This window comes from Pelophylax lessonae (assembly GCF_965119305.1).
Source record: "Pelophylax lessonae genome assembly, chromosome: 5".
NCBI lineage: Eukaryota > Metazoa > Chordata > Amphibia > Anura > Ranidae > Pelophylax > Pelophylax lessonae.
Window position 1 is genome coordinate 417,747,574 of NC_138772.1, and position 72,089 is coordinate 417,819,662.

The 72,089-nt window shown below is 44.6% G+C and overlaps 1 protein-coding gene across 1 annotated transcript; it reads left to right on the forward strand.

The window, feature by feature from the left end:
* The first annotated feature begins 18,749 nt into the window (after positions 1-18,749).
* On the forward strand, positions 18,750-56,958 carry MCM4 (minichromosome maintenance complex component 4). The gene is made up of 17 exons (XM_082259875.1): positions 18,750-18,903; positions 20,716-20,789; positions 22,627-22,788; positions 23,790-23,953; positions 24,039-24,140; positions 25,099-25,194; positions 32,174-32,269; positions 32,367-32,505; positions 34,447-34,667; positions 35,476-35,596; positions 35,970-36,229; positions 38,509-38,874; positions 39,337-39,464; positions 42,553-42,760; positions 43,484-43,712; positions 49,080-49,213; positions 56,821-56,958. Exons 2-17 carry the CDS (start codon positions 20,720-20,722, stop codon positions 56,911-56,913), a joined length of 2,589 nt encoding a protein of 862 aa, XP_082116001.1. The 5' UTR covers positions 18,750-18,903; positions 20,716-20,719; the 3' UTR covers positions 56,914-56,958.
* Positions 56,959-72,089: the final 15,131 nt, after the last annotated feature.

A 72,089-nucleotide genomic window follows, 5' to 3' on the forward strand; every position in this document is an offset into this window, starting at 1 on the left:
AGCCCTATAGCATTATTATACCAGCCCAACAGCATAACGTCATTTTGTTCATTAAAGGGAAAACCAGGCATTTTAAAGCATATTTGAAGAGTGTATTATATATAGATAAGATAGATATGAAAGTAAATAGGGCTGTATATATTTATATATACAGTAAAACCTTGGATTGCGAGCATAATTCGTTCCGGAAACATGCTTGTAATCCAAAGCACTCTTATATCAAAGCAAATTTCCCCATAAGAAATAATGGAAACTCAGATGATTCGTTCCACAACCATGTATTCATAAATCCTTCAGTTTATAGTCCATAAAAAAAAAAAAAAGATTATAGCATTGCGATAGGTTGTGTAACCATAAAATGTCCATCCACAAATAGCCGCTTCCACAAGGGGATTAGAAGCAAAATCCAGCAGGAGCTACAGAGTATCAAAGAGAAGAGAGGCGCCTCCAAGTGTAGCAATATGGTTCCATTTAATGAAGGTACAACATTTAGCAACTCACATGGTTGATGAATAAGACAGGCACATCTTAGTATGCAGGCATCCGGGGTAAAGCTGTCCACATAGACTATCTTCTGCACTGCCAGTCTGTAATCCTGACCGGGAAGACCACTTTGGAGTAAAGCGATCTGAAAGCGAGGGGCAGCATGGAAGGGATGGCGTAGATGGCAGTGTGGAGGATAGTCTATGTGGACAGCTTTACCCCAGATGCCTGCATCCTTAGATGTGCCTGTTCCAGTCATCAACCATGTGAGTTTCTAAATGTTGTACCTTCATTACATTTAATTTAAGAGGTGCCTCTCTTCTCTTTTATACTCAGCTGTGACTTGAGGCTACTTGTATATCAAGACATCGCTTGTATATCAAGTCAAAATTTATTTGAAAATTTTGCTTGTCTTGCAAAGCGCTCTTAAACCAAGTTACTCTCAAACCAAGGTTTTACTATATATATATATATATATATATATATATATATATATATATATATATATATATATATACATATATATATATAGATGTAGCACCCTCCTAGGTAGGTGCTAGGAAAACCATAAGGGAGGCCCTGTCTGCTTATCATGGGGGGGCCAAATTGTTCGGCTAGGCTGTCATGTGTTTCCAGGTGTGCCTATTGAGCTTTGGGAGTCTCCCCACTGTATCCAATGAGGGCTCTCATTGGACAGTGGAGGAAACCTGGCCAATAGCACACCAGGGCTTATATCTACCCCAGAGGGCAGTATCTGCCGCAGTGCATCCTGGGAGGGGATATAAGTCTGAGGGGAACACATGAAAGGGTGTCTTTGGTGGGAAGCAGAGTCCCAGGAGGAGGGTGACAGCTGTCTCTTCTCCTGTCAGCGTCAGGAAAGGTGTCCTTGGCGGGCGGTCGGCCTAGAGGACAGACTGTTGAGCTGAGCTGCAGGGAGGCATCCAGTGTGCTGTGGACCGAGTGGAGCTGCTGGGGCGGAAGTTTCCAGGAAAGCAGTGTCGTGAGTACTGTAAACTGCCCAGGGGTCTGCCTAGGATAGGGGAGCACGCCAGAAGGTCAGAGGGATCCAGGAGCCAGCTAACCAGGAGGAAGCTTAGAAAAGGGGTGCCTGAATCTAAGCCCTGAAGAGAAGTGTGTGTGTCAAGAGGGTGCCGATGCAGGCCCTGAAGTGTTAAGCGTTGCAGCAGATGTACAAGTAGCTACATTAAGGGAAAGTGTTAAGGGAGCTTCTACAACAGTGGTTCTTAACCTGGGTTCGATCGAACCCCAGGGGTTCGGTGGGTCAGTCTCGAGGGTTCAGCACACCCTCTGCTAGTACCACTTCGCTGTCAGGGACTATTTCTCCAGTTTCGGCCATGTCCTTCCGCTCCCACTCCGTGCCGTCATCATGAAAATACATAACATCGTACATAGCATAACATAGCACCGCAGTGTCATGTCACTCACTCTGCTCGCACTCGCAGCTCTCTCTGCCCCTGGCTCACTCTCACTGCTGGCTGTGCAGCTTGGCCTCCCGGCCGAATCCGATCCAGCCGGAGCCGGCGTCGCCCACTGTAGAGTGGTGGTGGGGGCGTTTTGGAGACAGGCCAGGCATGCGGTGCGGAGAGGGACTGTCTGGGGGAGGTGTTAGTATTTAGGACCCCTGGTCCCAAATGGTAGTCCCGGACCACCTATGGCTCCTTTGCTCGTATTGTGTCTGGCAGGCCTGGGAGGCTGGTTTCTGGAAATAACACAGACGGAGACAGATGTATAGTGAAACCAAGCTCTCAGTTTATTATAGGCTCGTTGCGGCTTATATAGTAAAGAAAAAGGCATATAATCATAGGTATAGGGCACTTGTTACGTTCTTATTGGTTAAACAGCTTCAGGAGACAAAAGGTCACCTTGGGGAGTAATACCATATAAGACATATCTCGCGTGTGACTAGAATCACCTGACACAGCCTTATCGCGAACTGCAGAAACTTTCCATGGTACGTAGGCACTTTTCATATCTTGTGTAACTAAGGTCACATACACACACAAACACACAGCTTATAAGACATTAATGCATACAAAATGGGGTAGAGACATACAAAATGGAGGACACATAGAATTTGATATCTCCCCATCTCCCACAATCCCCTCTTAAAATCATTAACCCCTTAATTGATTTTCCCTTGTCACCCTGTATATCATTGGAATATATAATTCTTAGGGATATTATCAGGAGTCCTAAACCTCCTAGGAATATAGTACCACGATTGGCAGATTAATTTTCTATATCCCTGCTGCTTGAAAGACCAGATCATATATCATCCTTTAAACAATAAGGTTCTTTTTTTCTTTCTGTTTATACCTCTTAATGTACTCAGTATATTCTTTAGGGTTATTAGTCGAGGGGGTCTGGTAGCCTGGGACTTGGTGGGATAGCATAGAGACATTTTTCACCTTTGGTCGGGAAACTCTAGCAATAATACACATTACGAGTTTGAAGCATGCATATAGGAATAATAAAAAAAGCAAAACCATTACAACAGTCATAGCGATATTTTTCAACCATGAGGATATTCCTCCAAATTCAAAATTCCCACTACCAAAAGGACTCCATGTCTTAGCAATATTCCTAGCTTCCTGTTGCAACTTGTCTACTTCTTTCCGGTGCTGTGCAATAATATCATAATAATCGGGTATCTCAACAGATGTATTGTGTATCCATGTGCAACATTCATAATCCTCCGTAACTTCACATAACCCAGTAAGAGCAGCACTCATGCTTTCTATGGCTAGGTCATGGAGCTCAAGTTGTTTCTTAATTGCCCTCACTTCTATATTTAATTTGGTAATGTCCCCTGAGTTCTTATCTAGGATGTCATCGAGAATTTTAGAGTAATTATTCAACCTTTTCATCATGTCTATTCCCCATCCGGTCCATGAGGGGAACCAGGCCCATACCATATCCTTCTCAAGGAATAATTCCCTTTTATTGCGGTGTTTGAGGGGGTACCTAGGATACATACTAGCTTCTAGGAGATGTCCTCCTTCGTTGTCTCCCACTACACCCATGATGGGAACTAGGGATGCGAGGTAACACCACCCTTGGGGTTCAATGGGGATCCAAGGGTGACAAATCTTTCCACAACAAATATAAGTACTGTTTCCCAAAGCCAGGGGACGTTTGTGAAGTAGTGCCATTAATTGATCATCATAACTGGACCAAGCTAAATTTGACAACAACTGTCCTACTGGGGAAGAGGAAGTAGAACTGGAGTTAAGAAAGTTCATTAGAGTGGCGTTTAGGGCTGGTTCTGAGGTGTGCCAGAAGGAGCTGTCCATCGAGGTCATTGAGAAATTAATCTTAGTTTGCCGGCACACTTCAGCTCCCTTGGTGGAGTTTCCCAACCTAAAACACCAGTCTGGGGAATGACTCCTACCAATAATTTGGAAAGTGAGGGTATCATTTGAGAGTGTTCTCGTGACATTGGTGAGGACAACAGGAGGTGTACCATTTAGGAAGGGGGTGAAGTTTAAAGGTATCGCTATTAGGGGGATTCTAGCGGTGCTAGGATGGAGTTTACTACATATCCAACATTTTTCATATCCGGACTTCTGGGCATATGCATATTTAAATTGCAACAATGACATTTTATCTGTAAGACTTTTTGAGCTTTCATCTCTCTTTTGTCTGTTATGTGCATTACTCTGTGTTGGGGTGTTTGGAAGCTCTGCAAATGGCCTGTAGCCCTACCAGGTCTTCTGAATGATAAATACAGCTAGTGGTAACCCATACTACAGAGAAGACTGAAAATGATACGAGTCCTATAAGTAGCCAAAGTTTTCCAGAATCTGGTGCTATCAGGAATGTCATTTTTCTACAGGGTCAGGGCCGCCTGCCTCTGAAAAACCCCCTTTTCTTGACTATCCTGTTCGAGGTCAGAGTCGTCCACTCCCGTTAGTACCTCTCTTGCTTCTGGACCTTCCTGTTCAAGGTCAGGGCCGTCCGCCCCCGTTAGTACCTCTCTTGGGTCTGGATCTGGACTTGCTTCTGGGGGTGGAGCCTCCTTCACCAATTTCACTCGAGTAGCATGGATCCAGGCTTGTTGGTTCTCCACAAGGACAGCGATTCTGGTCACTGCGACTACCTTTGTCTTTTGGTCCAAAACGAAATCCGGCCTTGGTCTTGTGATGCTACTTCATCTCCTTCCTTCAAGTGATGGGTTGATACCTGTGAAAAGAAAAGAAAGGTGCGAGCAACTTTTCCGTTCCACTTGATTCAAAATTCCAATTTACTTTTTCTCAACTCGTCTTTGATTGTCCTATTTATCCTTTCCACTGTACCTGAATTCTGGGCAATGCAAATAGGAGCACTATTACGGGGTATACATGGTTTCCCCTCTTTGCAAATCAATCCTGTTTCAGGATTCCTTTGCAAAACAGGATAACACCAGTCCTCCAATTCCTCAGCAGTGGCTGAGGCCTGTAGATCTGTGATCAACTGGGCATCATCGGGGAGGATGTGGGTTAGGACAGGCATTTGTTTTAGGGCTCCTAAAGGTAACTGTTGTGCGGCTGCTTTTGCTATTTTGTCTGCTAGTGCGTTGCCCTTGGAGATGTCATCAGTACCTCTGGTATGTGCCCTACAGTGAATGATAGCTAACTCTGAGGGTAACAACATAGCCTGAAGAAGGTTGGTGATGAGCTCTTTCATCGTGTCTGCACGGGGTGAAGTGACACTTTCAATTGTTTCTAGGCAGTCATGTGGTTCTTGGCCCATATCATCTGCTGAATCCATCTACTATTGACTAAAAGGAACTCTTATTTCTTCCCTGCTTTTAGACAGTGGGGCGCTAGCTGCGGGGATACAAGATCTCCCCTTCTTTTAGAAAAAGGCCACTCTCAACTTTTTCTAAACCATCACCTAATTCCTTAAACCTGTTCTGTAGCATGCGTTTGTAGCTCTAATAATGTGTGATCTTTTGGCCTGACTTTCAGCTCTACAACCAGGAACCATCTACAAAAACATCCTCTTCTCCCTCTATGGCTGTCTAGATATATTATGTCTATACAATCATGTTGTTGTGTAACACACCCTTTAATCCCAGTAACCCATTTAAAACTGGGGCCTACCTAGGGCAAAAGATGTGGCCATCCCTATTACCATCTCACAAGATGCTATGTTTGGAGTCACCTCAGGCATGCCTTAGACCTGGACTGCGACCATCTTTGGACAAAAACTATAGGGCAAAATCCATCACCATACTCCTGGGCAAGTACACCTGTCATGGTCTTACAATTGTCCCTTGCATAAACACAAAACATTTTTCCATAATTTGGGAGGCCCAGTGCAGGCGCTACAACCATAGCATTTTTCAGATACATAAACGCATTCAACATTACTTGTGACATTTCTGGACCTGTGGCTTGTCTCAAAATGTTGTCATAAAATAGGAGCAGTCGGATCCATTGCAATCAATGATCCTGGTTTTGTGGGCGGGCAAGACCCACTGTGGGCTGGCAAGACCCACGTGACTGACTCTCCTTTTCCCCCTCTGTGAGAACAAAACCAAGGTAAACAACACTTTCCTGACACCATTGTCATTATTCCTGTGACACTTTGTGTCCACATACATGTACATTTCTCAATGAACTCACTCGCTCTGACTGGCCTCCACAGAGTGACTACATATGTTATCCACATATTGTAGCGGGACTGACTCATGAGCAGGTGTCCATCCCCTCTTGCGTGGTCTGGAGAACTATAGAGCAGACAACTAAAACTGTCTATTTAGCCCTGAGGCATTTCTACACCAGGTCAGTTACCTGGACTGATTATCAAAACAAGAAACAAAGATGGCTGTGTCTCCTCGTCCACTAGGACGGTAAAAAAAACATTACTTCAACCAATCACTGTAAAGTGGGTAGCATCGGATGGTATGGCTATCAGTAGAGATGGCACATCAGATACCACTTGCATATTACATACTTCAGTCAGATAAAACTAAAACTTTTTGGCTCTGTGCCAATCTTACTAAAAAAAAAACTTTTTTATTTTTTTTTTTTTTTTTTCTTCTGCCAATCTAACAAAAACCTGTCCAGAGGTTCCCCTCCCTCAATAGAGGACTCCCCTAAAATATCACCCAAAAACTGAAATCAGATAAAAAGTTAATCTGATTTGAAACTTTTGGCTCGGTGCCAATAGGGTCCAATGGTCACACTAATTGCGGTAACCCTTTCTGTCCCAAAATAAATTTCATAACTTATAACAGGAATGAAAATATTTAAGTTTGAACCCTTTCTTGGCAAGTAGCCAATTTTCAAAATTTTGCACCAGAGCTCCCTTTTACATTTAGGGACACAAGGGACCCATTTGTAAAATGTAATTTCTCATTATCTATAATTCTATAAAAAATAACCTCAAAATATCTTGCCGACTACGGCGAACTATGTTTTGCCTGATAAAAACTGTATTTGTTCACTATTATTACTCTTCCCAGAGGTTCCTATGCTTTATGCACAAATGTATAAATGGCAAAACTCCAAAAATTCCATAAAAAGATAATTGCATATGTTTGGCAATGCTGGTGGCCGTGAGAAAACCAGGTGCTGCTGTACTGTCTAATGTTTGCCTGACTCCATACATTTTTAAACCTTGATTAAATCTCCAGGACAGTTTCACCTTCTGCTTACAAGCAATTGGACTTTACTCTTAAAAGCCCTAGTTAACTCTTTATTATTCTTATTACTTTTCAGCCTTCTAGTCTTTTCAACTGTTTTATTATTCTACAAGGGGGCATAGGTTAACCATTTTTCATCTCCCCTTATCCCATTGTGGATTACCCGGGAAATATGGGAAAGCTTGTCTATCTTCTAAGCATAATCCTTTAATCATAATACACTTAAAATCTTCAGTATAACTCACATATACAATATACATTAATTCTTAACACTTTAACTTTAGGTAGACAGTTCTTCTACCTTAATTTACTTCCAGGAATATTACTCACCAAATATTCCCGGCCATTTACATAACAAGACAATAAACAAATACCAATATTCTCTCACTCAATAGGACATGTCTCTATGATTTACACATTCACATAATCACTTGTTACCATGGTAACCTTTTATGGTTTCAAAACCCTCCTTCAAGCCACTGATGTATATAAATTAAACCCATATACTTTTGGACTCGGGTGTCCCTTTTAGGACAAAGAGAGAAAAAAAAAAAAACCTTTTCCGAGTCTTGACCAATACCTCCCGGGTACAGTGGCTATCAAGAAAGTTTTCCTACCATTATAGACAAACAATACAAATTATCTTATACTTCTATGCGACAGAGAAGGAAAGCTTAAAGATTTTTCAGACACAATACGAGCAAATTGCTAACACTTCTTAAGTCTCCCTGAGACTAGCAAATTTCTAACACTTCTTAAGTCTCCCTGAGACTAAATATTTCCCTGAAATATTTCAATTATAGGTATGTTGCGTGTGTTCCCGGAACACACCAACCCCTGTGGTTCAATTGGATATGAGTCTAGCCAGTGTCCCCCCCGGAGCCGCACTACAATCGGTTACATAGAAAGGAGTTTTCTACTTACCGGGTGAGTGTGGGTGTCCGCGGAGAGTGACTCTCATATCCCGGACGAGCCCCCAGCTGTTAGTATTTAGGACCCCTGGTCCCAAATGGTAGTCCCGGACCACCTATGGCTCCTTTGCTCGTATTGTGTCTGGCAGGCCTGGGAGGCTGGTTTCTGGAAATAACACAGACGGAGACAGATGTATAGTGAAACCAAGCTCTCAGTTTATTATAGGCTCGTTGCGGCTTATATAGTAAAGAAAAAGGCATATAATCATAGGTATAGGGCACTTGTTACGTTCTTATTGGTTAAACAGCTTCAGGAGACAAAAGGTCACCTTGGGGAGTAATACCATATAAGACATATCTCGCGTGTGACTAGAATCACCTGACACAGCCTTATCGCGAACTGCAGAAACTTTCCATGGTACGTAGGCACTTTTCATATCTTGTGTAACTAAGGTCACATACACACACAAACACACAGCTTATAAGACATTAATGCATACAAAATGGGGTAGAGACATACAAAATGGAGGACACATAGAATTTGATATCTCCCCATCTCCCACAGGAGGGACTAACCGTGCAGCGGCCGCCCAGCGCAGCGCGGGAGAGAACCACCAGGCCAGCAGCAGAAGAAGCCGGCAGGTGAGAGGCCAGAGAGCCAGTGGTGACAGTGGTGCTGCAGCCTGCAGGAGGAAAACCTAGCCTGTGATCGGGAGTCGGGACAAAGGTGAAAAAAAGCTAGGACTGGAGTAGTACTGGGCATAATCCCCCATATAGATCCCCCCTACAGCAGGCCAGGGTGAGGTGAGGTCCCGTCCCCCATATAGATCCCCCCTACAGCAGGCCAGGGTGAGGTGAGGTCCCGTCCCCCATATAGATCTCCCCCCTTACAGCAGGCCAGGGTGAGGTGAGGTCCCGTCCCCCATATAGATCCCCCCCTACAGCAGGCCAGGGTGAGGTGACATGAGACATGATAATGACATGAGAGTGGCACTTGCCAAGATAAAGCCGCGCATTTCTGAACTGGTCTCTGAAAGACAACAGCAGAAGTCACACTAATTTGCAGTAAATATTCATTATTATGTTTTTGTGTGAAAATCATGTTTTAATGGTTTTGTTCATTTTGTGCACCTATATATAAATATATACCTAAAATAATATATACCTATGTTTTGAATTTGAAAAAATCATATTTTATTTTTCCAATTAAGAAGGGTTCGGTGAATGTGCATATGAAACTGGAGGGGTTAAGTACCTCCAACAAGGTTAAGAACCACTGTTCTACAAGGACTCTGTGCCACAGGAAAGTGACAGGAGTCAGTTCAGTGCTAACAGATCGCAAGTTAGCGTTCATTAGCGCCAACCGGCGTTGACCAGCATTCAGCCAGCGTCAAGTCAGCGTCAGCAGGCAATTTTTCAGTTGTCCCCATAAAATTCTTCATAGTTGAGCCATAACAGTACCCCACTCATCTCTTCTCCCATCCAAATTCTCAATAAACCAAAAAAAAAAAAAACAAAGATACTGGACTGATTCTTGTCTCAGTGCTCACACTTGGAGAATATGCCTGATTGTGTTACTGTTGCTAGCGGTAACCCTGGCAGACCCATATCCAGCAAAACGGCTGGGAATCCTACTACATATATATATATATATATATATATATATATGAGCAAACTCCTCTCCAGACTCCCCCCTCAGAAACTGCGGACATGATAAAAGACAAGAGATGGTCAGAGGTTGCGGACATGGTATAGGAGATGTCAGAGGCTGCGAATATGGTGCAGGTGGTGGTCAGCGGCTGCGGACATGGTGTAACAGATGTCAGAGGCTGCGGACATGGTGCAGGTGGTGGTCAGTGGCTGCGAACATGGTGCAGGGGGTGATCAGCGGCTGCAGACATGGTGCAGGGGGTGGTCTGGTCAGCGGCTGCAGACAGGGTGCAGGGGGTGGTCTGGTCAGTGACTACGGACATGGTGCAGGGGGTGGTCAGAGGCTGCGGACATGGTGCAGGTGGTGGTCTGGTCAGAGGCTACTGACATGGTGCACGTGGTGGTCTGTTAAGAGGCTGCAGACATGGTGCAGGTGGTGGTCTAGTCAGAGGCTACTGACATGGTGCAGGGGGTGGTCTGGTCAGTGGCTACGGACATGGTGCAGGGGGTGGTCAGAGGCTGCGGACATGGTGCAGGTGGTGGTCTGGTCAGAGGCTACTGACATGGTGCATGTGGTGGTCAGAGGCTGCGGACATGGTGCAGGTGGTGGTCTGGTCAGAGGCCGCAGACATGGTGCAGGTGGTAGTCAGCAGCTGCGGACATGGTGCAGGTGGTGGTCAGCGGCTGCGGACATAGTGCACTCATCGCGTCTCCGGCCAATCATATGGCCGGAGGACGTGAACCGGGAAGCAGGACGGCTGAACATGTCGGCCCTCCTGCCGCTGAGTGGGCGGCACTGCGGGGGCTTCGTTCTAAGGTAAGTATTTCATAATGAGCTAGTATGCGATGCATACTAGCTCATTATGCCTTTGTTTTACAGGGTTTTTTTTTTTCTTTTTTTTTGGTGGGTTTACTTCCTCTTTAAGATAAAAAGCCTTCTTTGTGCAGCAGCCCCTCTAATTCTTAACTGAGGTACCTCTCTGTCCAGCGATGTCAACGAGTGCTTCAGCTGTCTGAAATTCTCCTACTTGATTGGCTGAGACACTAGCACTGCTGCTGCCAATCAAAGTCAGCTAGCCAGCCAGGAGAAAAAGAGGGGGGGGGGGCAGGTCGGGTCTATGTGTCTGACAGGACACAGGTATCTGTGACTCGGCTCGGGTACCCCCATAGCAAGCTGCTTGCTGTGGGGGTACTCAACAGGAGGGAGGGGCCAGAAGCACAGAAGAGGGACCCGAGAAGAGGAGGAGCCGGGCTGCTCTGTGCAAAACCACTGCAACAGAGCAGGTAAGTATTTATTTATTTTTTATTTATTTCAGGTACTTATATAGCGTTGTCAATTTACCCAGCGCTTTACATATACATTGTACATTCACATCACATGTTTATTTTTGAAAGAAAAAAAAACGAGACTTTACAATCACTTTAATTTTCCTTTCCTGGTACCAATCCATTAGAGCATATACTATCAGCAAGCTGCCATGTTGGCGCCAGGAAAGAGCTTTTCTCAGGGGAAGAGGAGGAAGGAGGGGGTGAGTGGTCGCAGCTTCATCACAGCAGCTCAGCCCAGAACTCAAAGCTTTTAACCATCACAATACCTGAAGTTCAGAGGCAGAAAGAAGACGGGGCTTCCCCGCAGAGAGGACTTTTACAAAATCCAGCAACCTGCACAATGTGAGACATCCTTTATTACAGGAAGGTTTCCTCACTAAGTGCCAATTTACACCACACGGAGAGATTTCCTGTACGATGCAATTTTCAGCTCATTCCTTTGACTACCACCAAAGGTAGGGCATGCACTACTTTTAAAAAAGCACTGGGGGAGATTTGCTGAAGCTGGAGCAGTCAGAAACTGGTGCCTATCAGCTTATAACTTTAAATTGTTCAATTAGGCTTTGACTAAAAAAAACCTGGAAGCTGATTTGTTTCTGTACAGAGCTGCACCAGATTTTGCACTCTCCAGTTTTAGTAAATCAATCCAACTGTAACCAGATTGCATTGAAATGCAGTACCATGACATGACATGCTCCGCCCACATGGCCACATCATTCACAGTTTCCTGTGAATAAATAGACTACAAGTACCATAACCCATTGCAGCTGACGGCTTGTAGTTCTCTAGTTCTCATAGTTCATTGATCTTCCTGCAATTTAGTCAAGGCCGGCTTTCCCGCTAGGCAAACTAGGCAGCAGTCAGGGGCACACTGGGTACTCTGCATTGATGGGGGCACACTGGTCACTGGTCACTCTGCATTGATGGGGGCACTGGTCACTCTGCACTGTTGCCTAGAGTGGGCTGACCATCCTCTGCATTGACGGGGGCACACTGGTCACTCTGCATTGATGGGGGCACAATGGTCACTGGTCAATCTGCATTGTTGCCTAGGGTACGGTGACCAGTCCCCAGTTTTGTCCCTGGGTGGGTGCACCGTGAGCTGGGGCAGGGGGGGCACGCCCAGGGCCGGCCCTGCCATAGGTTTATTGGGCTGCCTTCGGAAGGGAAGGGAGGGCGAGCGCCGCATGATTCAACAGAGCAGGGTTCTTCTGCTTACCCAGTGTGGCTGCTGTAATGTGAAGTCCCGCCTCCTGGACTGCCGCCAACCTATGATAGACAGCACACTGGTGACGTCTATCATAGGAGCCAGTCCAGGAAGCGGGACTTCACATTACAGCGGCTACGACGGGTAAGAAGAAGAACCCTGCTCTGTTTAATCATGCGGCGCTCTAATCCCCATACACTGGTCATTCTGCATTGATGGGGGCACACTGGTCACTGGTCACTCTGCATTGATGGGGGCACTGGTCACTCTGCATTGATGGGGGCACACTGGTCATTGGTCACTCTGCATTGATGGGGGCCCTGGTCACTGATCACTCTGCATTGATGGGGGCACACTGGTCACTGGTCACTCTGCATTGATGGGGGCACACTGGTTACTCTGCATTGATGGGGGCACACTGGTCACTGCATTGATGGGGGCACACTGGTCACTGCATTGATGGGGGCACACTGGTCACTCTGCATTGATGGGGGCACAATGATCACTGGTCACTCTGCATTGATGGGGGCACACTGGTCACTCTGCATTGATGGGGGCACTGGTCACTCTGCATTGATGGGGGCACTGGTCACTCTGCATTGATGGGGCACTGGTCACTCTGCATTGATGGGGCACTGGTCACTGGTCACTTTGCATTGATGGGGGCACTGGTCACTCTGCATTAATGGGGGCACTTGTCACTCTGCATTGGATGGGGGCACTGGTCACTCTGCATTAATGGAGAACTGGTCACCCCCCTCTCTGACACACTGCTCCACCCTCTCTGACACACTGCTCCCTCACCCTGACACACAGCTCCCCCCTCTGACACACTGCGAGTAATGCAAGTATAGGGGGGAGTATGGGGAATGCATAGAGTGTGCTGCGAGTATAGGGAAATAGGACAATTTTGATTTTTTTTTTTTTATTTATTGGGAGGGTCGCAAGTAGCTGGTCTGGCCTAGGGCGCAGAATAGTCTAACACCGGCTCTGCATTTAGTGACTGCCTGTCCATGTCAGAGGTATGGGCAGACAGGGTACTGAGAGTCTGCAGGATCCTGACATGGTCCCGTTATCTGCTGATCGCGGGTGTAATGCTTTACAGGATGCAATGTAAAAAAAAATTTAAAATAAATGCACATTGTTTTACCTGCAAAAAGATGTGTATTTAACATTTTATTTACCAAAAGGTGAATTTAGCCTTCAGCCTAGGTTTACACATATACAGTGCAGAAAACACAGTAATCGCTGCATGTTTCCTGCACCACGTTACAATTGCACTGTTTGCGATCTGCTGTGGGTGTCAATACAAAGCTAACGACACCCCAAAAGAATTATATACCCAGAGAAAATTGTGTGCTTAGTGTAAAAAGAGGTAATGCAGTAACTTGTATTCTGGAAACAAATGAATTATAAAAATAATTAATCTAAAAGGTGCGCAAAATGAATATCTTTGTAGTGATCAATACAAAAATATGTGTGAGAAAAAATAAGGTTTACTCATATCAAACCACAATAAGCAATGTGCATCAAAAATGATAAAATAGCAGTCCCATAACATATAATTCACTTATACATAACAAAGAAGTAAACTTCAAAGAAAAATATATAAAAGAAGAGCTCCAGGCTCCTGCAAGTACTGTAGCTGCTGACTTTTAGTATTTGGACATGGGATCTGGATACACACTATACAGTTTTCTATGGATTTTTTCCTTTAGATTTACCAAAATCATATAATATGAGGTCAAACCTGAACACTTTCAATGTGTATGCAATCAGGCAGACCCTTGCACTACATAGTTGAAGGTAAATCTAATGGAAATCAAACAACAAAAGTTGTATAGTGTGTGTATCCATCTTTAGGCTTCATTTACACCTGAGGGTATAATTTTCAGGCTTTTTTAGGTGTTTTTCAGGCATTTCTTTGGGCTTTTCAGATGTTTTTTTTTTTTTCATGCATTTTTCAGGCATTTATTCAGGCGTTTTTTGCAGGTGTTTGGAGGCAGGCATTGACATCTAACAGAAATGTTTGTAATCTGACAAAAAAGAAGATCATGTACTTTTTTGAGCTTCATGCGTTTTGCTTCAGGCGACAAAACGCTCATACAGTATGAAAACAGGGGCCATAGAAATGAATGGGATTTTGCTTGTTGGGCATTTTGAGACTTCAGAGATTAGCGTTTTATGAGCTGAAAAATGCTCAGGTGTGAACAGGGCCTAACCTGTCCAGGAATCCCGCGGTGTCTTCACCCGAGCTAATTTTTCAATCGGCTGCCAGGTGCTGCCATCTCTACTAAGGAAAACTGGCAGTGAAGCCTTGTTACGATACGCTCTCTCATTGGGCCGGCTGCGGGGAAGGAGGAGGGGGGCGAACTTCCAGCTGAGTTTACCATAGTGAACTCAGCCGAAAGTGGGAGCAGGTACCTACTGTATCAAACCAGGTACCCGCTCCCCTACCTACCTGGAACCTACCTAAGAGTCTGTACCCCAACCTACTGTTGGGCAGACTTTGCTGATCCTACAGCAGACCATAAATAGTTCATTTATAATCTCTTCACACAGCAAACAGTTCATTTAACATGTCCCTTTTCCTCTTCATATGGAACATGTCCCTTTGTTTTCTCTCCACATAGAAAAACAGTCCATGTCCTCACCTTTGAGAAGTCTTCAGTCTTACTTAATTTCCCCTTCACACAGGAAATGTCCATTGGTTTCTTTTCACCTAGAAACGATCCAAGACCTCACTTTGAGTAGTCTTCACACTCGTTTACCCTCCTTAGCGCACATCACTTCAGGGGGTCTTCTCCCATGCTCACCAGCTTGTCGGGAGGCACTCATCTGTCTGTCCTCCTCTCCCAGCCCACACGGCGACAGGAGGCAGCAGTCCTTCTCCCAGGCTTCCTCAGCGTCGGGAGGCACACATCTGTCTGTCCTCCTCTCCCAGCCCACACGGCGACAGGAGGCAGCAATCCATAGACTTCCTCTGGACAAATTATAGAGGCCTTCATTTCCTCATTCCGAACAGCTGAAGGCCTTTCAACTTCTTTACACCTTCCTTCTGCCTTTGGCAGCCGACACCCTATAGTAATTGGTGAACTTTCCAAACCAGGTGGGAATGTGTCTCCTCTCCGTGACTACATTCCCAGATTTACCTGACTTCCTGTCACAATATATATATATATATATATACTGTATATATATATATATATATATATATTGTGACAGGAAGTCAGGTAAATCTGGGAATGTAGTCACGGAGAGGAGACACATTCCCACCTGGTTTGGAAAGTTCACCAATTACTATAGGGTGTCGGCTGCCAAAGGCAGAAGGAAGGTGTAAAGAAGTTGAAAGGCCTTCAGCTGTTCGGAATGAGGAAATGAAGGCCTCTATAATTTGTCCAGAGGAAGTCTATGGATTGCTGCCTCCTGTCGCTGTGTGGGCTGGGAGAGGAGGACAGACAGATGTGTGCCTCCCGACGCTGAGGAAGCCTGGGAGAAGGACTGCTGCCTCCTGTCGCTGTGTGGGCTGGGAGAGGAGGACAGACAGATGAGTGCCTCCCGACAAGCTGGTGAGCATGGGAGAAGACCCCCTGAAGTGATGTGCGCTAAGGAGGGTAAACGAGTGTGAAGACTACTCGAAGTGAGGTCTTGGATCGTTTCTAGGTGAAAAGAAACCAATGGACATTTCCTGTGTGAAGGGGAAATTAAGTAAGACTGAAGACTTCTCAAAGGTGAGGACATGGACTGTTTTTCTATGTGGAGAGAAAACAAAGGGACATGTTCCATATGAAGAGGAAAAGGGACATGTTAAATGAACTGTTTGCTGTGTGAAGAGATTATAAATGAACTATTGATGGTCTGCTGTAGGATCAGCAAAGTCTGCCCAACAGTAGGTTGGGGACAGACTCTAAGGTAAGTTCCAGTGTGAGAAGGTAGCTGCCCACAGAGGCAAGGATTTATTTTGTCTTTTATTTTATTTTGCTGGTTTTGACGCTTGCAGTCTGGTGAAGAAAAATGCATTAATAAACCAAACTGTTGTTTGCAAGCACTTCTCGGCTATCTTCTTGTGAAAACGCACCCCCCAAGGGGTCATCCACGCCTACCACCGAGCTAAGCCCTCACAAAATATATATATATATATATATATATATATATATATATATATATATATATATGATCCTTCCATAACCACATACCTCATACACTGCATACAGTTGTGCTCATAAGTTTACATACCCTGGCAGAATTTATGATTTCTTGGCCATTTTTCCAAGAATATGAATGATAAGACAAAAACTTTTCTTATACTTAAACTTAAATTTCTTAAACTCTTGGTTAGTGTTTGGCTGAAGCCATGTATTATCAATCTACTGTATTTACTATTTTTAAATCATAATGACAACAGAAACTACCTAAATTACCCTGACCAAAAGTTTACATACCCTGGTGATTTGGCCTGATAACATGCACACAAGTTGACACAAAGGGGTTTGAATGGCAATTAAAGGTAACCATCCCAACCTGTGATCTGTTTGCTTGTAATTAGTGTGTGTGTGTATAAAAGGTTAATGAGTTTCTGGACTCCTGACAGACCCTTGCATCTTTCATCCAGTGCTGCACTGACATTTCTGGATTCTGAGTCATGGGGAAAGCAAAAGAATTGTCAAAGGATCTGCAGGAAAAGGTAGTTGAACTGTATAAAACAGGAAAGGGATATAAAAAGATATCCAAGGAATTGAGAATGCCAATCAGCAGTGTTCAAACTCTAATCAAGAAGTGGAAAAGGAAGGGTTCTGTTGCAACCAAACCACGGTCAGGTAGACCAACTAAAATTTCAGCCACAACTGCCAGGATAATTGTTCGGAATTCAAAGAAAACCCACAAATAACTTCAGGTGAAATATAGGACTCTCTGAAAACAGGGGTTTGGCTGTTTCAAGATGCACAATAAGGCACTTGAAGAAAGATGGGCTGCATGGTCGAGTCGCCAGAAGAAAGCCATTACTACGCAAATGCCACAAAGTATCCCGCTTACAATGCGCCAAACAGCACAGAGACAAGCCTCAAACCTTCTGGCACAAAGTCATTTGGAGTGATGAGACCAAAATTTAGCTTTTTGGACACAACCATAAATGCTACATTTGGAGAGGAGCCAACAAGGCCTATGATGAAAAGGTACACCATTCCTACTGTGAAACACGGAGGTGGATCGCTGATATTTTGGGGATGTGTGAGCTATAAAGGCACAGGAAATTTGGTCAGAATTGATGGCAAGATGAATGCAGTATGTTATCAAAAAATACTGGCCAAGTCAATCTGTCATTGGCTACAGCAGAATTAGTTCTGGAGAAGGTTCTGGAGTGGCTATCTCAGTCTCCTGACCTCAATATCATTGAGCCACTCTGGGGAGATCTCAAACGTGCAGTTCATGCAAGACAGCCAAAGAATTTACAGGAACTGGAGGCTTTTTGCCAGGAAGAATGGGCAGCTTTACCATCTGAGAAGATAAAGAGCCTCATCCACAAATATACCACAAAAGACTTCAAGCTGTCATTGATGTTAAAGGGGGCAATAGATGGTATTAAGGACTGGGGTACATAAACTTTTGATCAGGGTCATTTGGGGAGTTTCTGTTGTCATTATGATTTAAAAAGAGTAAACACGGTTGATTGATAATGAATGGCTTCAGTCAAACACTAACCAGAGTGAAAGAAAAGTTTTTGTGTATTTCATTATTTCTGAAAAATGGCCAAGAAATCATAAATTCTGCCAGGGTATGTAAACTTATGAGCACAACTGTATATAATTTGAGGAAAATATGCTTATTAAATTGTTTACCATTTGCCAATAAAAAAAAAATGTATCCCTGGATTTCGTTTTAAAAATCTGGTCACCTTTATATATACAGATGTTGAACTTCTTTATATACTATTATCTGTATGTTGACTGCGATTTGTGGTACGTTTGTCGTTCCGTTACATTGTAACTTTAAAACTTTTAATAACTTTTTTACTGTAAAAAAATGTGAATGAATGATACTTAAGATGGGAATTTTAATGATAAATCGACTTTAATTAGAGTCATAACATGTATTAATGGATATAAATTAGCACTCTATTTCTGTGGCTGGGTGTACAGTGAGCAGCCTGTGTGATATCGGATCATTTCCCTGTGTGGGACAGAGCACCCATCCTAGCCAAACACACATTCTCCTTCTCACTTCTCCACCACTCCCACTTCAATCTCCGCCCAATACAAACACCGAACACGCCTACAATTCACTCCGCTCCAGTTAGTTTCGGGAAAGAGTGAGGACTATACCACATGCACTAAAGGGGTGTATCAGACTTCAATGAATTGCCACGTATAAGAAGTGACATAGTATAAGGAAAAAAAAACAGCACCTATTTTACAAAAGTTATTACTACAGCTCACACGTATCAGTAATCACTATAGAGCTAGTTTATTATCATTATTTAATTTTGACAACATTCTCCTCCCCTCAGTCTAGTTGGGCTATCCTTTATTCTAGCTGTATGAGCACCAAAAACCCGCGAAACTGGTCACGTGACGTTCCGAGTGGCGCGAATTCTCTTGGCGGGAGAAGAGACCGGAGCTGGTTGATCGGGCTTTGTGACTATTGCTGCTGGAATCATAACACCCGCATATCAGGTCAGTGTCCCCTGACAGCCCTTGTGTCCTAGGGATCTCTTGTGGCTCTCCAGTTGTTTCAGAGCAGAATTACCATGTGTGTCATTGTGTGCTTCTCTGAGTTACTGGGATCCTTCACATCTGGAGGCAGTGCACTTGGAAGGGGTGCTAACATGGCAACCTGTGGGAATTCTCCATGTGTGTACAATTCTGCATCAGTGCATTTATTTTATTTAATCTTACCTCAGGTTATGGTCAGCCTAATGTACCTATAGAAAGCCCTGCAGATCAGATTGAGCCACTAATTCCTCACTCTCTGCTGCGGATCACAGTGCCTACACGTGTATGGGATGTCATTTTGTGAAGTTTCAACAAAGTTGGTAGAAAAAAAAAAGTAAAAAGCATGTTGCGAGAGTGCATTTTGCTCTTCCTAAATCACAAATGCATCCATTGTGATGTGCTGCCCGCATACGAAACTGCATCAATTGAGTTAGTGGTAGGGGGCAGTGTGATGCATGTTTCAGTGCTTCATACAGGGTTTTTTTTTTTTTTTTTACGTGCACACGTTGATATCTATTTACGTCACTGCACAGCAGTGTGGTGCAATATTTTCTTGTACACCAGTAGTCCTCAAACTATGGCCCTCCAGTTGTTCAGGAACTACAATTCCCATCATGCCCAGCCAAGTCTGTGAATGTCAGTTTTGCAATGCCTCATGGGATGTGTAGTCCAGCAATAGGTGGAGGGCCGTAGCTTGAGGATCCCTGCTGTCCACTGTTATAAATGCATCAGATCTGTCTCCGGGCGGTGTTGTGGTGTGAACATGGCAAGTAGAAATCAAGTGTTTTGTGTGTCCAAGCCATGACCTGTGTCTTTCCAGTGCAATCAAACCAGTCACAACACTGTGATCAGGGTCTTAATGTTTTCTCCCTTTCTGTTTAAAAAGGAAGTTATTAAAATCCTCCCAACAAACCCTCCTATTTTTTTATTTTTTTTATGTAATGTAGTGGATTGAGACATGTTAAGAAAAGTTCAGCAGGCGATACCATTGTCTTTTGGGTGCCTGTTGTTGTTCTAGTCCCAAGGTGAATTTTGTATTAAAATGTGAAACTGCGAGGCAAGAGGTTGGCTCGTGATTGTAGCACGGATCATATTGGGTCAGTTTGACCCAAGGTTCTACCTGTCAAAACTCTGCAAACAATTACATTTGCTACAGCATGTGAACTGCAGTGTTAGGATTTAGTTGGGTGGTCAGGGGGAGTAAAAAGGCAGATACACTGCTTATTTCTACTGCCACTCGTGTGAAATGGCCTTTAAGGGCTTTCTGGTTGCTTTAAGCCATACTCACCATAACTTACGGTTTATACAGGATTAGTCAGTACTCCTTCATAGAAGCCATCATTTCCAGATAAGGCACAGCCTGAAACGCCTGTATGCAGTTTGGAATAAATGGCTGATATTTAGGTTATGATACTTTATACAGCAATTCTTGCTGTGAATTTGGATAGGGTGTAGAGCAAATAGGCAATGAAATGAGGCTTATCCCTTTACAGGTTTCTTTGTACAGTTCAAAGAAAAGTACAGTTTTCTGTAAAGTTTTTGGAAAGGTAAACAGCTGAAATGCATGCATTGGACTTGCTATACTTCCCAAAGAATGTGCATTTCTGTTCTCCCATTCCTGAGTTCTACCCAGTTCTGCCACATGGGACAGTGACAGGTAACCTGTTTTTTTTTAATGCATGTTTAGAGGGAGAAAGGCAGTGGATGGATTTTAACAGTTAAATCACATGCTAGGTTTTGGTTTAAAGTGCCTAATATCTCATTTTTTTACAGCATCATGTCTTCTCCAACATCCACACCAAGTCGTAGAAGGAACAAACGGGGCCGTGGTAGCAATCCCCCCACTCGTAAGTTATCTACGATTTTGTTCATCATTGCTTTTTACTAAAATGACTGAATATCAGTTAACTGCTTAGCCTCTTCGTTGAAAGTCTGCTGTCTGGACTCTGCATCAATTCCTTATCAAAAAAGAAGGAATACAATTTCCATACAGGTGATGGTGATGTCAAGCGAAGCCTTGAAGTGCCAAAAGTACAGTTATCTTTTAGTCTACGTTCACATGTGGGCGTAGCAGATCGCGGGTAGAATCACCGCGATTCTGCCCGCGATCTGGATATCATTGCAAATCGCGAGACACCTGTGCCATTGCAATTCACGGACATCGCACAGGCATCTCACAATTTGCAATGATTTCCGGATCGCAGTGTTTCTGACAGTCATCTGCTACGCCCACATGTGAACGTGGCCTAAGGGCTCATTCATGCTGTGTTAAGTAACCTGTGTTAATCTGTACAGATCAATGTAGGTTTACCGCTGAGGTGCAAAGAAATTATTTTATGTGCTGCACCAATTTACTGCATTGAGGTCGCTTTCAGTATGTTGCAGAAAAATGCGGCATGTTTGCATTTTACACAATTCACTGGACCCCACTTTCACTGTACTGCTGCAGTGCATAGCTGTGAATAAAATGTAGTGTGTGACACTTCAATAAAGTTATAAACCACTTACGGACCGCCCACCGTGTTTTTATGTTGGTACTCACCGACAGACAGTTACTCCCAGTCGCACGCTACTCGGTCGCAAGAAAGTCACTCGCAAGTTACTCTCCCTACAGACCTAATCCAGCTCACCACTCAGTCTCTTATCATGTCACTAGTATCTAATAGTGCTTACAGTCTCAGGTCGCAGTCAGTCTCAGTACAGTCAGTCACAGTTCACGGTCACAGCCCGCAGATCAGTCAGTCGCTGATCACTCCCCTACACACGTGCGTCCTCTGCACCCGGCTTCCTTGTGCGGCTTCCCCGCACATGTCGCCCGCGGCTCCTCCTCCTCTTCACACACAGCTTCTTCGCTGCTTGCAGCTGCTCCGCTCTGCCCACACACACTCTGCTTCTGGGAACGCTCTCGCCACCTCATCAGTGCCCATATGTGCAGCCTATCAGTGCACATCAGTGAAGGAGAAAGATTACTTATTTACAAAATTTACTGACAAAAACTTTTTTTTTTTCCTGTTTAGTAAAAAAATCAAAAACCCAGCGGTGATTAAATACCACCAAAAAGAAAGCTCTATTTGTGTGAATAAAATAAAAAATTAATTTGGGTACAGCATTGCATGACAATGCAATTGTCATTCAAAGTGTGACAGTGCTGAAAATTGGCCTGGGCAGGAAGGGGGTGAAAGTGCCCAGTATTGAAGTGGTTAAAGACGTTTTTCTAAGGTTACCATGAGCCTACAACCGTTATGGTTCCAGTCTATTGGCTCTGTTAAGCCTAGTCTATCAAAAAGCTAAGCAAAGAGAAAAATACGTTTTATAGAATGTTGGCAGTATATGAATTTTTCTTTTGTCAAAACATTCTGGTCTGTGGTTTAAAAAAAAAAAAAAAAAAAAAAATTCTCCTACTTTTGATTCATGTAATGTATTTTTAAACCAGTACAAGTTCCTGAATCTATCAGCTTTCTGTAATCTCCTGCATGGCACATCTCAGTGTTGGAGAGTGAGGCATATCACTATGAAGCAGGTTGTGACTCTAGCGGTGTTTTAATTTTATCCCTAAACTTGCTTACAGGAGGAGAGAGTGCAGGCGGATTGCATCTTATTGTGGTGCTATGATGTTTAGATGGGATACCTTTTTAAATGTTGCTAACCTTCCTTTTTTTTTTTTTTTTCTCCCCCCTGTACCAGCTCGGAGCGAAGAGGTTAATTCTCCTCCATCTCAAAAACGTAGGACGGAGGATTCTACCTCCATTGGTGAGCTGCTACCTATGCCAACTTCTCCTGGTGATCTGCAGAGCCCCAGTGGACAGGAGCTGCTATTCTCCAGCCCTGCACCCTCCCGGCATTCAGGTGTGAAAAACATATCTGACTTTTAATGTTTTAATTGTGATTTTTTTTTTTTTGTGTCACTTTAATAAGGAATAGGACTGTTGGGAAAACTGTAGCATTCTTGTTATGCATATTGGTATAAAAGGGCTTTATCTAAGGCTACACTCATACAGGTGACAAGTACCAGTGTGAATGTCAGCGGCAGGAATTTGTACATTCCTGCCGCTGTTTCTGCCACCTGCGAGTGTTTAGCTGTGGACGCTAAACCCTGTATACTTCAATGACAGAATGGCTGCAGCTATTTGTGGCTGTTGCAGCCAGCGATTTACCTGCAATGATTGCTGGGCAGACAAACAGCCAAAGTTAAGCTGGATACACACTATCCAACTTTTGTGGTTAGATTTCCTTCAGATTTACCTTTTCTATGTAGTGCAAGGGCCTGCCTGATTGCATATAAATTGAAAGTGTTTAGGTTTGACCTCATATTATTTGGTTTTGGTAAGTCTAAAGGAAAAAGTATTCAGAAACTCTTATAGTGTGTATGGCCCATTAGCTGCGGCCACCGCTGATGGTTTAATTGAAGTTTACAGGTCTCAGCAGCTGCAGCTGAATGCTCACAGGTGGTAGAAACTGCTGCAGGAATTATCAGATTCTTGCCGCTGCCATTCACACCTGCGCTAGTTTCCTGTACAAATGTAGCCTAATACTGTGGGGAGGGGGGTCTATTTATAAAGCTGTGGATGTGACTTACGTCAAACGCTCACCGGTGAATCAATCAACTGTCATTTAAAATGCATGCATCAGGAAAATGCACCTGTAGTGAATGTTTTAATTTTCAATTCACTGTTATAAAAAAAAAAAAATCATTTTTGGTATACTACAGAGAAGTTAAAAGCAACCAGTCTGTGGCGGGTCCTGAATTTCTTTGTACCATTTTATAACTACTTCTATAGAAATCTCCCATATTTCAGATAGACGTGGCGTGCTGAGCATTTTCATAACATTAAATGTATATTTTGCAGCACTTCAGAGTGAACTTGACTTGAGCTCTCCTTTGACATATGGAACCCCAAGTTCTAGAGTGGAAGGTACGCCAAGGAGTGGCATCCGAGGTACCCCTGCCAGACAAAGACCTGATTTGGGGTCAGCTAGAAAACTTAAGCAAGTGGATTTACATTCTGACCAGGTGAGAGGTGTTGGGTTTGCTGCTGTCTTGACTATTTCAGAGACAATTTCTGTAGTTGCATTAATTTAAAATGTTATACCTGCAGCCTGCTGCTGAGGAACTGATTACAAGTGAACAATCCATGGAGCAGAAGTTGGTTATCTGGGGTACAGATGTCAATGTTATCACCTGCAGAGAGAAATTTCAGGTAAGGGCATATTAACCCATCTGTAAAGTGGTATAGGAAACAATTAGTATATGTTGTCTGTCAGACTTAAGCCCCGTACACACGTACCGAATGTCGGCCGAACGATCGGCCGTCTTTTGTCCGGTGCTGTCCTGTCGGCTGAAAAGTGCTTAAGACTGCACACGAATTTTGTCGGCCAACAGCCGACTGCAGAAGTTATGATGGTTAACTTTCCGTGTGTTTTTTCTTTTCTGAGCATGCCCAGTCTTGCTAATCTGCTGTTTGTCGGCCGAATTCTGTACTGACTGGCGAACAATCGGCCCTTCTGGTGACGGCCAACAAATATTTTAAAGTCTGCACGACAGATTCTGTTCGGCCGAAAATGCGATGTCGGAAGCATCATACTAACAAGCCGACAATCGGCCGATCGTTCGGCGGCCGAATATTTACGGCCGACAATCGCTACATGACTACGGCCTTTAGATTGCTTTAGGGTAGCTTCGCAGTGCCCCATGCTGCACTTTGGGCAAAACTTGGATAACCTGCAGTTTTTTTTATACACATTAGCGTCTTTCCCATAGACTTCAATTATGTCCCATGGTTTTGCTGTGCTTTCTGAAAGCGTGCCAAAACCATGGGTCATAATTGGAAGTCTAAGATTAAATGCTACTAACCCGCATGAAAACCATAGAATATCTGTGCTTTTGGCTAAAGTGCAGCGTGCCAGTGTGAAGCCATTCTTAGAGATAATTTTTGCAAGTAGTTTCTGGAGCGGTTGTGGTAATGTATTTCCTTAGAGGATCTACACTGCATCTGAGCCCCAAAAACACTTAATTCATTCATTTTGGATTGGGAGAGTATAGTTCCACTTTAAGGTTTGTCTGTATGTAGTCTTTTAGTACAGTGTCAGTGATTGACTACTATTACAGCATTTTCATAAGTGTAGAATCCTGATTTGTTACATTTGTATTCTTTTTAGCGGTTCGTACAACGCTTTATTGATCCCTCGGCCAAAGAAGAGGACAATGTTGGTTTGGATTTGAATGAACCCATTTACATGCAGCGATTGGAAGAGGTATTGTATCATTTATTCGTAAGGCTTAATTAACCACTTCTGGTCCGGAAGGATTTGCCCCCTTAATGACCATGCCATTTTTTTGCGATTCGAAACTGTTATTTTAATGAACAATTGCACGGTCGTGCAATGCTGTACCTAAATAAAATTGATGTCCTTTTAACCCTAAGAAATTTCTCTTGGTGGTATTTGATCACCCCTGCGTTTTTTTTGTTTTTGTTTTTTTTTTTTGCGCTCTATAAACAAAAAAAGACCTAAATTCTGAACTATTTTTCACATTCTGCTATATAACATTCCCATAAAAAATGTAAAAATCAAACTAACAATTTTGGCCAATTTGTTTTCTGCTACATATTGGTAAAAAAAAAAATCACAATAAGCGTATTTTCCTTGAAAAAGCAGAGATTTTATTGAGAAAAAAAAAAAAAAAAGGATAAACCAACGTGGTACAGGTAGAAATCCAAATTCGAACAAGAACTTTCGGTAAAGTGCAATCACAAATTAACAGGAGAACAGGTTTACATACATGCAGAGGGATGGAGCGGTACGGACAATGAAGCACTACAGGGTGCAGTCCACATCCCAGCAGAGCAGTGCAGAGAATGAAACAAAATAAATAAGTAAAATAAAACATTAGGTACATGTGGCCGAATTCTGGAGCCATCTGTCCCAAATCTTGTTGTATTTAGTGGGGCATCCCCGGTTCTTATACATAATTCTATGGTACGGCAGGACAGAGTTTACTTCCCTCAGCCAATGTTGGAAATCTGGAGGGCTCTCCCTCATCCACCGTCTAGCCACCAGCTTCCTGGCTATAAAGAGCGTGTGCTGCAGAAAGGTTTTCGTGCATTTATTCATGTCTTCATCTGGGTAAATACCCAGTAAGCACTGTTTGGGGTCTAGCTGGAGGGGGGATCCCATAGTATCATGCAGGAAGGCCACTATCTGTTTCCAGTAGGCCTGTATGCGGGGACAGTGCCAGAGTAGATGGAAAAACGTACCCGGGGATGCGTGACACATGGGGCAGTCCCGGGAGAGGCCAGGCCTGTATCTGGCCAGCCTGATCGGGGTGAGGTAAGTACGGTGGACTATGAACAGTTGGGTTAGCCTGTCAGACAACCTGGGTGACACTTTCTGGCAGGTTTCAAGGGCCTCACACCAATCCTCATCCTCCATTTCGCCCACCTCCGGTTCCCAGCCAGCCTTAACAGCGTACGCAATGGCAGTGGAGGAAGGCAAGTGTAGTGCCGAGTACAAAATAGAAATCAGGTGGCTGGGCTCAGTACTCTGGACTATCTCCAGGATAGGCAGGGATTCCAGAGGGGTCATAGCTGTCTGGATCTGGGCCTGGAAAGCATGCCTAAGCTGATAATATCGAAACAACATGTAGTCCGGGAGTGAGTGGGAGGCTCTCAATTCTTCAAAGGTGCCTAGGGTGGACCCACGTACAATATGTGAAAGGTAATATACACCCCTACCACCCCATATCTCCGAGTCCGGCACCGAGCGGAGCTCCTGGAGATTCTCATTGTGCCACAGAGGGGTAAGGGTATGCAACGGGGGGTAACCCATTTTATCCATCACCACCGCCCAAATGCGGCTATAATGGTGCAACATAGAGTTGGAGTCTCCCCTTGTTCCCACGCCCCTGCAGCCCCTCAGGATGACCGACAGAGGGTCACCTGTCGTGTGAGACCAGGCAGGGCAGAGCAACAAAAGGAAGCGGGTTCTGTCAGTTTTGTCAAGGTGAAATAGCTGAGATAGTTGTGCAGCTAGGTAATAAGAGTTGAAATCGGGCAACGCCACACCCCCGAGGTTGGCAGGGTTCTGTAGTTTACGCCAGGAAAGCTTGTGCCTACTGTTACCCCACACGAACGCTTTCAGGAGTGAATCCATTTGCTTAAAATATTTTAGTGGGAGGTAGATCGGGGAATGCCAGAGAATATACAGGATCTTTGGCAGTAGGACCATTTTTATAAGGTTCACCCTGCCCATGACTCCCAATGGCAGTCTGGACCAAATTTGAATCTTGTTTTTAATCATGGGGTAGAGAGGTTGAACATTGTCCCGAATGTAGTCTCGTGGGCGCGCCGTGACCCGCACCCCAAGGTATTTAAAGTTATCTACCCGCTGTAGGGGTCCCGTCGCGAGAGCCGCCGCAGGCACTGGGGTGTCGATAGAAAGGACCTGGGATTTGTCCCAATTAATTTGTAGTCCGGAATAGGAGCCGTACTGTTCGATAAGGGAGAGAGCCGTGGTCAGCGAATTCCCAGGGTCTGCCAGGTACAAAAGAGTATCGTCAGCATACATGCTTATTTTTTCGACTAAGGGTCCCATACAGAGCCCATGTATGTCCGGGTGGGCTCTGATGGCAATAGCCAGTGGCTCCGCCGCCAGAGCGTATAGCAGGGGGGAAAGCGGGCACCCCTGTCTGGTCCCTCTGGCCAGCGGGAACTCTTCAGAGGCCCACCCATTGGCCAGCACCCGCGCAGTCGGGGCGCTATAGAGGAGCTGAACCCATTTAAGAAAATTGGGACCAAAACCAAAACGCCGAAGGCATTCCCACAAGAAGCCCCACTCCACAGAATCGAAGGCTTTGGCCGTGTCCAGTGTCACGACTACTCTCTCCCCGGTGTTGTCATGCGTAGCCTGCAAGTTCATAAAGAGCCTACGGAGGTTAAATGACGTGTTCCTGCCAGGCATGAATCCGGATTGATCCTCATGAATTAGGGACAAAATCACCCTATTCAGGCGGATGGATAGGATTTTGGCCAGGAGCTTAACATCCACCTGCAGGAGAGAGATAGGGCGATATGATTCCGGGCACTGAGGGTCCTTGCCAGGCTTCGGTATCAAGACAATCAGGGCCTCCCTCATAGTTGCGGGCATACTGAAGTCCTTAAACATAGCATTAAACAGTTCAAGCAGTTTTGGTATAAGGAGTTCAGAATACTGAGCATAGAATTCGATCGGGAGACCGTCAGTGCCCGGCGACTTCGACCTGGGGAATCTGGACATAGCTTCGGCTATTTCAGCCTCCGTGAGGGGAGCCTCTAGGGGAAGCAGCTGTTCCTCCGTTAGCGTGGGAAATTTCACTGTGTCTAAAAATGAATACATGTCGGTGGTGTCCGTGGGGGCCCTAGAGGAGTATAATTGACTGAAGAAGTGGCGGAACCGCTCCGTCACCTCTCCCGGGTCTGTCATCAGGGTCCCTGAGTCAGTCCGCAGGGTGATCACCACCGGCGGCCTGTCTTCGCAGTGTACCAAGTAAGCTAGCAGGCGTCCCGCCCGCTCCCCCTGTTCGAATATTCTCTGCTTCTGGAAAAGCAACCTAGTCTTGGCCCGTTCGTATTCCACCTGAGAGACCGCCCGCGACAGAAGTCCAAGTCGGGAGGCATTTGCCGGCGAGGGGTCTGTCAGGTATGCGCTATCAGCCTCTTGCAACTCAGTCACTGCCCGAGAGTACGCCTCACCGGAGCTGGCCTTAAACCTTTTTATGTGCGACTGTAGGGATGACCTAGCATGCATTTTAAACGCCTCCCACACCGCTAGAGGAGAGGCAGTCCCCCCATTTTCAGTAAAAAACTGGGCCCAGCAGGTATCCAACGATGCCTCCTCAGGTAGCAGGGTTAGCCAAATGGGGTTGAGACGCCAAGCCGGGGGCAGCCTGTCCAGGCCGAGCCTGACCACCGCCCAGTAGGGGCTGTGGTCCGACAGCGACCGAGGGGAAAATCCAACAGTCATCAACCTCGGGGTCAGGACCCGGGAGAGCAAAATAAGGTCAATGCGGGACATGGTATGGTGCGTCGGGGAATAACAGGAGTACGCCCTCTGGTGAGGAAACATAGTCCGCCAGGAATCCACCAGGCCCGCTGCCCCAAGCAACCGGGCAAATCTAGTGCTGGTCGCCTGCGACGGAGCCTGGGGGAGAGGCTGCAGCCTGTCTAGGGAAGGGTCAAGGACAGTATTGAAATCACCCAACCAAATTGCTGGTATACTTGGAAATTGGGACATATACAATAGGCCTGCTGCTATCACTGTCATGGAGAAAGGGGGAGGAACATAGAAGGCCAAAATTAAAAATGGTTCCCCAAAAATCAACACCTGTAAGAATATAAACCTACCCTGCGGATCCGTCTGGGAGTCCCGGAGCTGAAAATGTAACGTTTTGGCCACTAGGATCGCCACCCCCCTAGAGTGGGAGGTGAACATGGAGTGGTATGCCCAGCCCACCCAAGGTCTCTTTAAGGAAAGGTGCATATGGCCATCTAGGTGGGTTTCCAGGAGTACTAGTATATCCACTCGTTGTTTTTTGAGGAAGGCAAACGCTGCAGACCGTTTAAGTTTGTCTCTAAGGCCCCGGACATTCCAGGTCATTAATTTCAAGGTGGCCATCTAACCGAACAGAAAGGTTCAGGCTGCAACAGCTCCAGGCTCCCAAACTTCACCACATGATATACCTGCCCCGCAGACCGCACATCCTCCACAGCCATAATAAAAGTAACATATATAAGCGTACCGCACCATCCCTGCTCACACAAAAAGGAAAAACACAACATAAAAGTAATTACAAAACATATCATGAAGAGCACTTCCTGAAAAACAGTAACCCCCCACCCCGCCCTGCACCAACCCCAACTCGTGCGGGCATAAAGTCCCAAAAAAACACAACCCAAGGTCCCCAGGAAATATTGTGGCTTATAAACATAAAGGGCTCGACCATACAAAATCCTGAGTAACACAACGGACACGTTAGGACCGTGTAGATAATTGGCTAGCCACAGGCATATACAATGTATAAAAAAAGAAGGGAAAAAATAAAGAAATCCGCGGGGACCCGGCACCCGAGCTGATCGGGTGCAGGGGGCGAAAAATCGCTGGATGGCAGATTGGGCCGTGGATGCAGCCCCAGTAGCAGAGTGGGCATCGGTGAAGCCGATACCCTCCGCCGGGTTGAAAACTGGTGAAGTCTCCTCGCTGAAGTGGGTAGGAAGTCATGGCGGGAGCAGCTGTCCAAGTCGGGCAGGAAGGCAGCCCCCCCTCTGTACCCCATGCGGCAGTCTCTCATACAAGTCGCCTGACCGGATGTCCGTGCATAGGGGAGGGGGGGGGAAGATGAAAGGAGGGTCGCCAGGAGGGGGTAACCAGCCGCATGAAGCAATGGGGGGAAGGAGGACCAAGGAGTGTGAGGGGATAAGTCACAGCAGAGATAGGAAAAAAAAGGGGGGTTGGCCACCGACCTCTAACCACGGGTGTCAAGGTGCTCCAACCAGGAGATAACCGCCTCAGGATCATCAAAAAAGTGGACGCGGTCCTCACCTTCCACCCGGAGACGAGCAGGATACATCATGGCGTATTTGATGTTCTTGACCCGAAGCCTCCGTTTAGCCTCCATGAAGCCCTTGCGGCGTTTTTGTACCTCCGCCGAGAAGTCCGGGAACACCGCCACTCTCCCATTCCCAAGCGGAATATTCCCTTTCACTCTAGCCAGGCGAAGGATGGTATCCCTGTCACGATAATTAAGAAATTTCGCTATGAACGTGCGCGGCGGGGCTCCCTGAGGCGGCGGGCGACCCGACAGGCGGTGTGCCCTTTCAACAACGAATGTTGGCGACAGCGATTCCCTGCCATAAGTCTGAATGAGGAGCTGTTCCAGATAATTAGAGGGGTCTGAACCCTCCACTCCTTCTGGCAACCCGATGAACCTCAGATTACATCTGCGCAGCCTGTTTTCCAGATCATCCTGCTTTTGTAGGATCTGGTGGACTTGCTGCTGAAGATGGTCAGTGGAGTGTTGGAGTGGGGGGAGGGAGTCCTCCACGCTGCTGATCCTGTTCTCAGCCTCGGTCACCCTGTCCCGCAGCTGCCTCATGTCCTGCCTAATCAAGGAGATATCAACCTTTACTTCATCAATCTTTGTAGTCAGGGTCGCTTGGCATGCTGATATGGCTTCCAGGACTGTTGCTGTGTCTGCACCCGCCGCAGCTCCGACAGCCTGGGACTTCCCGGCGCCATCTTGGGAGGAGGACTCTCCGTCCTGGCGGCGGAATTTATCAAGCTTAGCGGCCGCCTCGGACGTTTTTTTCGGCGGGGACATAGCAGGTCGGGCTCCGGAGTGTCCCGGGGAGCAGCGGGTCTCGGTAAGCCGCTGCGGGGAGACAGGATAGATGATGCAGGATACAATTCCGGCGGAGCTCCAGCTACTCACGTCCTATCTCATGCCGAGCCAGGCCACGCCCCCCACAATAAGCGTATTTTGGTTTGCACAACAGTTATCGCGTCTACAAACTACGGGAAAGATTTGTCATTTTTATTTTTTTGTTACTAGTAATGGGGGGCGATCTGCCATTTTTAGCTTGATTGCGACATTGCAGCAGACAGATTGGACCCCTAACTGACATTTTTGACACTTTTGGGGGGGACCAGTGACATTACTACAGTACTAAAAATATGCACTGTTACTGTAATGATGCTGGCAGGGAAGGGGTTAAACTAGTGGGTGATGAAGGGGTTAAATGTGAGCCTAGGGGAGTGATTCTAACTGTATGGGGGAGGGGCTTGTGAAATGATCAAAGATGTGATCCTATATAGCAGGATCACTGGAGCTCTGTGATCATTCCATACAGGATAACGGTCAGCTGTGTTTACAACAGCTGCCCGTCCTCTCAACGGGGAACGATCGCGGGTGTCGGGCGGCAATCTGAGCTGCCTGCCCTGTGCATCGGAGTCCCTGCGCTCGCCCCCCTAGCTGCTGGCGCGCAACCGACTTATACCTACGTCAGTTTGCGCAGGAGGGGTTACCTGCCGCATTATAACTGCGGTGGGCGGTCCTTAAGTGGTTAACATGGGAAAACTGCATAGATCCATGTAACTTTTTTGAGTTGCTAGCAGACACTGTTATGCTCTTATTTAAGCAGGCTCTTCACCTAGGAGTTAAGTTTCTTAGCTGAATACATTTTTTAAATCTTTTTATCCTTAGATCAATGTGGTTGGTGAGCCATTTTTAAATGTCGACTGCGACCATCTTCGAACATTTGACCAAGATCTGTACAGGCAGCTGGTCTGCTATCCACAGGTAATGCCCTTTTCTCATGGTATTAAACTTGCTTTTTGCAACACTACTACTGTATTGTATTTTCAAAAGCAAAATCTAACACTTTCCCCCTCCACAGGAAGTTATTCCAACCTTTGACATGGCAGTCAATCAGCTCTTTTTTGAGCGCTATCCCGATTCTATCTTGGAGCATCAGATTCAAGTTAGGCCTTATAATGCTCTTAAAACCAGGAACATGAGAAGTCTTAACCCTGAAGGTAAGAAGGCTGTAATCCCTAAAAGGAAATAACAGAACTTGTTCAGTTTTTTTTATTTTGATTGTTTACTAAATTTTATTAACTTGTATTTAAATTTACATGTAGGCTTTTGATAATGGGTTCAGGGAGCATTGTGGACTTGCTACATAGAAAACAGAAGTGAGTTTCTCCGTTTTGCCCTGTTGGAACTGCCAAGAGGAATGTCTCATTCCACTGACTTTCTAGAAGTCAATTAAGTGCTCAAAACTAAACAGGCTTTAACAGAGCAGTTGAAGCCCAAGTTAATGTTTTTTTCATTGTTGGGATGATTTTCCTGAGACGCAGCTAGAACACAGTGCTATATAATGTATGCAGCTGATTGCTACATACAGTATATACACTCCTAGCAGTCCAGTTACTTCATAAAGGTAGTAATATGGGCCAGCATGACCCAAGAAAATTATTTACCCAATTCTGGACCGGAAAGTTTTACCCCTTTGACCAGACCATTTTTTGCGATATGGCACTGCGTCATTTTAACTCTGACGTTGGCGCGGTCGTACGATGATGTAACCAAATAAAATTGATGTCGTTTTTTTTTTTCCCCCCCCCGCTAATAGCTTTCTTTTGGTTGTATTTGTTTACATCTGCGTTCCCCCCCCCCCCCCCCCCCCCCGCTATAATCAAGAGTGCTACAATTCGCATTTTGGGCCAATATGTATTCTGCTACATGTTTTTGGTTAAAAAAAAAAAAAAATCCCTATACGTGGTATGTTTGGCGCAAAAGGTATCGCGTCTACAAACTAGGGGAAAGATTTGTAATTTTTAACTAGTAATGGCGGCGACCAGTTTTGTGTTGTCGGACCCCTAACTGACATTGACACTTTTGTTGGGACCCGTGACATTACTACAGTAATCGATGCTAAATATATGCACTGTTGCTGTAGTAATGACACTGGCAGTTTTCTTACGCTGTGGGGAATGGGCTTGCTGGATAAACAGAGACCTGTGTTCCTAAATAAAAGGAACACAGGATGCCTGTGTTCATTACTGACAGAACAGCGGTCTGCCATGTTTACATCTCTCTACGGGGAGCGATTGTAGGTGCCCAGTGGACATCGCGGCCGCCGCACTAGCTGAATGGCTCCCCCTATGGCCAATCGGCGTGCGCTCACCCCCCACTAGCTGTCTCGCGAAAAGACTTACAGGTACGTTGTTTCACGAGACATAACCGACCTGCCGCGGTATAAGTACAGTGGCTGGTTGGCAAGTGGTTAAAGTGTTAGAAAACAGATTTGGGCGTGAAGAGCTTGGAAGTAGTCAATCAATGGGCTGGGAATGTAAGTGCTTAACGTTTTAGTCCTGAATAAATTAAAGCGGTTGTAAACCCTATAAAAAAAAATAAAAAAAAAAACCTGCAAGACAAAGGCATAATGAGCTAGTATGCATCGCATACTAGCCCATTATGTGTAACTTACCTTAAAACGAAGCCCCGACACGGACCCCCGGACATCGATGCGGGCGCTGCCATGATCCCTCGTCGTCTCTTCCGGGTTCGGCGGCTCCGGCGCGCTGATTGGCCGGAAGAATCGGCTCCAGCGCGCTGATTGGCCGGAGCCGCGATGACGTCACCGCGGGAGTGATTTTTCCGGCAAGCTCCCGGCAACTTAATTGAAGGTCCCCCCGGACCTTCAGAGCGCATGCGCCGCTCGCGCGAGCATGCACTGTAAATATCTCCTAAACCATGCCGGTTTAGGAGATATTATTTGTACCTACAGGTAAGCCTTATTATAGGCTTACCTGTAGGTAAAAGTGTCAAAAAGCGGGATACAACCGCTTTAAAGAACACAAATCCTGAACATTTAACTTCCAACGCAACCTTCAAGCCTTGCAGCACTGTATTGAAACTGTGTGTAATCGGACCTTATGGTTTTATGGACTGCACTATGACCTGTCTTTTAGATATTGATCAGCTCATTACAATTGGAGGAATGGTCATCAGAACTTCTCAGATTATCCCAGAGATGCAAGAAGCTTTCTTTAAATGTCAGGTCTGCTCTTTCACCACCAGAGTGGAAGTAGATCGTGGCCGTATTTCAGAACCATCTGTCTGTAAGCACTGCAACACCACGCACAGCATGGCTCTGATACATAATCGTTCTATGTTTTCAGACAAACAAATGGTAAGTTCTCACTTCTAAATTTGTGTGTGGTTTGTTTTTTTTTTTTTGTCAGTCTGGTACATTGCATTTTAGTAGTAAGTTTGTAGTCGCACCAACTTAAGGCAATGTTAAAAGCTTGCGTATATGTATCTGCCAGAAAGCCTCAGCTATTCTGTTAGGCTTGTCAGCAGTGATTTAATAGGGCTGATTTACTAAAGGAAGTGTTCACTTGAGGGTAAAGTTAAATAAAAATAAAAGACATAGCCAGATCGTTAAATGGATGGGTTTGATAGCGCCACTTGCAGGAGCAGGACGCTTCCAAAATCAATATTTTTGACAATATAAATTGTCCTATAAGATGAAACAGGGAAACTTGCACTAGGTTTAATATTTTTATTGCTGTCCATACTGAAAATAGTTCACTCGTGGTCTTTGATTTTTCTTCACGTTCTAAACCATTGATCTGGAGTAAGTATGCAGTAGGTGAAATCACAATTCCTGATATCTATCTGTACTTGTGTAATGTTGGGCTGTTCAGAGTAATGCTCATTACGTGTCAGTGTGCTGGAGTGCCATTCGTTTTGTATGGTGACCCCCAAAATGCATTAAATGCAAGATAGTGCGCATTGGCACAACAGTGAATAGTACTGCGTGCATTGCTTTGGGGTTTTTGTCGCCTTTAGGTGTATTGTAACCTACTCAAATTATGACATAATACAAAACTTGGCATTTGTGCCAAGTTGTATCTATTCCACGTTGGATCCTCGTGATTTTAGTTAAAATTAGGGTTTTGTTTCTACATCTAAGTGTCTGTTTTTGTGTGTTTTAGATCAAGCTGCAAGAGTCTCCTGAAGATATGCCTGCTGGGCAGACCCCTCATACAATTATTTTGTATGCTCACAATGACTTGGTGGACAAGGTGCAACCTGGAGACAGGGTGAATGTGACAGGTATACTTTTATTTTCTAAAACTACATTGGCTTTTCTCTAATTCTATTCTAGATACATTTTTCTGTTTTTTACTCCTTAATGGTGGTCCTGCTCTAAGTTAATTTCCTGTTACTTGAGAAATTAAAAATATAGCTAGAAGTAGATCACTTAAAAAAAAATCTATATAGAGACTGTTTTTACTAGTGAACTGCAGCCAACTCTTAGCAATGAACAAGCTGCATCACAGGTATTCAACATTCCAGTAGCTATGTAAACTAGAACTATGTATGATGTGGTGCTTCTTTTTTTTTTTTTTTTTTTTTTTTTTTTTTTTTTTTTTTTTTGCGTTTGTAACCCAAACCTTCTTTTATTTATTTTTTTCTTTGATTGTAGGAATTTACAGAGCAGTTCCTATTAGAGTAAATCCCAGAGTTAGAAATGTTAAATCAGTTTACAAGACTCACATTGATGTCATCCATTACCGGAAGACTGACTCCAAGCGCTTGCATGGTATCGATGAGGACACAGAACATAAAATGTTCACAGAGGAGCGTATTGAGATGTTGAAGGGACTTGCCTCCAAGCCAGACATTTATGAGAGACTTTCCTCGGCTTTAGCACCAAGTATTTATGAACATGAGGACATTAAGAAGGTATGTTTGCTACCTATTTTGCCATTGTGGTCATACAGCATATATCACTACGTCTGTTTCCGCTTGTCATTGTAACACTGTGCCAAAATTTAAAACCTCTGCCTTCCTCAGCCATCTTCTGTGAGCTACAAATCACACCCATAAACTATTAGGTGTTTGTGGTCCAGTGGAGAAGGCAGCCTAGGGGGTTGCTGCACATAGATACACACATACTTTCAGTGTATATACAGGTGCATCTTATGAAATTGAGAATATAATCAAAAATGTAATTTAAAAAGTGACACTGCTATATTTTATATACATGTGTTGTGCACAGAGGGATATATTTCAAGCATTTTTCTTTTTAAATTTTGATTATGGCTTATAGCTAATGAAAACCCAAAATTGGGTATCTCAGAAAATTTGAATTGCGTAAGACCAATTTAAACAATTTTTAAATTCAGAAATGTTGGCTTACTGAAAGGTATGTCCCATGTACAGTATAGTATGCACTCAATACTTGGTCAGATCTCCTGTTGCATTAATTACTGCATTAATGAGGTGTGGCATGGACTGGAGATCAGCCTGTGGAACTGCTGAGGTGTTATGGAAATCATCAATGTGAAGGGGGAAGGGGAAGGGGATGCCGCTCAGGTGTGCGCCCAATCTGGTGCTGGCTAGATCCGCCGTCCGGAAACATGCAAGTAAGATTGTGGAGCCGCACACAGGTAGATGAAATCAAAAAGGGTATCTTTATTCTTCAAAATCATCCAGGACAAACAGACAGTGTGAGGAACAGAATAAGTCCAAGGTAGACGCGTTTAACGGCACGAACGGCCGCTTACTCATTACCACGGTGGTAATGAGTAAGCGGCCGTTCGTGGCGTGAAACGCGTCTACCTTGGACTTATTCTGTTCCTCACACTGTCTGTTTGTCCTGGATGATTTTGAAGAATAAAGATACCCTTTTTGATTTCATCTACCTGTGTGCGGCTCCACAATCTTACTTGCATGAGGTGTTATGGAAGCCCAGGTTGCTTTGATAGCGGCCTTCAGGTGGTCTGCATTGTTGGGTCTGGTGTCTCATTTTTCTTCTTGGCAATACCCCACAAATTCTCTGGGGTTTAGGTCAGGCAAGTTTGCTGGCCAATCAAGCACAGTGATACCATGATCATTAAACCAGGTATTGGTATGTCTGGCAAAGTGAGCATGTGCCAAGTCCTGCTGGAAAATGAAATCAGCATCTCCACAAAGCTGGTCAGTAGAGGGAAGCATGAAATGCTCTAGAACCTTCTGATAGAGGGCTGCGCTGACTTTGGACCTTGAATTTCCAAATGAAATGCAACCTTTTCTACAGTCTGGGATGATTTGGGCAGCCATGTCATCTGGTGTTAATTGACGGTGTTTCATCAAGTCCAAAGTCAGCGCAGCGCTCAAGCAGTAAATTCTAGCGCATGCTTCCCTCTGCTGGCCAGCGTATGGAGATGTTGTTTTAATTTTCCAGCCAATTACCTGGTTTAATCAGTTTCGCTGTGCTTGATTGGCCAACAAACTCTCCTGACCGAAACCTCATAGAATATCTGTGGGTTATTGTCAAGAGGAAGATGACACCAGTCTCAACAATGCAGACTAGCTGAAGGCCTCTATCAAAGCAACCTGTGCTTCCATAACACAGCAGTACCACAGGCTGATCGCCTCCATGTCACGTTGAGGCAGTAATTCATGCTAAAGGAGCCCTGACCAAGTATTGTGTGCATACTATACTGTACATGGGACATGCTTTTCAGAAAGCCAACATTTCTGTATTAAAAACTTTTTTAATCTTTATGTAAATACATTTTCTGAGATACTTCATTATGGGTTTTCACTAGCTGTAAGCCATAATTGTCTAAATGAAAAATGCTTGAAATATCAACGTGTTTAACGCATCTCTAAATGGGTTTCACTTTTTGAACTTCATTTCTGAAATTTAACTTTCCATATTCAAATTTTTTGAGGTGTGTGTGTGTGTGTGTTAGAGATTAGCACTGCTTCCTAAGACAGGAAGTATTGTATCATTGCCAGGTAAAAAAAACAAATGCAGCCACAACATTTAGGGCCTGCTAAGCTGCAATTCTGTTTGGTGGGGTGTTTTTTTTTTTTTTGACTTGAATTGTGCGTTTTGATAACATTATCCTAACATAGATAATATTTCTGAAGGTTTTTCAAAAAGTTTAATACATTCGCAAAACCGATCTTTGTTCGGGTATCATTTTGAAGGCAGGGACAGTTTTTTGTAAAAGTGTTGATGTTTCTTACAGGGTATTCTTCTGCAGCTGTTTGGTGGTACACGCAAGGACTTCAGTCATACTGGAAGAGGAAACTTTAGAGCAGAAGTTAATATCCTTTTATGTGGTGATCCTGGTACAAGTAAATCTCAGCTTCTGCAGTATGTCTACAACCTTGTCCCTAGAGGCCAGTACACTTCTGGAAAGGGATCCAGCGCTGTTGGTTTAACGGCTTATGTGACAAAGGACCCAGAAACTCGACAACTGGTTCTTCAAACAGGAGCTCTTGTGTTAAGTGATAACGGTATCTGCTGTATTGATGAATTTGACAAAATGAATGAGAGCACCAGATCTGTGTTACATGAAGTCATGGAACAGCAAACCCTTTCCATAGCAAAGGTAAGTACATGTTTTTTTCTTGGTAAAGTTTATATGCTAGAATAAGACTTGGTGTAGATCTTGCTGGGCAGTGAATGTTTTTTGTATTATAGAAATATACTTAAAATTTGCATACAAAAATAAGCAATATATAGAGTATGTTTTACTAATGAACTGCAGACAACTCTTCTCAGCAGTGCTTGTGCTTTTTCAGCCTATAATTTAAAGGCTTGTTACACCAGCTGCATGGGAGTTTTTACCGGTCATGGGAGTTTACGCTACTACATTGCAGTGCTGTGCCCTGAAAATACTGCATGCATTACAGTATAGTTCTAAGAAAAAGGGGGAATAAATGTCAACACTGTGATAGGCATGGTTTACTTTAGCACACACCAACCATGTGTGCACATTTTATGGGGTCTCACCAGCTAATGTTTTGTCTCCATAGATTTTCATTGGTCCATTTTTTTTTTTTTTTATTAGGCTGGAATTATCTGTCAGCTGAATGCACGCACATCTGTCCTAGCTGCTGCAAATCCTGTTGAATCTCAGTGGAATCCAAAGAAAACAACCATTGAGAACATTCAGCTTCCTCACACACTGTTATCCAGGTATGCTACCTAAATATATAGAATGACTTGACATTTACGTCCAATGAACAAGCCCCACCACTACACGCCCCGACACTGATCCCGGGTTAGTGCATTGCCCCCTAAAGTTGTAACCTTCTTCAAGCCATGTGATATTTTGGCTCTGAAATAGTTCTGCAGCATCACTGCTTTTTGGCAGAGTGGGATAAATTGTCTTGAACAACCTCTTAAAACACATAATGCTCTGATAATTCTGTCTTAGAGCAGAGAGCCTATGGATTGTAAATCGACAACAATTTTAAAAAGTGTGTTTTTTTTTGTGTTTTTTTTATTACGATTTCAAAATATACAAAAAAAAAAAAAAACCTATAGAATATAGGGCGAGTATATGGAGAAGTAGTAAAGGTGAGGGTAGACGTCAAAAAATAGAAGCATGCAAATAAAGTTCAAAAGTGTTCTGAAAACATAATGGTTAGCAGTAACACACATGTAACACTTAAAGAGGTTGTAAACCGAGAAATTTTTTTTTTTTTTTCTTTACATCCTGAAAGAGAAAGACATAATGAGCTAGTATGCATCGCATACTAGCTCATTATCAAATACTTACCTTAGAACGAGCCCTCGCCGCGCCGCTCTCTTACCTCTATGACGGGCGACATGTACAGTCGCCCGTCTTCCGGGATCGCGGCATCCGGCCATCTGATTGGCCGGAGCCGCGGTGACGTCACTCCCTAGCACGCGCGCGGGAGCCGACGGTCACGGCACAGGGCTCTGAAGGAACGGCACGATCGGCCGTTCCTTCAGAGCGCATGCGCCAGTGACGTCACTGGCTGCATCAAATGTAAATATCTCCTAAACGGTACATGTTTAGGAGATATTTACAGTACCTATAGGTAAGCCTTAATATAGGCTTACCTATAGGTACAAGTGTCAGAGGAGGGTTTACTTCCTCTTTAAAGCGGTTGTAAAGCCTAAAATAAAAAAAATAAAAAAACCTGCAAGACAAAGGCATAATGAGCTAGTATGCATCGCATACTAGCCCATTATGTGTAACTTACCTTAGAACGAAGCCCCGACACAGACCACCGGACATCACTGCGGGCGCTGCCATGATCCCTCGCTGTCTCTTCCGGGTTCGGCGGCTCCGACGCGGTGATTGGCTGGAAGAGACGGCTCCGGCGCGATGAGTGGCCGGAGCCGCGATGACGTCACTCCCGCGCATGCGCGCGGGAGTGATTTTCCGGCAAGCTCCCAGCAAATAAATTGAAGGTCTCCCGGGACCTTCAGAGCGCATGCGCCGTTTGCGCTGTAAATATCTCCTAAACCATGCCGGTTTAGGAGATATTATTTGTACCTACAGGTAAGCCTTATTATAGGCTTACCTGTAGGTAAAAGTGTCAAAAAGCGGGATACAACCGCTTTTAATACAAATTTCCTCTTCTCCATGAAGGGATAGAGTAAGTTACCCAAACTTATAAGTGAGAGGCGAATAGAACATAAAATACAACAAAAGACCAAGGAGGAGGTGTACATTCTGAGGTCAGTGCCTTAGTGAAAAAATCCAGGAAAGTAACAAACATTTGGGGGCCCTATCCTTTGCTACCATTTGTCAACCTATATACCAAGTGATGGGGAATGGGTGGGCCAATCTAGTAGTTTTTGAAATGGATCCAAGTGCCCCATATCATGTATCGTTTGTCATTAATCCTGACAGGCATATAGCCATTCTTAAGCTTCCATAATTGAATGTACCCTATCAATTCTCCACAATGGGTACCTGTTTGCGTCCAAAACAGCAGAATAAAACTCTTGGCAGGAATGAAGAAGTGATGGGGGTCTCACTACTCTTGATAGGCCCCAATAGTGTCGTGCAGTAAACATTGCCCTGGTCATCAATCTGGAAAGTGGTAATGTCTGAAGTTTTCAAATCGCTGCACAGTAAGGCTTCATTTTTGGACAACCCTACCAAATATGAAGGGGAGATGCCTGCATGCCACATCCCCTCCAGCACCTATCTGTGACTGAAGTGTGCTAAAGCTAGTGTCTTGGGCACTCTGTACCATCCTGTCTCTTCTTTCATTGCAAACAAGGTCTTTATTAATTAAAAAAAAAAACTTGGTTACAAAAAATACAAATTAAGAAACTGTCATGGTAATACTGCAATACAAAACCCATCAAACAAAAAGTATACCTTGGTATATCCAATACATATATGGAGTGGGGGGACTCGCCAAACCCGTGGCGGCAATAGCTTCACAGCCCAAACAGTAAACAAAAGCAGGAGATGTGGTGAATATAAAATTCAGCATAAACGGTGCAAAATTTAAATACATGTCTCTGAAGCCTGTACCCATCTATCCCAAACTTTATTGAACTTGGAAGGGCACCTGCGGTGGGCATATAGTAGCTTTTTGTAGGGTAGCGTATTGTTAACCTCTCGGAGCCAGTCATGAAAGGAGGGGGGCTTGTCACGCATCCATTGCCGCGCAGTTACTTTTCTAGCTAGAAATAATGTCTCATGTAAGAGGGTAGTGAATTTATCTACACTGGTGTCGGAATATCCCCAGCAAGCACGGCTTGGGGTTAAGCGTCAGAGGGGAGCCCATAGTGTCATGTAGAAATTTGACCACCTGTGTCCAAAATCCCTGCAAGTCTGGGCAGCTCCAAAGGAGGTGATAAAAGGTGCCCCGCTCTGACCGTCAAATGGGGCAGAGTTCGGAATCCATCCTGTCTCTTACATTATGTTTTTAAAATGCTTTTAATTTTATTTGTATTTTACTCCCAACAGCTGCATGTTGCTGGCTTCAGGTGTCTGTTTCTCACTGTGGGGCACATTGATAGCCAAGCAGATAGGTTTGCTTTAAAAAAATAAGCCATGATTGGCTGTCAATGTGATCAGAATTTGGAACCCATCAGAGTGGTCTCCGATCTTTAGTGAGAGACTAGTCTTACTGGTGACAGAATGGCCTTTGAACTGAACTAAGAGCCCACAATGCTGCAGTCTCATAGTTCCAAAATAGAACCTAGGCATCCTACTGAAAAATATTGCTTTGTTTTTAGTCTGCTGGAGGTTTAAAACTCTAATCTTTTTGCACCATTTCATTTCAAGATTCGACCTGATATTTTTGATGTTGGACCCTCAAGATGAGACATACGACAGACGCCTGGCTCACCATCTTGTTGCCTTATACTATCAGAGTGAAGAGCAGTTAAATGAAGAGCAATTGGACATGGCAGTGTTAAAGGACTATATTGCATATGCCCGAACCTATGTGCATCCCCGGCTTAGTGAAGAAGCAAGCCAAGCTCTTATTGAGGTATAATTTTCAGTTCTAAAATTGCATGTTCTGGATAAATTGGAAATACTATTGTAAACCAGACCGGGGTGTAGACAAATTGACAGCAAAAGGTCCATGCATAAAAGGCGGCTGAAAAAATTGCAGCCTCTGGTAGAAAAAGCAGCTTAAAAAATGCTCATATTGCACTAGAGTTTGAGCGTTTATGGGCATAGGCTTTTAGAAGCGTGTTATCCGACCTTTCCCTCGGCTCATTTTTCGCTATTCTAAATGTACACTTAAAAATTCTGAATGCCCTTAAAAACGTGTTTATGCGTGTGTGTTCAGTCATATTTTATTTTTTTCTCAGACTACTCTTCAGAACGTGACTTTGAAAGGTTTTTTTTTCTGCGTCTAAACTCCTGAAAACCCCTGTAGTGTGCATAGGCTAACACTGCTATAACGTAGGGGGGAGTTTAGAGATAAAAAAAAAAAAAAATCAAAGGCCTGTCGAAGCAGCTTTTTTGAGCCCTAAATCCAAAACCAATTATATATTTAAAGTTGGAATTGCATAGATATAAAAATGTGTTTTTTTTTTTTTTTTTAAAAACTATTAGGTGCACTCTCGCTCAAATTAGGTTTCTTGCCCCCGTTCTTTGGAAGGGGGGGATGGAGTAGTGTTAAATTAGGGGTTGGAAAATGTGATATAGGCAGCCTCTTTAGAATAGTTTTGGAGCTTTTAACCAGCATGTTTTTATATTTCAGGCCTACGTAGACATGAGGAAAATTGGCAGTGGCCGTGGCATGGTTTCAGCTTATCCCAGGCAATTGGAGTCATTAATCCGTCTTTCTGAATCTCATGCTAAAGTGCGATTTTCTAGTAAAGTTGAGACCATTGATGTAGAAGAAGCCAAACGTCTTCATCGTGAGGCATTAAAGCAGTCTGCCACAGATCCTAGGACTGGCATTGTAGATATTTCTATCCTCACCACAGGTAAATATAGGGATAACTTTTTTTTTTTTTTTCTCCATCTGGAAACTGTGCCCCAAAGTCTGGCAGAGGACTGGCCACTAGCATTGTTTTCCCTGCAGCTGGTCTTTCCTTACGGTTTTCCCATTTTTGTCCTTGGTCTTTGTGGAGGCAGTTTATATTGGTAGAGACATGGTTTTGCTCGTTTGTCAGCCTCCAGCAAGTAGAACTGAGCAGCACAGTGGTGACATCAATAAATCCTCCAAAACTGAGTTACAGCTGAAGCTCACACTACATACTAGGAGGTATTCCTGACAAGATGTAGACTTTTCAGGGTACAGTTTGGGCAATAAGCTGATAACTTTCTATGCCAGTGTCAGTGCATATTTTCTTAGCGCTGATGACTGTATTAGTGTCCCCAAACATGTGTCAAGTGTCAGTGTCCGATTTGTCCACCGCAATGTCGCAGTCCCACTGTAAGTTGCTGATCGCCGCCATTACTAGTGAAAACTAAATAATTTCATTAAAATAGTCCATCGTTTGTAGACACTATAACTTTTGTGCAATCACTCATTGGGATTTCTTTTGCCAAAAATATCTAGATTACATATTGGCCTAAATTAATGACACTTTTTTACACTTTTTTTTCCCAAAATTCTCTTTTTCATATCGCTAAAAAAAAAAAAAAAAACACGCAGAGGTGATAAAATACCAACAATTAGCTCTTTTAAAAAAAAAAGACCTACGTTTTATTTGGGTACAGTGTTGCATGACCGTGAGATTGACCATTAAAGTAACGCAGTGCGGTATCACAAACAATGGCCAGATTATAAAGGCTGGTAAATTTTCCGGAACTGAAGTGGTTGAAGCGAAATCTAAAAAATGTTTTTTTGATCTTTTGCTTTTAAAGCGGTTGTAAACCCGAAAATGAAAAGAAAAAAAAAAACCTGCAAGACAAAGCCATAATGAGCTAGTATGCATCGCATACTAGCTCATTATGCATTACTTAACTTAGAACGAAGCCCCGACGCGGACCCCCGGACATCGCTGCAGGCTCCGCCATGATCCGGAAGCGTCTCTTCCGGGTTCGGCGGCTCCGGCGCTGTGATTGGCCGGAGCCGCGATGACGTCACTCGCGCGCATGCGCGCGGGAGTGATTTTCCGGCAAGCTGCAGGCTAGGAAAACTGAAGGTCCCCCCGGACCTTCAGAGCGCATGCGCCGCTCGCGTGAGCGGCTGCATGCACTGCAAATATCTCCTAAACCGTGCCGGTTTAGGAGATATTAATTATACCTACAGGTAAGCCTTATTATAGGCTTACCCTGTAGGTAAAAGTGTCAAAAAGCGGGATACTACCGCTTTAAGGGTAGAGGAGAGATTTGGGGTCTTCTAGACCCCACATCTCTCTATAAAGAAGACCTGTCTGTATTATTGCAAGGGTTGTTTTCATTCCTTGGGATAGCAATATTATTGCAAGGGTTGTTTTCATTCCTTGGGATAGCAATAAAAGTGACAGTGTAAAAGTCAAAAAATTATATAACAAAAAAATTTTTAGGTCACGCCCACATATGTAAACTGTTTTCGCACCACACACGTGAGGTATCACCGCTAACATTGAGCGAGGGCAATAATTCTAGCACTAGACCACCTCTAACTCTAAACCTGTAGACATTTTTAAAATGTCTATGGAGATTTTTTATGTACCGTAGCTTAGCGCCAATTCACTAGCGTGTGAAATTTTCAAGCATGACACGTTGGGCATTTGGCGTAACATCTTTTATTTTATACCAAAAATTGTATTCTGTATTAGTGTGGTTTTTTTTTTTTCCCTCAAAATTGCGTTTGAAAAACCACTGCGCAAAAACCGTGTGACATAAAAATTTTTTAAATGGCTGCCATTTTATTCGCTAGGGTCTCGGCTAAAAAAGTGTATGTGTTGTCACATGAAAGATATAATAAAATATTTTCAAACATGTGAGTGGTGTACTCGCTTTTGTGAGAAACATATTCACAAAAGTGTACATCCCTCACATTGTTGTAAATATTTTATTATATCTTTTCATGTGACCACACTGAAGAAATGACACTTTGCTACAATGTAGTGAGTGTACAGCTTGTATACCAGTCCCCTCAAAATACAGTGCCTTACAAAAGTGTTCACCCCCTTGGCATATTTCCTGTTCTGTTGCCACAAAACCTGGAATTAACATGGATTGTTTGAGGATTTGCATCACTTAATTTACAGAACATGCCCACAACTTTGAAGATTAATTTTTTTTATTTTTTTTTTTATATATTTTTTAATTGTGAAGCAAACAACATAAAGGAAAATTGGAGTCAATGTGCATAACTATTCACCCCCCTAAAGTCAATACTTTGTAGAGCCACCTTTTGCGGCAATCACAGCTCCAAGTCACTTTGGATAAGTCTCTGAGCTTGCCACATCTTACCACTGGGATTTTTGCCCATTCCTCCTTGCAAAACTGCTCCTGCTCCTTCAAGTTGGATGGTTTGCACTTGTGAACAGCAATCTTTAAGTCTGACCACAGATTTTCTAATTGGATTGAGGTCTGGGCTTTCACTAGGCCATTCCAACACATTTACATGGTTCCCCTTAAACCGCTCAAGTGTTGCTTTAGCAGTGTGTTTGGGGTCATTGTCCTGGAAGGTGAACCTCCGTCCTAGCCTCAAATCATGCACAGATTGGTACAGGTTTTGCTCAAGAATAGTCCTGTATTTAGCACCATCCATCTTTCCCTCAACTCTGACCAGTTTCCCTATCCTGGCTGCTGAAAAACTTCCCCACAGCACGATGCGACCACCGCCATGTTTCACTGTGGGGGATGGTGTTCTTTGGGTGATGTGTTGGGTTTGTGCATACATAGCGTTTTCTTTGAAGGCTGAAAAGTTAAATGTTAGTCTTATCAGACCAGAGCACTTTCCTCCATACATTTTGGTTATCTCCCACATGCCTTTCACAAACTCAAAACGTGCCATTTTGTTTTTTGCTGAAAGTAATGGCTTTTTTCTGGCCACTCTGCCATAAAGCCCAACTCTATGGAGCGTAAGGCTTATTGTTGACCTATGTACAATTACTTTAGTCTCTGCTGTGGAACTCTGCAGCTCCTCCAGGGTTACCTTTTGGTCTCTGTGCTGCCTCTCTGATTAATGCCCTCCTTGCCCGGTCTGTGAGTTTTGGTGGGTGGCTGTCTCTTGGCAGGTTTGCTGTTGTCATGTTCTTTCCATTTGGTTATGATAGATTTGATGGTGCTCCTGGGGATCCTCAAAGATTTGGATTTTTTTTTTTTTTTTATAACCTAGGACTTGTACTTCTCAACAACATTGTCCCTTACTTGTTTGGAGAGTTCCTTGGTCTTCATGACAGTGTTTGGTTAGTGGTGCCTCTTGCTTAGGTGTTGCAGCCTCTGGGGCTTTTCAAAAAAGGTGTGTATATGTAATGACAGATCATGTGACAATTAAATTGCACACAGGTGGACATTTCACTAATTATGTAACTTCTGAAGGTAATTGGTTGCACCAGAGCTTTTTATGGGCTTCATAACAAAGGGGGTGAATACATACGCACATGCAAATTTTCTGTTTTTCTTTTTCTAAAAAAAATAGTTTTATGTATATATTTATATTCTCATTTCACTTCACCAACTTAGACTGTTGTGTTCTGATCCATAACATAAAATTCAGATTAACAAAACATTGAACTGAAGGCTGTAATGTAACAAAATGGGTAAAAAGTCAAGGGGGTGAATACTTTTGTAAGGCACTGTAACTCAACACAGCCTATGATGTCTAAACCGCTGGCAACAAAGGAATACACCCCTATGTGAAAATGTCCAACTTGGGCCCAAAGTGTCAATATTTTGTGGCCACCATTATTTTCCAGCACTGCCTTAACCCTCTTGGGCATGGGAGTTCACCAGAGTTTCACAGGTTGTCACTGGAGTCCTCTTCTGCTTCTCCATGACGACATCTTGGAGCTGGTGGATGTTGGAGACCTTGTGCTCCTTCCGTTTTAAGGATGCCCCACAAATGCTCAATGGGGTTTAGATCTGGAGACATGCTTGGCCAGTCCATCACCTTTTACCCTCAGCTTCTTTTAGCAAGACAGTGGTTTGTTTGGGATCGTTATGTTGTATTACTGTCCTGCGGCCCAGTCTCCGAAGGGAGGGGCTCTGCTTCAGTAGGCCGCAGTACATGGTGGCATGGTTCCCTCAATGAACTGTAGCTCTCCAGTGCAGCACTCATGCAGCCCCAGACCATGACACTCCCACCACCATGCTTGAACTGTAGGCAAGACACTTGACTTTGTACTAACCTGGTTACCGCCGCACACGCTTGGCGCCATCTGACCCAAATAAGTCTATCTTGGTCTTGTCATACCTTGGGACATAGGGTTCCTACATGGGTTCCCATAATCCATGTCTTTAGTCTGCTGGTCTTCAGCAAATTGGCTAATTGGGCCCAATTTGGACATTTTCACTTAATGGTGTACTCACTTTTGTTGCCAGCGGTTTAGACATGAACGGCTGAGTGAGTTATTTTGAGGGGACAGCAGATTTACATTGTTATATAAGCTGTGCACTCACCACTTTGCATTGTAATAAAGTGTCATTTCTTCAGTGCTGTCACTTAAAAAGATATATTAGAATACTTTTAGAATAATTTTGTATATTACATTACAAAAATGTGAGGGGTGTACGTACTCTTGTGATACTGTGTATATGTGTGTAGAGAGATTTTCTCTCTAATCTATCGCATTCCTGTGGGTAAATGGACAGCAATTTCAACCCTGGAGTAAGGTAGCAAGTTTTGCCTTTAAAAACACGAAGCAGAAGCCCTCTACCAAAACATTCCCTGTAGCACTAAAGGATAAGTTTTGAATGATAGTCATTAGGAATGATTTTTGTTCTTAATTGTGAATACAGTTCCGTAAAATACTGTAATTGCTGGGGTACACAATTTCTAGTTAAGTTAATCATGAGTTTGATCTCTGTATCACATTGTTGGTAATGTGATATGCTTCACAAAGGGTTTTCAGTAGCATAATGTTATGCAATCTATTTCCCATGATCGCACTGCTAAAATTTAGTTGTGTAGCAGAAAACTATTAGGCAATTGTTCATATGGGACATATTGAAATGGGATAAAGAGCAGAGCAATCCCCAACACTTGGTTAGCCAGTTCCTTGTGAGATTCAAGTATTTGGATTTGAACATTACTCCTCAAACCCTAACCTAAATCTAGTATGAACGATGGGGAGCACCCAGCACTGCTTTGTGCAATCATTCTCTGATAAAGTTAAGAATTCATGCCTATGTATTCTATATAGTTTTTAACTGACAACCTTTTTTTATTTGTTTTTTTTTCTTTCAAGGAATGAGTGCCACGGCTCGTAAGCGTAAAGAGGAATTGGCTCAGGCTTTGAAAAAACTTATCCAATCCAAGGGAAAAACACCAGCTTTGAAATATCAACAGCTATTTGAGGATCTCCGGGGACAGTCTGATTCCGTATGTAGTTTTCAAGTTGCATGATTTGTTGCAATTTTGCTGATTTTTTTTTTTTTTTATCACCCGAGTTGTATAGTTATCAAGGTCAAACTGATAATGGAGAACAGCATCCGATCTCCTGCTACAGGCACTGCTCTTCTACAGACGCAGGGTCCCATTGGTCAGTAGCTGCAGTTAGAGCGTCAAACTCTAGCTTGCAAGGGAGTCACTCGCCATATAAAAACCTCCAAAGTACGGACTGTTCCTCCTGGTCACTCTTTTTTTGTTTTGTAAGTTGGGAGTTGAAAAACTGATGGTTTAATTACTCACAGCTGTGACTACCCTAGAGGAAAGCAAAATAAAACTTTGCAAATGTGGGCAATACTCACACAGAAGGAAAAATAAATCCTAAACTCCATGGGCAAGTAGGATTCATTTCCCTGGACTGATGTCTTTAAATAGTAACGTTATGAGGTGCAAAAGTAATCCAGTCCTGGACTTTTCAGCCCCTCAGTTATCTGCAGTGTTACTGCCCTCCTGAATGTGTGATGGTTTAATTTTCCATATGTACTGCGATTAGTGGCTGTATTGTCGTTTTTCAGTTGGGCATGTGGTAAAACTAGCCTTTTAGGGCTATAAATATAAAGCTGTGATCTTTACACCTGCACTTTGGGTGTATCTTCTGGTACATATGTTTTTATATAAGTGATTGATTCACCTGCAGTGGATGTTTAGTGAATGTCATTCACAACTTTATAAATATGCTTTTGGGTGTAATTTAAAAATCAGTGGGTAAATGTTTAACTTTGGGGTAATAGGTTAGAGGAAGAACTTTTAATTATAATAAAGTAATTTGTAGGGGTGTTTTACAAGATACAATCTTCAAATCTTGGGTCCCAATTTTCGGGGAAAAAATGGAACAGAATAAGTACAATGTATGGTTGCATTGTATTACTGAATATAGCATTAATGGCCGGTTCGCCCACATGCGGTGTGTGAACCTTGCAAATCCACTGAGGGTTCCCGCATCGCACAAAACTTGCAGGCAGTTAACACTGCCATATGCAAATCGCTGGGGGTGTCAATACGAAGTTAAGGACACCCCCAGATCAGTTTGCATATAGCAGTGCGAACTGTCAGTTTCGGACATTAATTGGATTGCATAGGTGTGAACACTTATGTGATCCGATTCTGGTGCGGACCAAAAAAGGTCTCGTGCGACTTTGGTCTGAATGTGATGCAAATTCAGCCATACAATCTGGCAAAACAGATATCGCATGTGATTTGCAGAGTAGTGCACTGTGAATCGCATGCAGGGTCTGACATTGCATATGTGTGAACCTGGACTCAGACAGCGGTTTAAACACTGTTTAGAAGTTCTGTTTTTCACTGTAGAGGCTGCTGCTGTTAAACATCAAGTCAAAATGACACTGGGAATCTGCCAGTAAGAGCTGTAGTAGGGGAGGGAAAGAAGCATACCAATATACTCCCTGCGTAATTTTTTTTCTCTCCAGGATCTATGTTGCGTACTCGTGCATTAAAGCATGTTCTGTAAATACAACCTTCCTAAAATAGTTGTATAGGTCCTTTTTTTTTTTTTTTTCTTCTACCCTAATGCGTTCTCTGCATTAAGTTAACCCCCCCCCCCCCCAAAGCGAGCCATTGGCTCAAGATACAGCATGGCTCAGGATTGAGCCGGCATATGTAGAAGGGCCGCCACAGGTTACCCCACAAGATGATAGAACTTCCATTGCACTGTACAGGTAAGTATAAACTTGTTTTGCAAAAGTTTTTTTTTTTTTTTTTTCTTCTTTTTTAAATCACTTTGTGTGTTACCAATGATTACATTATCTTCAAATGGCTTTTAACATGGATGGTCTTGTGCCATCTAAAAGTACTCCTTCACACAAAACTGGGCAGGTGGCCTTAAAGCTGATGGTGGGTTTGTCCTCTTACTGTTAAAACTACAATAAATGCACACATTTTTTGCAGGAAAAAAATGTACATTTATTTTGTCCCTGCAGGACCCCGGGAAGTATTGCACTTGTGACCAGTAGGGTGCAATGTTCACTTTCAGTGTAATAAGTTTTCTGCCTTTTTTCATATTCGGTTAGGGACTAGTTTACCCATTTCAGATGCCATATGAAGATTGGATATCAAGCATTATAGTAAATGCAGTTTTCTCTAGCGCTCATTGACAGACGTAGTCCTCGGTGATACACCACCTTCGGGTTATGTTGCCTCCACAGGAGCAGGACTAGACAGGAAATTAAAAAGCTCTGGCCACACCCTAGGGGCAGTCCCAGAGGGTATATCCTCTCTCTCTCTGCCTCAGCAAATCAGTTATTTTCTGTCTAGTTAGGAGTAAGGACCTAGATACCTTGCTGGGATCTTAGGTCCTGGCAAGATTTTTTTCTTAAAGGATTTTTTAGACAGCTTTTTTTCTCCAGTGTTCCTGTGAGATCTTCAAGCAAGAAAGCTGAACTGGGCGACGGGCTGGATGTTGAGATCCGGTGGTCACCCCAGTTCAGCCTACGAGCGCGTGCAGGCCATAGCTCCGCGCTGGGTCGGCCGCGACAAAGTCCCATTAAAGGACTGTCCACGCGAGTTAAACGTCTCGCTGAAACGCCAAAGACCATGAGTCACGGCGTCCATATCGGTCGACAGCCCTCCCGCCCCGGTGGAGAGGGGTACTGTCAGGAGTTGGTGCCCGCCTGGTTCCGGTATGGTGAGTAGTATGTTCCCCCTTTTCCCCTGACGGGTCTTGTGGTGAACGCGGGCCCCTCTCTGTATGGTAAGATAGAGTCCCCCTCTATCCTATAAATGACACAGATCCTCCTACTTTGAGTGTGATTTTATGTGCAAAAAGCCAGGAGGCTTGGTTTGGGAGCTAACAATCTAATTGTATACATGTTAAAAAGATTAGAATCTGTGGCATTCTGGGAATCTTACGGTGATAAGAATAAGCTACCTACCAGTCAGAAGCCACAGACATGTAGACTGCCTTCCTAATCAGATCTCCAGCTATTAGCAGGCCTCCCGAATGGCCATGCGGTCCGCCAGGGCCGGTACCGCCAACCACGCCAAATCCCCATGCAGAGAGAGTGTTGTGTGCCCTGCAGCACACCGCTATTCAGTACAGGCCGCCGCCATTTTTTTTGCTGGATCGCACGAGCCGCCATTTTGGCGTAGCCTCGTGTCTCCAGCATGGGGGCGGCCATGTTTGAGGTGATCCAAACACCTCGTGGAGCTAGGGGAGGCGCCGGAAGGCGTGCAGAGGGGCGGAGCCGCCTCCTTTCTTCCTGGGCAGCCAGCCAAAAGACTTCCTGTTTGTCAAGACAGCGCTGTAACCTGTTGCAGTTAAACTCTGAGCATCAAGTGGTGAGCCTGGGGGTCTATCTCTCTCTCTCTCTCTCTCTCGATCGATAGGGATCCCTAGCAGGTAACACTAAGGGGCTTTTTGTGGCGCTGGGGGTCTGAAAAAAAAAAAAAAAAGTTTTTTATTTTTGAATTATATTATCCAGGAAGTGACTGGAATTATAATGGACCCTGCCACACATATTCCCCCACCTGTTTCCCTCGAGGGGGCCACGGGACCCGCCGGTGCACAGAGTGTAGTCATTTACAGCAATTTTGGAGTCTATGGTGGCTCGGGTGGAGGCGGCCTGTCAGGGACGGGGGTCAAGGAAGCGACCCCCGCCTACCCCTATACTATCTGACACCTCTGACTCTGATTCAGAGATGGTCACTGCAGTTGCAGGTTCCTCTGCAAAGGCTGTTATCCCAGGTAAAGCCCCCTCAGACAGTGAGGAGGACGCTTCTTCTCCTGCTATAATTCAGGAAGAAGCATTGGTGGACGCACTAGTTGTGGCAGTGCAGGAAACCTTAAAACTTGAGGCTTTACCGGCAGAGGCAACTGAAACAGAGATTCCTTTTGGTACTAGTAAGCCCATCAAAACGGTGAAGGTTTTTCCTGTACCCAAATGTTTCGGTAATCAGATTAAAGGAGAATGGGAGCATTCTAAACGTACCTTTACTATTTCCAAGCGTATTGCTAGACGCTATCCGTTTGAGGAATCCATCATTAAGAAATGGACGGTACCACCAGTGGTGGATCCACCTGTTTCCAGGCTGAATAAAGCCACGGTTATCCCAGTGGAGGACACTTCGTCCTTTAAGGATCCGGTGGATCGAAAGATGGAAGCAGAGTCCCGCACCATCTTCTCTCTGATAGGGTCAGCATTTAGACCAGTAATTGTTATTGGTCTAGTTTCCCAGACACTTACGGAATGGGCGAAAATGGTACGCCAAGACCTTAGGGGAAAAGATATTCCCCAGGAGACATCTTATTTGATGGTACAGATTATACAAGGGCTACAGTTTATCTGTGACGCAGCCTTGGACACTACTCCCTTATTAGGGCATGCATCTATGTCAGCGGTGATCCTCAGACGTGTGCTGTGGTTAAAATGCTGGTCAGCTGACCTAGGTTCCAAAAAGACCTTGACAAATCTCCCTTTTCAGGGGAATCGTCTATTTGGGGCCAACCTAGATGAAATCATCAAGGATGCCACTGGGGGCAAGAGCACTTTTTTGCCACAGGCTGCTAAAGCTAAGGGACCTCGCGACAAGCGAGGACCTTTCTTTACCGCCCATAAAGGGCGCCCGGCTGGTACTAGCGGGAAAGGCAAGACTCCTCCAGGAGGGTTCAAGAAGGGCTGGTCGGACAAGCAGAGGACCAACCCAGCCAAACCCGAAGCAAAGGAGTACACAGCCTGAAGGTGCGCCCCCACCCGGTTTCAGGGTGGGGGGACGTTTTCACCGGTATTCAGGACATTAGATCGAGCTTCAACCACTACTACCGGTGCGATTTCTTCCCTTCCAACATTTAAGTACTACAGGAAGCGGTAGTTACCGTTCCCTGAATAGATCTTTTCCTTTACCTTTTCCTAAGATTAGTCCCTATACCTCACAGGAATCGGATCTGGTTGACCAGATAGGCCAAGTAGCCTCTAGTCGGGTGACTTCGGTCCCTGAGTTTCAACCAGAAAAGATCACCCTTCCTGATAACAATCAGGTATCTGATAAATGTGTGGGAACAGAAAACGACCAGACCTTCTCGGATGGTCGGGGCCAGATACCTCTAGGGACGCCTGGTTCAGATTCTATCAGCGCCAGTGGTCCTAGAAATTCTAGGCTGGCCGACTTGGACATGCTAGTCGCAGACGTTCCATGGGAACTTCGTCTCAGGGAGTGTCTGTGGTCTCAAGGACCAATTTACCATCCTGCTTTACAGTCGCTGGGTTTAATGGCCTGGCCATTGAGACCCAAGTACCGAAGGACAGAGGTTTGTCTACTTCAGTCATTCCTACCCTTATTAAAGCAAGGAAAGCGACTTCCAGCAAGGTCTATTATCACACATGGAAAACTTATATTGCGTGGTGCGAATCTTTAGGATTTCCTCCACGTACCTATTCGGTGACTCGAATATTGGCCTTTTTGCAACAAGGGGTTGAGCAGAAGCTAGCCTTGAGCACCATCAAGGGTCAAGTTTCAGCATTAGCAATCTTCTTTCAGAAACCTTTAGCTACCAAGTCCTTGGTGCGGAATTTCATCCAGGGGGTGCGGCACCTGGCTCCTCCAGTCTGCGCGCCCTTACCGCCCTGGGATCTTAATTTGGTTTTGTCGGTTCTACAGAAACCTCCCTTTGAAAACATCAGGGAGATTCCCTTGCTTACTTTATCCCAGAAGGTGGCCTTCTTGGTGGCTATTACTTCTGCTCGCAGGGTGTCAGAACTGGCTGCATTATCATGCCAGTCCCCATACCTAGTGATTCATAGGGATAAGGTAGTACTTCATCCTAAGCCATCTTTTCTTCCTAAGGTGGTTTCAGATTTTCATCTGAATAAAGATATTGTACTACCTTCCTTGTGTCCTCAGCCCAAGCATCATCGGGAACATGCGTTGCATTCCTTAGATGTGGTTCGGGCAATCAGGGTATACCTGAAAGCTACGGAATCATTCCGTAAGACGGATTCACTTTTTGTGATCACGGATGGCCCCAGAAAGGGTTTGCCTGCATCTGCCGTGACCATTGCCAAATGGATTAGACAAACGGTGGTACAGGCTTATTCTATTAAGGGTCAGAGTCCTCCGTTCCCTGTTAGGGCGCACTCCACTCGAGCGCTCCGTACTTCCTGGGCCTTTCGCCATCAGGCGTCAGTGGTCCAGGTATGTAAGGCGGCCACCTGGTCGTCGGTACATACCTTTACAAATTCTATAAAATTGATGTGACGGCATCGGCGGATGCCTCATTTGGCCGCAAGGTTTTGCAGGCCGCAATTTGAGGAGACCGGTGGTCTACCTCGAGGGTTTTTTTCTGTTTGAAAAAAAAATAAAATAATTTTTCTCTTTTTTGTTGAGTCTCATCATTAAGGATGAGCATTGTAAACTTCTAGTTGGCACCGGTTGGGCCTTCTAGATTGGGATTTGATTTCCATTTTCCCACCCCTCATTTGTGATACTGCTCTGGGACGTCCCAAAGGTGGTGTATCACCGAGGACTACGTCTGTCAATGAGCGCTAGAGAAAAATGGATTTTTGTAAAATCTTACCGTAAAATCCTTTTCTCTTAGCTCATTGGCAGACGTAGTCCCCGCCCCTCTGTTTTTGGGTTGGGTTAAAATCTCTAAAGACTGCTTTTTCACATAACTGATTTGCTGAGGCAGAGAGAGAGAGGATATACCCTCTGGGACTGCCCCTAGGGTGTGGCCAGAGCTTTTTAATTTCCTGTCTAGCCCTGCTCCTGTGGAGGCAACATAACCCGAAGGTGGTTTATCACCGAGGACTACGTCTGTCAATGAGCTAAGAGAAAAGGATTTTACTGTAAGATTTTACAAAAATCCATTTATTGTGTTCATGTCCTTGGCCCAGCCCCTGAATTATTCTCACCTGTCGGTGATGCAGCAAGATTTTAGTTTTCTAAAGGCTTTCTTAACTTTTTCTTTTTTATAAAAGTAATGTACTCCCTGGTCTGTTACTTTACTGTCCCTGCAAACTATCTTGGCTCCTCCTCCGTGGTCCCCATAGCAAGCTGTTTGCTGTGGGGACACATGTGCATGCAAGTTCCCGTGCTGTCTGTATAGAGCTGTGCTCCATACACTCAATGTGATTTGGTCTCGCCCCCATTCCTCCTCACAGCATTTGATAGCCTGAGTTCCTGTGTAAAGTGTAAGGACTGATTGAGGACTCTTAGGTATTTAGGGAGGTGGGGGGGGAGGACAATTAACTGTAAAAAAAAAAAAAAGTTTTTACCTTTTTAATGTAGGGTGTGCATTAAGGTAAACATTTTGCCTGTAGAACCAGTTTAAGATCTTGGCTGTTTGGCCTACTTGCTGCTACCCTTCAAATCTTCTCCAACCGCCTCATGGCATGCACACCAGAATACTGTGGTGGACTCAAAGCAAGTAGTATGGATCAGGGAGAGGAGTACAGCACTTGGTGTTTTAAATCGAAAGTGTTTGGTAATCCTAAGCATTTTTCCTATGTAGAGAAGCAAATCTTTTCCTCAGCACTTGTATACTGTGAAAGTTACCATAATGCTTAATAACAAAACCTTTGTCATTTCAGGCAATTACAAAAGACATGTTTGATGAAGCTCTACATGCATTGGCAGATGAGGATTACCTGACTGTGACTGGGAAGACTGTCCGTTTGTTGTAAAACATGCTTTTATTTTTAGCAGTAATGTTTACTGCTACTTGTGTGTGTGTGTGTGGTCTGAGAATCCATGCAAAGTGGAAGCTCCCAGGAGTAATTCTTGTAATTATGGATATAGTTTCGAATGATGATCTTTCCATATGCTTTTATGAATTTACTAATTCATAGAATGAAACCTTGTATACTTTGCCATAACTGTTTTTATGCAACCACATTTGGGCTAGTAGGCAAAGCACTGGTTTGTGTAAAGATTTTTGCTTTAAAGGTAATGTAAAGTGCTACGTTTTTGTAGATGTGTTCAGAAATTTTGTAATGCCTATTTACCTGTTACATTAATAATAAAATAAATATGTGCCGTCGTAGTGTGTTTAGCTTTGTAATGTGGGTCCCCCCCCCCTGTTTCCCACATTGGTAAGCCTAGCTTCTTGTTGACCAGGGATTATCGCCTGCCTCTAGTGCTTGCCGGAACTATTTCTGGCAAGAGGGATTGGGAGGCTAATGTTCTTTTTAGATACACAACCACAACTCCAATACAGTTGGAACATTAACCTCTACATACAAACAGAATGCAATAAATTTCAGAAACTCATATTTTATTCACAATAGAAAATATATATGTATAAACTGAGAAAAACTTACCGTTAGTGTACCGGTAACGGCTTTTCTACTGAGCCTTCAAGGATGGCCCAAACATGAGATGATGGGCTCCTCCCACAGGAAACACACTCAATTAACAGTTGTTAAAAGGCCCCACCCTTCCCTCTGTCCCTCAGTTGTAAAAAAAAGTATCTTCCCCAACCATTTTCGAGGGAAGTGTTCCAAAAATTCTATAGGTACTTACCACCTAAGTTTTACTCTTACCCATAGGCCTACTTTAGGGTGGGACCACTGCCTATAAGACCTTTCGTCCAAAGGCTAGGTCTAGTTGAGACAGTACTTCTCCACAGTAATTCTTCAGAGCCGTGCTATGTCTGGACCAGGTGGCCGTATTGCGGATCTGTTCTCCAGATGCACCAGCTTTTTCCAGGGACTGAAAACTTTTTGGCCCGCAGTCCTATTGGTCCAGGGTAGAGGATCAGCGGATGATTGGATCTCTCAAATTCCCTGATCCTCTCTAATTGAGGAGGCGGCTCCTCGCATCTAATCCGTGAAATCCTATTTATATTGAATTCTTAGGGTTACCACCCAAGGATGGTAAAATTATTACTTGCTTCCTGTAAAAGGAAGAGGTTACCTTGGGCAGGTCTAAGGGATCTGGCCTGCGAACAATTCTATCTGGGAAGATAAAACATAAAAGATCTTTTTCCAGAAAGATCTTGTGAATCCCCTACACTTCTGCTGAAGTGATAATTACAGGAAGATAGTTTTGAGGACCAAAACGTAAAAGGGGAACCTTTTCTATAGGTTCAACCTTATAGATCTGTCCACCATAAGCAGACAGGAGCTAGATAAATTCATATTTTGGCCCTATTGTAGATATCAGGCTATAAACTAACTCCTTATAGATCTGTCCGCAATTAAGCGGAAAGGAGCTGAGCCCTTTCGATACCGTAAGGTACCCAAGAGGGATACATCCCAAGACGTAAAACTACTGTGTAGGGCATACGGGTCAGACAGGTTCTGACACCGACTCTTTAGACTACCACGTCCTTTACCCTTCTGGCTGAGGTGATAAACTCCCATGCACAGAGTTCCTAAAGGCCAGAGGAGGATATTTTATCCCTCTTTTAGGGTCTTATGACCTTACCAGGCTTTTAAGCAGAGGAAGACTTCTGGTATGACCTAATAAGAAAAAGGACTGTGTCTTGTGGTATCTGAAGCGTCTGCAGTCAAAGCTTCTGAGCCATCCATTTCCCTGGGAATATAAGGTCTGTGATATATGTACAAATATCACACGTATAGAAGACTACCAATTGTGCGTTACTGACGCACTACCCCAGAGAAAAAAGGATGTAGACATACATGCGTATATCTGAGGCGCCGCTAGATAGACTAGCTCAGGCAGTACACAACATTAACTTCATAAGTCCATATAAGGACAGAAGGGACACCAACTCCCATGTTGCGTATTGCTGATACCTGACCAGGTACCTTCATATAACCAACATACCAGAAGGAATAAAAACTTAAGTTTTCTCATTTCTGAGGAACAACAAGGTATAGTTATATGTCTGAACACCACTATACATTCATGTCGTGGATTTTTTGATAGTCAACAGGGTACCCAGGACACTAGCCATGTCCCTGTTGTGCGTTTATTCTTGGCCACCGGATGTAGTCATATGGTAGCAAAACATTGTTAACAACAAAGTTAAAAATATCTGATTAGCAACCGGGTACAGCTTGAGTATCCATATTTGAAAGGTGTACGATTTGCATGGTAACATGGTATAGGCATGTACTAGGCAGGCAACAAAAGTTACAACCAAATTTGCAATATTGTGTCTCTTATGCTGTGCATTTCTAAATGGTCACATGGTATAGCCGTGTGACTGAAATGTTACCATAAACCTCCAGAGTTTATGTATTGTCCGAAATGATACTTTGAAATGCCACTTCCAAACCTACGGTTACGTATTTCTGAATAGTAACCTGGTACAGCTGTGTCGCCGAGGTTACTAACAATCGCTTTAAAGTCGCTCCTTTTTGTTAGCACCAGTGCAGTTATAATAGACCTGACTCTGGCCCTTGTGCATTTCTGACTTAATAGTCAGGTTACCACCAAGTAACCAACAGAAATGTTGCTACCAACAATGTAGTGCATTTCTGATATGCTGAAGAAAAAAGGTGTAATAGGTTTTAACCGCAGACATCCCCAATTTTCCATGTGGAGCATTTTTAGTAGACAAGATACCATATAGTCGAACTAGACAGACAAAAAGATAGACAACCAAGGCTGCGTGTTTTTGATAGTCGACCACAAAAACTTCAGACACCAATGAGCTTCCGCATTGTGTATTTGAAAACCACCAAACCATGCAAAAAGTCAAGTCTTTTTTTTTTTTTTTTGCATGTGAGATCTTAACGAGCACAGGTCTGGAGATCAATTACTTCAGTCTCTTCACATGAAGGGCTGGAAATATCCTTTTGTTTGAAGGCAATCAGCCCCTTAAGAGGCTGGACAAACCACTATATATATATATATATATATATATATATATATATATATATATATATATATATATATATATATATATATATATATATATATATATATATATATATATATATATATATATATATATATATTGTTTGTACAGAGATTTTTGTACTTTAACAAAAATTTATCAACTAGAGTTGCAGACAGTAATGCATCTAGTTCGACCCGGGATGGGTAGTAGTTCAAACACTAGGGGTCCCACCCCTTAAGTTTTGTTCTACTGGTGCGACTTGTCATGCGACCTTCCCTGGTCCTGTGCGACTTAAGGCTGCAGCGACTCTTAATAAAAGGTGCCTGCACCAGCCTGACATGCCCTCTAGTCAGAAACTGCAATATTAGATCAAAAAATTGCATACAAAAAAAAGGCGTAACCAAGTCGCACTGCCAGTCACATGACTTTTGGCTTGGTACCAGTGTAAATGTAGCCTTATACACCAAAGCCAAGTCTGTTTTCAATCCCTTAGGAATGAGTAGCTTGCTTAGTGGTAGCAGTAGCCTATAAGAATTCTAAGGCTGGATACACACAATACAACTCTCGTTGTTAGATTACTTTCAGATTTATCTTCTCCATGTAGTGCAAGGATCTGCCTGACTGCATACAAACTGAAAAAAGTCCATACAAGTGCCACACCCTTCTCAGAGTTAAAAAAAAAAAAAAAAAACTCGCAGCACTTTCTGATTTAGTCGGGAAGCTTTTTTGGCAAAGGTCCTGCTGCAGTCTTTGGTGTAATTAGGGATCTGCTGCTAAGCTTCCCTAGGATTACCACCGCCCCAGGTTTGCTTACTGTCCTCCTGAACACATGGAAGGGGGAAACTCACATTAAACCTGAGGCCTCTTTAATATCCCATCTGGGGATTTCGCAAGGGAAGAGAAAACCAACACCAGATCGCTCTTTAGTAAGTCGGCTACATGCTCCCTGAGGGAGAAAGTGTTTACACTAAACCTGAGACCTCATTATCAGCTAGCTTAAGATCCCATCTGGGGATTTCACCGGGGAAGAGACCACCACCAGGTCGCTCTTCCTGCTCATAGTAAGCCGGCTACATGCTTCCCCACGGGGAGCATGGCTCTAGCTTAATATCCCATCTGGGGATTTCACAGGGGAAGAGGAGACCACCACCAGGTCGCTCTTCCTGCTCATAGTAAGCCGACTACATGCTCCCCCACGGGGAGCATGGCTCTAGCCTAATATCCCATCTGGGGATTTCGCAGGGGAAGAGGAGACCAGCACCAGGTCGCTCTTCCTGCTCATAGTAAGCCGGCTACATCCTCCCCCACGGGTAGCATGGCTCTAGCTTAATATCCCATCTGGGGATTTAGCAGGGGAAGAGGAGACCACCACCAGGTCGCTCTTCCTGCTCATAGTAAGCCGGCTACATGCTCCCCCACGGGGAGCGTGGCTCTAGCTTAATATCCCATCTGGGGATTTCGCAAGGGAAGAGGAGACCACCACCAGGTCGCTCTTCCTGCTCATAGTAAGCCAGCTACATGCTCCCCCTTAATATCCCATCTGGGGAATTTCACAGGAGAAGAGGAAACCACTACCAGATCCTCTTCCTGTTCACAGTAAATTTTTTGGCTACAGGTCCCGCTGAGGGAACATATGGGCACTTACCAAGGATTGCTTAATGCTGGTATTAGTCCCAAACAGTCAAGGAAACACAGCGCTTACCTGTAGCCACTTAAACCGACCTTCCCACTCTTCTCACATGAGGTGGGTTGCGGTAGGTGTCCTTGCTTTCAGCTGTCCGGATGCATCACATGAGGTGGGTTGCCTTCCCCCTCTTTTCTTTTATTATACATGGACCATAGAAAGGACACTAAGTAAGTCCGACTGAGGTCCGGGAAGCGGGACTCAGCCCCAGCAGTCTTTAATAACATGCAAGGATATGTTCCAGCACTTTTACCCGGTTCAAAACCATGGGTTTGGCTGCGACTGGACCGGCCTTCCACCTCCTTCTGCGGAGGGTGGTTGTGGAGGGCATCGTTTCCCCTTCAGCTGTCCAGGTTCTTGTAGCCTGGGAGTCTGCTTTCCCGCTAGTAAGCGGATCCGGCGTCTCCTCCACACTTTGTCTCCGCTGCTGCATCCTGGAAGTTGTGGTTTCAAAGAAGCGGCTTGAGGCGTCCGTCCGGCGGCTTCCAAAAAACCTTCTGTGGAGGAGAGCTGCTGGTGCCGGAGACAAGCCTAGAGGGGCACCCAGGTGACCGACGGCTTGTAAGGCATGGGGGCGACCTGTGAGAAACCCGGGAGGGGTGGCAGGTAAAGCTCTACTCTCAATGGCTTTGCTGAACCTGGCTCACAGGGGGACCATAGGACTATCAAAAAGTCTGCAGGTCAGTGAAAACAACAAACGTTCCGCTGTAGGAAGAAACACAATCTAAACTGAGGGACAGAGGGAAGGGTGGGGCCTTATAACAACTGTTAATTGATTGTGTTTCCTGTGGGAGGAGCCTATCATCTCTCATGTTTGGGCCGTCCTGGAAGGCGAGGAGAGAAATGTATTTTCAGGGAAAGAATTGATGGCAGCTACACGTCTCAAAGTTGGGACAGGGCATGTTTACTATTGGCGCTTTTCCACTGCATGGTACGTGTTTGAACAGTTTGGTACGGTGGCGCTTTTCTACTGCATGGTATGGCTCGGTACGGCTCTTATTTAGTACCACCTCGGTTGGGGTTCCAAGCGTGACGTACCTATACCAAATCCCACAATCTCTCGCATGCAGCCGGATTGGTCCTCACTACTAGCCACTGATCGTTCAAAGAATCGTCACCATCGGATTTGCGACACCACCGAGCCATACCATGCAGTTGTGTGAACTCTCCTGTTCAGCTCAGAGCAGCGCCTGTGTGTGAACTCTCCTTCCTCAGCATAATGTACAGCACTGGAGGATTATCACTACAGCTCAGAGCAGCGCTGGTGTGTGAACTCTCCTGTTCCTCAGCATATTGTAGAGCACTGGAGGATTACAGCACGCGTATGACAGTGCTAAAGCTTACCCTTGTGCGCCGTTGCGCAAGCCTGTTGTCTGTGCTTTTTTGTAAGAGTTCCTATACTCTTTTTTTATTTTTTTTATTTATTTTTTTTTTTCCAGCAGTATTTAGTTTTGCTGCCATCAGCCTCCTTTGCAAAAAACGTTGTGCGGTGAAAAGAATTCACATGCCGAGAATCAAGAACGCCATTCCTTCCATAGGCTCCATTGCTCATGTTGTGTCGCATTAAGATGATGTCACAGCACTAGTGGCGGTGCAACTATGTTGTAATCCCGGCCCACTTACTATTAAAGTGGAAAAGCAAACTAAGCCGAGTAGAGCCTATACAGTGCCGACTTGTACTACGCAGTGGAAAAGCAAACTGTGCCGAGTGGAGCTGAGCCGGTACTCGCAGTGGAAAAGCGCCAGTTGTGTCGTGTTAAGATGTCATGGCAATAGAAGCGGCACAACTACATTGTAATCCTGCCCACTTACTAATAAAGTGGGAAAGCAAACCGAGCTGAGTAGAGCCTATACCATGGGTGTCCAACCTTTTGGCTTCTCTGGGCCACTTTGAGTGTAGAGAAGTTTTCTTGGGCCACATATAAAATTATACTATAGTTAAGGTTTCTGAGTAATAAAAACGCTGCTCTTCTGAGAGATTTTAAAGAAACACTCTAACCACCATGACCACTTCAGTGATTTGAAGTGATCAGCGTCTACAGTTATGTGCTGGGGGACAGTTGCACCCCTAGCACGTATGACTTAGGCAGCCAGAAAATGTCATGTCCTTTTTCATACATGTATAAACAAGGACATGACATATTATGACAAAACACACCTGGTTATTAAAAAACATATTGCAACAATTTACACACACTAATGCACATACTTTTTCTTCTTATTTGGCAGACTGTTGGCGGTTACTGCTGGTGTGTAATGCTGGTCGTGTGGGTACTTCTGGAGGATGCAGCGGCTGCAGTAGAGGGCAGAGCCGCTGCTTCCTGTATGGCTCCTGTCACAGGCGGACTGCATTTCATATCACTCTGCCTGTGACAGAGCTGGAACTATACAGGAAGCAGCGGCTCTGTCACTGACTGCACAAATCCTAATTCTCCTGTGGCAGCTGTGAGTTTGCACGGCACTTGCAGCCTAGTGCGTGCCCATCCAACGCAGCCTGATCAGTGCCCATCCAATGCAGCCTCACTAGTGCATGCCCATCAAATGCAGCCTGATTAGTGCACATCAATGCAGCCTCAGCAGTGCATGCCCATCCAATGCAGCCTGACCAGTGCATGCCCATCCAATGAAGCCTCACCAGCGCCCATCCAATGCAGCTTCACCAGTGCATGCCTATTCAATGCAGCCTCACTAGTATATGCACATCTAATGCAGCTTCATCAGTGCATGCCCATCCAATGCAGCCTAATCAGTGCCCATCCAATGCAGCCTAATCAGTGCCCATCCAATGCAGCCTGATCAGTGCCTCACCAGTGCGTGCCCATCCAACGCAGTCTGCAATGAAGAGAGAGGAGAGCCGCTGGATTACACAGAGTGGGGATCTCCCGCTTACCCGGCGACCGCTGTCATGCGAAGTCCTACTTCCTGGACCGGCTCCTATGATAGACGTCACCAATGTGCTGTCTATCATAGGAGCCGGTCCAGGAAGCGGGGCTTCCTATGACAGCAACCGCTGGGTAAGCAGGAGATCCCTGATCAGCTTGTAATCCGGCAGCGCATCCCCCCCCCCCCCCCCCTCCGAGGCAGCCTCTGCCTACAGTTAGTTGGAAGCCACTGCGGCCATGCCCCCCACTTGACTTCCTTCCTCCCCAGCAAAAAAATAATAATTGTCAGGGGGCAGTGGGCCGCATTGCCTGTGGTTCCGGGCCGCAGGTTGGACATGCCTGGCCTATACAGTGCCGAAAGGTGCCGACTCGTACCACCCAGTGGAAAAGCAAACTGCTCCAAGCAGTGCCGAGTGGAGCAGAGCCGGTGCTCGCAGTGGAAAAGCACCATATGTTTACTATGGTAGCATCCCCTCTTTTAATGATGCACTGTAAACATCTGGGAACTAAGGAGACCCGTTGCTGGAGTTTTGGGAGAGGATTGTTGTCCTATTCTTACCTGATATAGGTTTCTAACTGCTCAAGAATTCTGTCATCTTTGTCATATTTTTTGTTTCAAGATGCACCGATTTTCTGTTGGTGAGGTCTGGACAGCAGGCCAGTTAAGCACCTGGGTTCTTTACTATGAATGATGTAGTCATATACAGTATGCTGTTTAGCATTTTCCTGCTGGAATATGTAAGGCCTTTCCTGAAAGACATCTGCAAGGGAGCATCTGCTGTTCTAAAACCTGAATATAACTTTCAGCATTGATGGTGCCCTTGCAGATGTGAAAGCTGCCCATTCCATACACACTAATGCATCCCCATACCATCAGAGATTCAGGCTTTTAACCACTTAAGCCCCGGAAGATTTTACCCCCTTCCTAACCAGGGCCTATTTTGCGATTCGGCACTGCGTGACTTTAACGGACAATTGCGCGGTCGTGCGACGCTGTACCTAAACGAATTTGACGTCCTTTTTTTCCCACAAACAGAGCTTTCTTTTGGTGGTATTTGATCACCTGTGCGATTTTTTTTTTGATCATGCGCTATAAACAAAAAAAAGAGTGTCAATTTTGCAAAAATAACAATATTTTTCACAATTTTTTTTATATGAAATTCCCCCCCAAAAAAATGTAAAAATCTAAATTTTATAACATTTTCGGCCAATTTGTTTTATGCTACATATGTTTAGTAAAAAAAATTGCAAAAAGCGTATTTTGATTGGTTTGCGCAAAAGTTATCGTGTTTACTAACAAAGGGAAAGATTTTTGTCATTTTTGTTGTTTTTTTTAATGCGTAATGGCGGCGATCTGCGATTTTTTTTTTTTTTGCGGTACTGCGACATTGCGGTGGACAGATCGGACCCTTGTTTTCCACTTTGCAACAGAGCATTTGAAATTAACTTTGGCCCAGAAAAGAATGCAGCATTTCTGGATCATGTTCAGATAGAACTTCTTTGCATGATAAAGCTTTACCTTGCATTTTCAGATAGCACACCAACCGTGGTTCAGCCAGTGATTTTTGAAAGTATTCCTGGGTTTCTTTATAGTATATTGCGCTGCACTGTGTTTGTATATTCCTGAGCTTGTGCAGTGATGCCCATCACAGAATCATGCCTGTTCTTAATGCAGTGCTATCTGAGGGCCCGAAGACCACGGGCCTCCAATATTGTGTTTTGGCCTTGACCCTTGTGCACAGATTTCCCTAGGTTCTCAGAATCTTTCGATATTATGTACTGTAGATGGTATATTTAAAATCTTTGCAATTTTACATTGAGGAAAAGCATTCAACAATTTCTAGTCGCAGCTTTTCCCAAATTGGTGAACCTCTCCACATCTTGTCTTCCGAGACAATCTGACACTCAAAGATGCTCTTTTTATACCCAATCATGATGATCTGTTTCCAATTAACCCAATTAGTTGCAAAATTTTCTTCAGTTCCTCCTTGTTAGTACCACTTGCTTTGCCAGATTTTTGTTTGCCTTGTCCTAACTGTTTTGAGATGTTCTGCTGCCCTCAATTTAAAATTTCCTTCCTTTTTCTTAAAGTGGCAGTAAACGCCCATGTATTATATTTACCTATCAGTAAGGCTATAATAAGGCTTACCTATGGGTATAATATCTAGATGTGCACCATTTAGGAGATATTTACTTTAGATGCAGCTGGTGACAGCACTGGCGCATGCGCTCTGAATTCCTTCAGAGCCGTGCTGTCAACAGCGACTCCTGCGCATGCATGCTGCAGTGACGTCACTGCTAACTCGGCCATTCATATCGCCGAAGCCCGAAAACCCAGAAAGAAGACCGGGTGAAGATGAGTCAGGTAAGTCTGTCATAATGTGGTAATATGCAATGCATACACTAGCACAATGTTTCTCAAAAAAAAACATGTGGGTACAGTGTTTCATGACTGAGTCATTGTCATTCAAAACGTGAGAGCACTGAAAGCTGACAATTGGTTTGGTTAGGAAGGGGGTTTAAGTGCCCAATGGGTAAGTGGTTAATGAGGTTTTCCCTTCAAGGTTGAATTCTAAAGCCCTGGCTTTTTGCACCTGATTTTTCCTTCAAGGTTAAATTCTAAAGCCCTGGCTTGTGCACCTGACCATATCGTCCCCCACCCCTATGGGGGGTTCGTAGTACATGGTAGGCAGTGCAGTCTGGGGGTGGTGCACATGCTCCAAGCCTCAACTTTGGGTTATTATAGTGTTCCTTTTGTGTGCCTGAATAATAAGTACGTGTGTGGTGGTTTGCATTTGTCAGGTCACTCTTTGTTTGGGAGCGTTGGGCCATTGTTAGAAAAGTGATTCCCGATGCTTCCTCTAAAGTCCCAACCTGCGGCCTCAGGTTCTAGTTGGGCACATAAATGTTGTGGCTATGATAATGCCAGGTTGTCATCTCACCCTTCTGTATTAAATGTATCCAGAAACTCTAAAATGGGAGGCTTCTGCCTTGAAGGTTTCATGCCCACTATGGGTGCTGAGATGACGTTTTATCTTCCAGTCTTTTAGAATGGTGTTGCCTTCTCGCAATGTCCCCCCTTCCATTCTCTCAGGAAGAGTAAAGCCCCGTAGACACATACCGATCGTCGGCCGAACGATCGGCCGTCTTTTGTCCAGGGCTGTCGTGTCTGTTGAAAACTGCAAAAGACTGCACACGAATTTTGTCGGCCAACAACAGCCGACTGCAGAAGTGATGTCATGTGATGGTTAACTCTCCTTGTCTTTTTTCTTTTCTGAGCATGCCCAGTTTTGCAAATCTGCTGTCTGTTGGCCGAAATCTGTACTGACTGGCGAACAATCGGCCGTTCTGGTGTTGGCCAACAAAAGTTTTAATGCCTGCACGACAGATTCTGTTCGGCCGAAAATGCGCTGTCGGCTGTCGGAAGCATCATACTAACAAGCCTACAATCGGCCGATTGGTCGTCGGCCGAATATTTACGGCCGACAATCGCTACGTGTGTACGGGGCTTTAGGTGAGGGAAGGAGACTGGTTCATCTGCCAGCTGTGTTGAGGGATAAGATTTAGAAACTCCGGACTAGATGCCTGGTCCTCCAGCCATTTTTTCACTTGGAGGATTAGTGATCTATTCTAGAGAATTTGTTGCATAACATTCCCTGACCTTTCTAAAGCCCTGTACACACACGCAGATCGTCGTCATACAAATGTTCGTCTTTTCTCCCCGGGATGTCGGTGTCTGTTGAAAAGTGCAAAGACAGCACAAGGACAGCACAAGAATTTTGTCCGCAGACTTCAGCTGACTGCAGAAGTGATGTCATGTAATGGTTAACTTTCCCTGTGTTTTTTATTTTCTGAGCATGCCCAGTCTTGCAAATCTGCGGTCTGTCGGCTGATTTCTGTACTGACAGGCAAACAATTGTCCGTTCTGGTGTCTGCAGACAAAAATTTTCATGTTTGCAAGAAAGACTGTTGTCCGCAGATTGTGTGCAGACATCTGTCGGAGGCACCATACTAACACGCATACAATCGGCAGATCTTTCGTCCGCCGACGTTTGTATGACGACGATCTGCGTGTGTGTACGGGGCTTTAGGAGCTCTCTGTTCAGAACAGAGTTCAGAACAGAGTGTACAGGGAAGATTTCCGCCTATTCACCTCTCTGACAATAATTGTATTGACTCTAAAAAAAACTACGAAGAGCCTAGAAAAGATGATTTCACTTTAATAGAAAGACCAGAGTTTCTTAAATTCCTAAGCTGGACGCTGCCTTTTATATGAAAGGTCGGGTGACATTAAGCACCCGATGGATAGGAAAGCAGAAGTACTTAAAAAAAGCTTGGGTTTCCAGTTCTTTTATTGCATCTACATTCGCAGGTACTTTTAGCAAGAAGTGTTTCTCAACACTTATCCTAGGGTGTACCAACTGTGCTGAAAGGCATCTGTCAGATTTGCTACTGTACTTAAATTCAACTCATTAGGGCGATATGGATGAAATTCTGGGATGCAGATCTGACCTTTAGATTATGGGATACCCTTTCAGAGCAACTTATTACATTGCTCTGGTTTGGAGACTCTGCTCTCCAGATCTGCAGTAAATAGGAAAACATTTTCAGGGAAAGAAAAGAAAAAAAAAGGGGGTGTATAAGAAGGAGTTTTTTTTTTTTTTGTGAGGACCCAGGATGAGTACTAGCAGAATGAGACCAGGACCAAAAGAAGAAAAGGGTCTTCAACAAGGCTAAGACAAAAGAAGGGTTGGGTAGTTTTGTTCTTTACTCCTGAAACCAGGTTTTGTGGGAGGGGTGGAGTGGAGGAAGAGACTTAAAACAGTCTACATATCCTTCAAATTTTAAGTAAGGTTGTGGTCTAGAGCAAGGATATGCAAACTGTGACCCTTCAGCTGTTACAAAACTACAAATCCCATCATGCTTCTGGGTGTCATGCTTGTGGCTGTCAGTCTTGCTATTTTTCATGAGACTTGCTGTTATGCATACCGTAGCCCACCAGATAATGCATATCTCTGGTCTAGAGGTTTTTTACCTCCTCACTCAAACTTTTTCTTTATTGTTCATCCCAGGACATCTTTGTATCCCTTACAGTAGAGTTAAACTCCCACATCTGCTGATTGTGGACTGGTAACAATTAAAGGAAATACTCTCTTCACCATAACCCCATCCCTGTTGAACCATTATGTCAGTTTTTTTTCCTCCTAGTGCCTTAGGTCACGCTTATGCATTCTCTGCACTCAATAATGAACTTTTGTTGCTAATTTTTAGAAAGTTCATCTCAAACCTACTGGCAACCACTTTCTAAAACCAATCTATCTCGCCCTGAAAAGAAGAAATCACTGTCTTTTTCATTTCTGCATCCAGTCCAGAACCATGCTGAGTGGCGGCTACGGTGTGTAAGCGTGTGCAGGAGAGGCAGCTGGCAATGGAAGCCCCCTAGTAACGAGAGAGAGAGAGGGGGAGGGGGAGAGAGAGAGAGGGGGGGGAGAGAGAGAGAGGGGGGGAGAGAGAGAGAGGGGGGGAGAGAGAGAGAGGGGGAGAGAGGGGGGAGAGAGAGAGAGGGGGGAGGTAGAGGGGGGAGAGAGAGAGAGGGGGAGAGAGAGGAGAGGGAGAGGGAGAGAGAGAGAGGGGGGAGAGAGAGAGAGGGGGGAGGGAGAGAGGGGGAGAGAGAGAGAGAGGGGGAGAGAGAGAGGGAGAGAGAGAGAGAGAGAGAGAGGGGGGAGGGGAGGGAGGGAGGGGGAGGGAGAGGGGGGGGGAGAGAGAGAGGGGGGGAGAGAGAGAGGGGGAGAGAGAGAGAGGGGGGAGAGAGAGAGAGGGGGGAGAGAGAGAGAGGGGAAGAGAGAGAGAGAGGGGAGAGAGAGAGAGAGGGGGGGAGAGAGAGAGAGGGGAGGGGAGAGAGAGAGAGAGAGAGGGGAGGGGAGAGAGGAGAGAGGGAGAGAGAGGAGAGAGGGGGGAGAGATAGACAGGGGGGGGAGAGAGAGAGAGAGAGGGGGGGGGGAGAGAGAGAGAGAGAGAGAGGGGGGAGAGAGAGGGGGGGAGAGAGAGGGGGGGAGAGAGAGGGGGGAGAGAGAGAGAGGGGGGGGAGAGAGAGAGAGAGAGGGGGGAAGAGAGAGAGGGGGGGAGAGAGAGAGAGAGAGGGGGAGAGAGAGAGAGAGAGGTTGTGAACCCAGGTGTGAGAACTGAGACAATGACCATTCCAGCATCTTTGGTTTGTTTTATTGTATTTAGGGCATGAGAGAAGGTAATGAGTGGGATACTCCTCTCACTCTTCTATGCTTAACTAGGACTTGGTGCCAGCTGAATGCCAACTAGCGCTTCCTGACGCTTCAAATGCTGCTTGACTGAATTAAAGTTGAGGTTTTAGCACTAACTTGGATTGTTAGCTCAGAAGCTACAGGACCTCTTGACTTCTGATACTTGGTGTAGCTCAGAAGTCACTGAACAGCTCCCTATAACCCTTCACTGGCTAAGGGAGCTCCTTGTCACTCCTTGTGCTGGTGCAACTCTCAACTTTGTACACTTCACACTGTACACTGACTCTTCAGGGCCCAAACTGCAGGTACCCCTTCTAATACTTCAGCGTCCTCTGAGTAGGTACCCCCCTCTAATACTTCAGGGTCCTCTGACTACCCCTTTAACAGTTAGCTGACTCCTAGATCCCTAGAACCTTCTCCGGAGTGGTCCCCTCTGACACTAGGCAGAACCCCAGGGGCAATCCACAGTACTCACGACCTATGTAGGCTTTCCTGGAACTGGACCCCTCTCTCCGCTGGTTCTCTGCACACCAGATCAGCTCTGCACCTCAACTCCATGCTCTTTGGATTCCCAGGCCGCCACCCGGGACACCCGCTTCCTCTGACATGAGAAGAGACAACCGTTCTCTCCCTCCTGGGACTCTGCTTCCCGTCAAAGATGCTGCGTCATGCGTTCCTTCAGCACTTATACCCACTCCCAGAGTCCTCTGCGGCAGAATCTGCCTTCTGGGGTAGATACAGACCTGAGTGGGTCTCTGATTGGGTTTCCTCCACTGTCCAATGAAAATCCTCTCATGGAGCCAGTGGGGAGACTCCCCTCTAAGCAGACACACCTGGGAAGACATGACAGCCAGCTGAAATCATGGCCCTGCTGTTAAGCAGCCAAGGCCCACTATACTTTACCTAGCACCTACCTGTAGGGTGTATATATAATCTTACAAAAGTTAGTACACCCTCAAATTTTTGTAAATATTTTATTATATCTTTACATGTTACAACACTGAAGAAATGACACTTTGCTGCAATGTAAGGAAGTGAGTGTACGGCTTGTATAACAGTGTAAATTTGCTGTCCCCTCAAAATAACTCAGCACACAGCCATTAACCACTTGCCTACTGGGCACTTTTACCCCCTTCCTGCCCAGGCCAATTTTCAGCTTTCAGCGCTCTCACGCTTTGAATGACAATTGCGCGGTCATGCTACACTGTACCCATATGAAATTTTT

Coding starts and splice junctions, on each gene's coding strand:
- MCM4 (XM_082259875.1), top strand. CDS start 20,720: ATGTCTTCTCCAACATCCACACCAAGTCGTAGAAGGAACAAACGGGGC. Junction 24,141..25,098: donor CCTGCAGAGAGAAATTTCAG/GTAAGGGCATAT, acceptor TATTCTTTTTAG/CGGTTCGTACAACGCTTTAT. Junction 32,506..34,446: donor GAGAAGTCTTAACCCTGAAG/GTAAGAAGGCTG, acceptor CCTGTCTTTTAG/ATATTGATCAGCTCATTACA.